This window comes from Symphalangus syndactylus, chromosome 19, assembly GCF_028878055.3.
Source record: "Symphalangus syndactylus isolate Jambi chromosome 19, NHGRI_mSymSyn1-v2.1_pri, whole genome shotgun sequence".
Lineage (NCBI taxonomy): Eukaryota > Metazoa > Chordata > Mammalia > Primates > Hylobatidae > Symphalangus > Symphalangus syndactylus.
In genome coordinates this window covers 73,462,539-73,534,627 of record NC_072434.2, presented here as the reverse complement: position 1 = coordinate 73,534,627, position 72,089 = coordinate 73,462,539, and positions in this window count along the sequence as shown.

The window sequence follows — 72,089 nt, the reverse complement described above, 5'->3', positions numbered from 1 at the left end:
GACGCCCCATATGGCTGGTGCTTGGACTGATACCCGCAAGGCTGAGCTGAGCTTGGCTTGCTGACCAGCCCATTGCCTTGTGCTTTCTCCAAGGGCTGGGGCTCCCCACTGGATCATGGCCTCATGGAAGTCATACTTCTGCTTTGCAGCTCAGAGCTCCAAGAGTGAAGGTTCCAGAAAACGAGGTGGAAGCTACGTGACTTTGACTTACTCTCGAAGTCCCACAGTGTCCCCTCCACCACGGTCAATTAGGCAAATCATTGCAAGGTCATCCACACTCAAAGAGGGGGCCATAGATCCTGCCTTTCAATAAGAAGAACATCAAAATTTTACAGCCACAATTAAGAACAACCACTGTCCCCTTTGCCTAAGTGGTGTGCTCCTGTGAGTAAATATAAATTAATACTGAATAAGGTGTTCATAGTAGCATTGCCGGTGTGCGGAATGAAGGAATGACTACAGTTAAGATTGCCTAGTCAGGAGGGTGTTAGTACAGATGTTTTTCTGAAAGGTTCATTTTAGTTAGGTTTTAAAGGACGCAAGAAAAATATTGATTTCAAATGAATGCTAATTATAAATGAATCTACTCTTCTCACTAAAGCAGCCCGGCAGGGCTTACACTTGGAAATACTTAGAGAGAATTAATAGAGTTATGTGCTTGAGATAAAAATAAAAAGAGAATGCTAGATTGCTGTAAGAGAAAAAAGCAAAGGGCCACTCTAAGAAACACCACGGAAAATGTGTTTTTTTTTCCTGTTGATTCTCCTGGTAGGCTCCTGGGCTATTCTCTAGTCAGCTCTCTGGCAGCAAAACATAGTATGACTGCAGAGTATCTCACAAAGAAGAATAGGTTTTCTTCTCCCATGGTAAGCTAGAATGCATGTATGCACCTGGTAAAAGAAGAACCTGGGTTAGTTTGAATCTCTTCCATTGCTTTTTAAAACATCTTTATTAAGATATAATTCACAAATCATAAAATCTACCCACTTAAAGTGTATTATTCAGTGGTTGTTGGTGTATTCACAGACTTGTGCAGCCACTAGCACAGTGTAATTTTAGATTATTGTCATCACCCCAAAAAGAAACCCCACCCCATGAATAGTCGTTCCCATTCCTACCCTCCTCCCCAGCTCTAGGGAACCTCTAATATACATCTGTCTCTTTAGGTTTGCCAATTCTGGACATTTCACATAAATGGACATACAGTGCTTCTTTATGTCTGGCTCTTTCACTCAGCATAATGTTTTTAAGGCTCATCCATATTAGCACTTCATTTCTTTTCAAGAAACAGCAATGTTCTATTTATGGATGTATTACATTTTGTTTATCCATTTATCAGTTCATGGACATTTGAGTTGTTTTCACTTTTTGGCTACTATGAATTATATTGCTATGAATGTTCATGTACAAGTTTTGTGTGGACATATGTTTTCATTTCTTTTGCATATGTACCTGGGAGTGGAATGCTGGGTCATGTCTATGTTTAACATTTAGAGGATCTGCCAAAGTGTTTTCCAAAGGGGCTGTACCATTTTACATTCTCATTAGTAATGTATGAGAGTTCCAACTTTTCCACTTCCTTGCCAATACTTGTTATTTTCTGTCTTTTTGATTATAGCTACCCTAGTGGGCATAAAGTTGCATCTCATTGTGGTTTTGATTTGCACTGCCCTGATGATTAAAGATGATGAGCATTTTTTTCAAGTTCTTATTTGTCATTCATATGTCTTCTATGGAGACATGTTTACTCAAATCCTTTGCCCATTTTTAATTGGATTACTTGTCTTTTTATTTTTGAGTTGTAAGAATTCTTCTATATACTCTGGATATAAATCCCTTGCTATATACAAATTTGCTAATATTTCCCTCTATTCTATGGGTTATTTTTTCCTCTTTCTTCATAGTATTGTTTGCAGCACAAAAATTTTAACTTTGACAGAGTTCAATTTATCTATTTTTTTCTTTTGTTGTTTGTCCTTTTGGTGCTATATTTAACAAACCATTGCCTAAATCAAGATCATAAAGATTCTGTTTTTTTTTCCAAAGGGTTTCATGACGTTAGCTCTTACCTTTATGTCTATGACTATTCTGAGTTAATTTCTGTGTATGGTGTGAGGTAGGGGGTCCAACTTTACTTTTTTATTTGTGGACATCACTGTTTATTTGTGTCCACCACTGTTTGTTCAAGAATCTATTTTTCCCCCATTCAGTTGTCTTGGCACCCTTCTGAAAAATCAATTGACCATAAATAAAGGGTTTATTTCTGGACACTCGATGACATTTCATTGATCTATGTTTTCCTTATGTCAGTACCATATGGTCTGATTACTATAGCTTTATAATAAGTTTGAAAATCAGGAAGTGTGAAAACTTCAAGTTTGTTCTTTTTCTAGATTGTTTTGGCTATTCTGGGTCCCTAGCATTTTCACATGAATTTTAGGATCAGCTTGTTAATAATTTCTGAAAAAGAGCTGGTTAGAATTTTGGTAAAGATTGTGTTAGATCTATAGATCAATTTGGAGAGAATTGTCATCTCAATAATATTAAGTCTTCCTATCCATGGCCTTGGGAAATCTTTCTATTTATTTAGCTAGGCCTTTCATTTATTTCAACAATGTTTTGTAGTCATCAGTGTATAAGTCTTGTATTTTTTGGTTAAATTTATTCTAAGAAATGTGTCCATTTTGATACTACTGTAAGTGAAATTGTTTTTAATTTCATTTTTTTAATTGATAAGTAGTAATTATATATATTTATGGAGTACGATGTAAAGTTTTGATATATTTGTACATTGTGGAATGATTAAATCAAGCTAATTAACATACTTAGCATCTCACATGCTTACCGTTTTTTGTGATGAGAACATTTACAATTTACTTTCTTAGCAATTTGAAATATACGTTATTATTAACTATAGTCACCGTGCTGTGCAATATATCTAAAAACTTACTTCTCCTATTTAAGTGAAACTTTCTACCTTTTAACCAATGTCTCCCCCAGGAAGCCAGCTTCTGGTAACCATCATTCTACTCTCTATTTCTATAAGTTTGACTTTTTGTTTTTAGATTCCACATATAAGTGAGAATATGCAGTATTTATCCTTCTGCGCCTAGCTTATTTCACTTAACATAATGTCCTCCACATTCATCCATGTGGTCACAAATGACAGAATTTCCTTATTTTTAAAGGATGAATAATGCTCCATCGTGTATGTATGCTGCATTTTCTTTGTCCATTCATTTGTTGATGAACACTTAGGTTGATTTCATATCTTGGCTATTGTGAGTACTGCTGCAGTGAATATGGGGATGCACATAACTCTTTGATATGCTGATTTCAATTCCTTTGGATGTATACCCAGAAGTGGGATTGCTGGATCATACGGTAGTTCTATTTTTAGTTCTTTGCAAAATCTCCATACGGTCTTCCATCATGGGTGTACTAATTTACATTCCCAACAACAGTGTGTGAGGGATCCCTTTTTTCCACATTCTCACCAACAGTTTATCTTTCGTCTTTTTATAATGACCATCGCAGTATATTGTGCCGCCGCTGACGTTTCTGTTCAGTTACCTTATTGGTCAGCTAATGATTTGCCAGAAATTTCTTTAAATGCTTTGAGCCAGTAGATCTTCCACCCTTTGCCAAGGGGCCCCGGGTGTGTTGGGGCATCTCTTCAATGCTCAGTTTACAACTCTGCTTTAACTTTTACTTCTTGTTTGTGCAGAGCCTTATGGTTAGCCAGAGATTGGGTGAGCTGAGAGACTGGGACCCTCCTGGGTCTTTTCTGGCCATGTGCACAACCCTGCACACATGCATAGATAGCATTTTAGATCCCTGGGAATATGTCAGAGCTTTTCAAAGCCCTATAGTGACACATCATTCCCCAGCTATTCCTGTTACATTTTTGGCCAGACTCTCTTGATTGTCTCACCTGACAGTGCAGCCTCAGGCAGCTGCAGTGATACACAATTGCTGCTGATAGTTTTTGACCAATCCCCTGGGTATAGTTTTTCTTCAGAGTGAACTCTGTTAGGCCAAATTTCAACAATGCCTGGTAAATGGGACTTCTCCAGAAGTGGGAAGGACAGCTAAATAATGGCAATACTTTGCAGATGGGACATTTTGAGGAGCTTCAAACCCAGTCTATTTCCTCTGGTGGCTGCAAGTTTGCTGGTTTTTACCACTCCTGTGGTGGTGAGGCTGCTAGTTATCATGGCTAACAGGGAGCTAGGTAGAGTGGGATGGGAATAGGCCAAGTTCAAGCGTCACAAACCTTTCTGCTCTTACCAAGGTTCAACAGTTTTTCCTGAATAAACGCCCTCAGATAGTTGCCAGCCTTTGGTTAATTTCCAGAGTTCTGAAACAGTTGATTTTGACCATTTTCCTAGGGTTTCTGTTATTTCAATGGGAGAGTAGGCTTATGGAGGACCTCACTCTGCCATTCTGTAAGTCCTGCCCCTCTTCCATTCTTAAACAGGACAATTCCTATTTGGTTGCACTGGAAAACTATATCGAAACAACATTTTCTCTCCAAAGACATTTTGGCAAAACCTCTGACCAACCAGAGATATGGGTGAAGAATATTCTATGGTCAAATAAATTCAGAAACTATCCTTTGCTCTACCTCATTCTTGGAGAGTCCCAATGCATGTTAGCATTCAAGAGTGGGAGAGGTCCTGCTGTAAAGAATCCGTTTAATTTTGTTTACCAAAGGTTTCCTAAACATATTTGCCTGTATAACTGTCTTGTTTTACTTTGTTTCATTTGCTTAACACGTCTTAATTAGTGCTTCTCAGAGTCTACTAAACTAACCTTAAAGGTGAACTCCAGGCCAAGTGTTTGGCCCACTTTTCAGAACTAACGCCTCAGGAGTTGGGTATCTGATGAGAATTGTCAGGGTCCCCATGAAATCCAGCTGTAGTACTTTTGCCTTTATTTCTATTTTCTTTATAATTGATCTGATGTCTAATGAGGTGACTATGTTTTTTTCAGGTTTGGAGATGTGGGTCCAGCTAATTTACATGTTTTAGCTCCATTGCGAATATCCTGTGTGACCTAAGAAAGTTGCTTTATCTATTGTGGTTTTCTTTCCTTTCGCCAAAGAAAGGATCTGCGAACTCATCTCCTGGAATACGGAAGTGCAAAAAACTTTGTGGTGCAACGTATGGGTTTCATCTTCTTCAGGCCCCTCAATGAATAGGGATTCTAAGAAACCACTCAGACATGGAACGCCACAGAATCACTGATCCCAGTCATATGCATGCACACGCACACATGCACACACACGCATGTATACAACACCCAGTGGGTGTGGTGAGCCAGCAGGGCTGGGGTGGCAGGAGTCCCCAGCAGGTTGCCTCCTTCTGAGAGCAGCCTTGTCCCTTTACCACAGGGGTGGTGCAAAGATAATTCTTTCCTCTGAGGGCCTTGGCCTGAGTAAGCCTGGGCAGCCCTGGCCTGGGAGGCTTTCGAGCATCCCCGCCATCACTGGTGAAGGGCTTTGGGATAGGGAGTCAGGTAATTGGTTCTTGTTCTGCCTTTGTCACTCTTCTGGAAAAGTCACCTCACTTTCCTGGGTCTCCATCATAGATCCAGGAAATGAAGACATTGAACGTTATGACGGCCACAGTCCTTGCCAGCTCCAGAGTTCCTTGAATTTTATGATACAGGATGTCTTCATAGTGCAAGAGGTCCCAGTGTCATGCATGGCCATGGTCCCATCAAGGGCCTCCTAACTTCCCCCGGCTTTTGTCAGGCCTGCACAGGGCAGGCTTCCAGAAAACAGCCTCCTTTCTGGTTTCTGTCAGCACAGCAGTTGTGAACTTCCTGCCATGTGGCCCATAGCTTCAATGTCTGGGCCAAATGTGGAGAAAGGGCAGGCAGAGAAGGCCTGCAAGGAGGAAGCTGAGGGACTGGCACTGGCTCCCACTTCCTTCTTAACTGTGGGTGAGGCACAGAAAGCCCCCGCCCCTCCCCTGCCAGGGTGCGGTGTGTGGGCCCCTGATCGGCAAGGCCTCCACATCACTACCACCTTACCACCTTGGCCTCCACGTGTTTTGGAGCCGGCTCCCTTCCCATGGCCTTTCCATGCCACACCACCCCACCCCCAGCTCTGACATCAAAGCAGTGGGCTCTGGAGCTCTGAGGATGTCCCAAGCTGTTCACACAGAGGCCATTCCACATTTTACAGCTCTAATTGGTTTCATAACTGCAGTGAGTTGATGAGAAACACACACGCTCACACGTAGAAGACAGGGAGCACTACAAATTGTGCTTATTTTGCAAATGCAGTGAAGCAAGACAGCAGTGTCACTGCCAACATCTGACTGATCAAAAGTGTCCATGGCATTTTTCCAGAGAGACAGCTGGGCCTGCGATGGCCTTGCAGGGCCCCAGATGCTCTGTGGGGTGCCCCAGTGTCCCTTCCTCACTTGTTTACCCGTGAATGCGTCACATCCTGCCTGGGGCTGGTCAGGTGAGGCTGGAGGACTTCATGGCGGCAGGCTCAGCCTGAGAATCCCAGGCCAGCGAGTGGTGCTGGGGTCAGGCTGCACACGGACAGGAGGATGAGAGGGCATGGGCAGTCACCGCAGATGGGGCCAGCTTGGGCCTGGCACACTGCAGACATTCAGTTGAGACTGGTTAAAAAGTTCTCTTGCTATAGCTCCTGACTCTTCTTGGTGCTAACAGGCACCTCCGGTTTGTCCCATCCAGAGCCCACGCTTGCTTTCTGCACCAGCCCACCCTAACCTCCTCCATCTTTCCATTTCAGTGAATGGCACCACCCCCTACCAGAGCTGAGAGAAAATCCTACCAGCTCCCCATCTCTGGGGACATCAGAACAGTGGCATCCATGCTATCAGCACCTCCTCCTGCAGCCTCCAATGAGTCTCCTCATTTTCCCTTTCGTCCCTGCAGTCCGTTCTCCAAAAACAGCAGGAGCAAACTTTCACAAATGGGAGTCAGGTTATGCAGCTTTCCTGCCTAAAATCCTCGGCTGGCTTCCCATGGCTCTTGAATAAAATCTCAGCTCCTCACCACAGTCTAAAGGCCCTGACTTCCTACCTAACTTCTTTCATTTTTGCCATGAGTCCATTTGTTCCAGCCTGTGGGACTGCTGTCTGTCTTCAAGGGCATGAACACGGTCCTGCTGGAGGACTTTTGCACGTACTCTTTGGCTGCCTGGAATGCTCTGCCCTCCAAGTTTTCAAGACCCGCCTGTCCTCCTCCCTTCCTCAGAGGACTCCCTTACCACCCAATGGGAGGGCATCCCTCCATCCCATCCATGCTGCCAAATACCTCCCATTCTACTATTTGCAACCATTACCATCCAACATTTAGATGACCATTTTTATAGTTTTTGTTGTTGATTTGTTTACAATTAACCTCCCCTACAAGAATGAAGGCTTCTAGGTTGTCTTGTTGGCCACAGTGCCTAGAACAATGTCTGGCACCCGTCAGTGCTTAAAACGTGTTGACTGAATGGAGCCGGGCCTGTTCCACTTTTGTAAGTCACCCCAGTAGGAATTCCTACCACATGGAGAGTAATGACTCCATCCCAGGGCTCACAGAGACCACGACGGGTTGAAGTGGGTCACTTCGGACTTCAGCAGAAACTTGAGAGCTCCCCGTGAGCATGCCTGCGGCCACACTGGCGAGGCTCCGCCCTCACTGTGGACCAGCAGCACACGAGGGGCCAGCCGAGGTCACCAGGCCCTCCCTCCTCTCCCGCCAGCTGAGCCTCCCTGCATGGTGGGACCATGAGGGATGTTTGCGAGTAGAGAAAAGGAAGAGGCAAGATGAAGACTAGCTCAGAAATGTGACTGTTTTCTTTCTGTTTACCTCTATTTTCTGATAATTATATAGTGATCATGTATGTCTTTCATAATTAAAAAATCATTGTAAAAAATTATTCTAGTAGATTAATAGTATCAGAAGAGAGAGAGAGCTAGAAATAACAATTCACCTTTAAAATATCTTGAAAATGGACTGCAACCATGTGCAAAGATCCAACCTTCTAGCTCAGGAGTCGGCCGCCCACAGCCCACCACCTGTTTTGTAAATAAAATTGTATTGGAACACGGCCATGCTCATCCTATAGATGCCTTCTAACTCTATCATGTTAGAGTTGAGTTGTTGAGACAAAGACCCTGAGGCCTGAACAGCCTGAAATATAGACCACCTGGCTCATTGCAGGAAAAGCTTGCTGGCTCCTGCCCTAGAAAGAGAGTGCCCTGCTCTCTGCATTTCCTGGAGGGTCCCTCCACAATGCCAGCACAGACCGCCTGTAGCTCCTGCTGTGTCCTCTGCCCCTGTTTGGTGTATCTGTGTGTCTCTCTGCTGAAGGTCAGAAACTAGATTCATCTTTATATTTTTATAAGGCCTGGCACATTTTTTACCTTAAATGAGTCCATATTATGAAAATATTTCTGTTCTGCTTGAGTAAAGAAGTCTCAGCTGATGTCCCACTCTCCAACAGTCATACGTGGCCACAGAGTTGGGGATCCTCCCACTGAGCACTGCACAGAGACCCCCATAGCTGCCTCTTTTGCAACTCCTCACTGTCTGGTGGCAGGGGCACCCTGTCTCTGAAAGCTCTTGGCCACACGGGACGGCTGGAGGTTGCCCCTCCATAGCACCCCTCCCTGACCCTGCTCAAGACTGCCCTGGAAAGGCCTCTTCAGAGCCAGATAGCACCCCCCAGGAACAGGAGACAGTAAATACCCACCAGTCAGGATAAGCCAGGGTAGGGGTGGGCAGTCTGGATTAGGATTTGCATTTTTAAAGAAATTTCATTTTGTTCCTTTCACACAAAAGCACCTGGACTTATGCTTATGAAACATTGCTGAGAAAGCACCATGCTGAGCATGAAATGAAAAGTATAACTTCATTTGTAATTTGCAGCCAGCATCAATGGCACAAAACAGGCAGCCTGGTCCAGTGTGTTTAATTGGCTCCCTGTCAGATGTGTATATCATGAAGTAGCTTTTAACGTTCTCTTTGCATGTAACATAAGGGCAAATAACAGCAGAGCATAGCTTCCTGATAAACCAAAGGATCACAATTCCAGGCTAGCAGAATTCAATTAGGGAGGATATGAATGCAGCAATAGACCAAATAATTCATCTACTATGAGAAGGTGATGTGTGTCAAAGCTGGCCTCCGGAAGCTACGAGTGTGTGTGTGCGCACGCACACGAATGATGTGTCTGTGTTCGTGTGTGTGTGTGCGCACATGTGCCTGTGCCTGTGTGGGGGGGGGGTGCAGGGGGGTGCGGGGGTGAGTGAGAGAGTCTGGCATTTTTCGAGAAGGGAAGGAACTAACTGAGGTTGCGTGTGAACATCTGTCATCTTTACCCTTCACGCTAGAGAAATGGCCATTTGACTCAAGACTGGCTGTTCCTCTTGAGCTGGGTGTGAAAGGGACAGAGCCTTCTTTTTCTCAGCAAAAGGTAGTAGGTTCACATTAAAATCATTTCCCGGAGAGCTAATGGTCCTCTCAGGTTAACGACTCAAGGCGAATTAACTTGTCTGGTCACTACTCTGTAGGGGACACAGGGTAGGGGGTGTCTCATCTCTAGAGCTTAATTAAAGAACTGCAGGTGTCCGGGTCAGCTGGTGGTCACGTAGGCTTGACTAATGGTAATATTTTGTTCATTAAACTTCTGGAAGGAGACATAAGCACGATCCCTCACAATCCCTCAATCCCAAAATAAGCAGACCAGCATTTACCATGTTCTCCACAAGTCTGATTCTTGGGGAGCTGCCAACTCTGGGCAAAAGCTCAACTTTGCTGGCTGGAGGTGCACAGCATGGCTTAGTAACAGAGCAGACGTCTGCCTGTCTGCCCTGCAGGACTCTTGGGGGTCTCTGCCCACCGGGCTCTGAATGTCACAGGAGGGGGCAGTGCAGTGAGATGGGCCTCCCTGTTCCACTCTTTTGGGAAAAGCCTTACCCCTGGCCTTGGGTAAGAAGCACGAAAAATAAGATCTGCATTCGCTCTGTTTCTGTTCCTCTTCGTCTTTCCACCCCTCAGATTTGCAGGTCTTCAGGATGATTCTCAGACTGAGCTCCTAGGAAGCAGTTTAGACACAGGTTCCATCCGGACTCAGGATGGCTGGGCTGGGCCTGTGATCTGCGCTTTCATAGGGCGATGCTCAAGCGGCTGATCCACAGATCACACTGTGATGGCACTGCCTGATGCACAGACAGTCCTAAGAGCCCTCTGGGGTCTCCCCATGCACCCATGTGCCGCCTGTCCTAGGGCACAACAGCCACCTGGCTGCCGGGCCTGGTAAAGCCTTCTCCGAGCTCCCGCACCATGTTCATGCTCGTCCTCATCACATTTCCCATCCAATACGCCTACTGCTTGACAGATCCCGTGACATTGCTCTAGAAACATTTTCTTTCCATTTTCACAACACATCCCACAAGATAGATAGTTTTATCCTGATTTTCCCAAAGGGGGAACTATGTCTCCGAGGTAAAGCAGCATGCCCAAGTTCAAACAGCTGCCAAGTGCAAGAGCTGAGTTTCAGGCTGTGACCCTCAAGATCCCTGCCCTCCACAGAGCAAAGTGGGAGCCCTCTGCACATCTCTCCAGGCTCTGGGTCTGGCGGGACTTGTGCCTCCAGACTCAGCTCCCCCTGGGGGCACCAGCCTCCTGCGCACTTCCCCATTGTTATGGGCCAAATTGTGTCCCCCACTAATTTATAGGCTGGAGTCCTAACCCCACATACCTCAGAATTGGACTGTACTTGGAGACAGATCTTTAAGGAAATTCAGTTAAAATGAGGTAATGAGGGTGGGCCCTAGTCTAATATGACCAGTGTCCTTGTAAGAAGAGGAGATGAGGACACAGACATGCACAGAGGGAAGACCATGTGAGGACTCAGCAAGATGGCAGAATACTGTCTCCCTACAAGCCAAGGAGAGAGGCCTCAGGAGGAACTAAGCCTGCCAACACCTTGATTTTGGACTTCCAGCCTCTAGAACTGTAAGATGGTACATCTCTATGATTTACCACCCCCCAGTCTGCAGTGCTTTGTTACGCAGCCAGAGCAGACTGAGACACCCCTCTTCACGTGTGCTGCACCTTTGCCCACACCTGCCATCCCCATGTCTGGGTGCTGTTTCCACTGTCTTTGCTTGGTTAGCCTCTGCCAGTCTTTTGAGATTCATGAGGCATCTATTCTCCGCAAATACTCAGGTTTGGGATTCCTTCTCTGAACACCTATAGCCCCCTGTGCATGGCAGTATCTTAGCAGACAGCAAATCATGATTGGTTGTGTGTCTGTCTCCCCAACTGGACCCCGTGCTCTGGGAGAGCAGGGACTCTGTCATATACCACTGTGCACCCAGCAGCTGGTGCAGGCCCTGGCTCATGATGCCAGACTGACATCAGTGGCACTATATGCTGAGTGCTGGGTCCTCACCAGAGCATATGCTGGAACCCAGGTTTCTTTGGGCTCATGAACAGAAGCCCATCACCTCTCTTGGCAGGATCCATGGGCGGCCACATTTCCTCCTTTTTTCCTCTTCATTTGGCCTGAGTCAGCTTGTGCTCCTGACCCTCCGCAGAGCATGAGGAGCCTGTAGCCGCCAGGGGAGCCCACTCCACCCTGACCCGTCACAATTGCCAAGCCTCTCTTTGCCTTGAGTCCCTTGATGCCTTCTTGTCCCCGGCCCCTTCTCAGTGCTCCTGGATCTTAGAGGCCAGTGGGACCTCACAGAGCCTGGGCTTACTTGTCTTAAGGATCTGGAGTGGCAGGTGTACTAACGCAAGGAGCCAGGCCCTCCACCCCACCACTGCCTCCCACCAGTTCAACCCTGCTTCTGCAGCAGCCCAATTCCCTGCTTTATGAATGGAGCAGATCCCTCCAAGGCGAAACCATGGCTAAAACAGATCATTAAAACAGAAGATGTTTGGATTGAAAGTATATTACATTATATGCACTTTTTTTGCAGCAGCAGCAGCATTTTGCTGCTAATTTTTTGCATATGCTAATTTTACAATGAAATTCATTCATTCCCAGAGTCCACATCAGCTTGTATGTGCTTGTGGGCATATGGGGGTCTGGTTCACCCTTGATTCAGGTGTGGACATCTACCAGCCTGTGAGGGTAGCTTCCCTGAGCTGGCACTCCCTCACCTCTAAAATGGGGGTAATGTCTACACTGCAGGGCTGTTTCAAGGAATGGAGATTTTGTGATAGTTGTTCAAGTGATAGCTCTCACTGACAGCTACTGATTATTAACAGCAGTACCCTTTCTTTTCAACTTAATTTTCAAAGCTTGTGTCAAATACCTACTTCTTTAGTATCTCTTTACTGTCTATCACATAATTAAGTTATTGTTTCTGTTTTCATTAACTAAATAAGAAAGGGAGAAAAGTGTCATGTTTGGGAATAAAACAAAAATAGCTTTGGGAAATCAGAAAGGAGGTAACTAAGTGCTGCTTACTTTAGGAGTTGCCAATGGGAGAGAAAGCATACCACTGATGGCTATGACTCTCTGTGCATCCGACAATGCAGGAGCACCCTTCTTATCCCATTATCCCTACTGGGTCCCAGCACTAGCTGCCTCCCCGCAGCACTGTACCGGTTAAAGGCAAGCTGGCACCATGCTCCGCCTTGTGCTTCCCTCTTGCCTGGAATACACGTCATTATTGTTTGTTGTTCTGCCTTGAACTCACTGTTGCAATCCACCCTGTGCACAGTTATGAATTTAACAATCAAAAGGAGAGCATGTGAGGAGCTGTCTTCTGCTGGGGGGACACATCTGAATAAAGAGACATATAAAAATCATTGCCTTGCCCTAAAGGAGCTGACAGTCAGGTTGATAATTTAGGTCTTAGACATTTTTTTTTTATTTTTTACTTTTGTAATTTAAGAATATTCAGTATGAGCAGTGCCAGTGGAATGGTTTGGAGACTTTCAGTGCTTCCTGAGTTCAGAGGAAGGAAAGACAGCCTGGGGTTGGAGGTGAGCCCCAGAAGGCAGGAAATCCATCAGGAGACAGGCAGGATGATGTACATTCCAGGGGCAGATGGGTCATCCTGAGGGGTGTCACCTGGCTGCCCTCTCCAGGTGCTTGCCTGTTCCTCCCTGCCTAGCCCCCCAGAGAAGAGCTGGCTTGCCCCCACCCAGGAGTGAGGACCTGGCCCCTACCATGGAGGCCGCTCTTCTGTGCTCCCTCCCCATGCAGAGCAAGCAAAGCCCCTTTCCCAGGGACGGAGCAGCTTCAGGATGCACTCAGATCCCACCCGATCCTGACTGCAGGGCAGACGGGACTTCAGCATCCCGGGGCAGAGAGGGCCTCATCACTCACAGGGCCTCACCCCATTGTACAGATGGAAACACTGACGTTCTGAGAAGTGACAGCCCAAAGTCACACAGGAGCAGAGAGAGCAAGCTGAACCCCAAAGTCAATGCCTTCCAGAGTGGGCTGCTTCCCCTCTTGGGCCACACCCCTTCCCACGCTCCTGTTCCCTGAAGAGCCTTTCCCTCCTCTCGTCACTAGGCAAGAGGAATCTTTCAGCTTCATTATCATCTTATGAGACCACTGTCATACATGTGGCCTGCCATTGACAAAACATCGTTATGCGGTGCGTGACTGTATAGCTCAATATCAGCTAGAGGGCTGATATGTGATGTCTATTATGCATAATTTAATGATACTTATGTGAACAGTTCATTCTATCTAAACACAGCCAAAATAACGAACATTCCATGGGAGACTGGAATCCCGGTGCTGAAGTCTTGGGGACCCGAGAAGCACTGGGCATTCTAAGAATTAAGTAGTAAAGATCAAAAGGAACCTCTGGGCCAAGTCTTCCCTCTGCGTATAACCGGGCTCCTGGTGTGGTGCCTTTCCCCGAGACCTCCAGCTGGCTTGCGGCACCCAGCCCTACCTCCTCTGTCAGATGGCCTGGGTCGCCCTTCATCACCTGCTCCAGCTGAGCCAGGTGGCCCCTCCCAACCTCCCTGCTCCAGTTCCCAACTCAGGAGAAACCTCTACTGCAGAACCTAGAGCTGTAAATATCTGTGCACGTGGTTCTCATCCTGATGAAACTGTTGGCTTGAGCAGCCTTCTTCAGAATGCTGAAGGGCGCATAGCGCATGGTGATCAGCATGAAAGAAGAGAACATATCAAGATGCGTCACGCATGGTATGGACCAGCTTGTTTTGTAGAACTTTCGTTTCTTCTGTCTGTGCAAATGTGTGTTTCTGTGTGTCTGTATATGTCTCTGTGTGAATGGGTGTGTGCAAATGTGTGTTTGTGTGTGGGTCTGTGTGAGTGTGTGTGTGAATGTGTGTGTCTGTGTATAATGTGTCTCTGTGAATGCGTGTGTGTCTGTGTGAATGTGTGTGCTCTGTGTGTGTGTCTGCATGTGTCTCTGTGTGTGAATAGTTGTATGTGCACTGGGTCACCACGTAAAATCTATGTTTTACAGTATATTGTGGATTATGATTTTCGAAGTTGAAAGCCCTGATCTAGAGGGCTGGCATTTTCCCTCAGTGCCTACGACGTGTCTGGCTTCAGCAGATGCTTGTTGGATAAGTACCTGAGTTAACGTATCAGTGAGAGTTAAATTGGTAGCTAGGGAGAGTAATGCTGATTCCTCTCAACTTCTTCTGCTCCAACAACTTCCAGTCCCTTCCGCCACTGGCCTGCAACCCATCTCCCCACACACTAACTGTCCCTTCCTCCACTTACCCTGCAGCAAGGGGCCCCAGCCCCGATTGGCCTCATCAGCGCTCTGACCTGATGCTGCACGAGGGAGGATGCAAAAGCAGAACCCTCCCATTTGGGTATTTACAAAGCTGAAGACCCAAACTCCACTGCGTGCTGCGGGGGGTGGTGTGGCACAGAGTGGTGCCTGGTACCTGGTCCCTCCACTAAGCATCAGCAACCCTCGCTTCTGCCCCAGCCCTCTGCCTACCCATCCCCCGCTCAACTCCTGCACAACGAGCGGAACAGCATCCTGGAATCCCCGCTGTGCAGCCCCCCTGGCAGACACACACCTGTGCCCTGCTTTCCTTCCTTTGCGAGGTGTCTGACCTCACTGGGCTCAGCAAAGGCAGAAGCTCTGCTAGGGGTGAGTCCAGAGGCTGACAAGCTGGCGCTTCATAGCAGTGAGTTTGGAAGGTGGCCACTACGGTCACCATCTGGAAATGAAAGGTGTCCCCCAGATGGTCACTTCTCAGCTAGCTCTGGGTGGAACCTAGAGGCTGTGTGGTGTTGTACCACACCTGAAGGTCGCCACAAGCTTCCCTCCAGAGAAAATGCCTTGATGGGTCTCACTTGTTACTCTGCTTTTCCTCCAGGGAACCTTTGGGAACTGAGCCGGAGTCAAACATTTGGCTGAGATTAGGCATTGGGCCAGACTCACTCCTGACACACTGTGTCAGCAGACCAGGGCAGAGCAAAAGCGGCTGAGGGCCAAGTGAGGCCAAACAACCTGGAAGACACTGAGCAGAGGGAAGGCAGGCTGCTGGATGGGACATGCTTTCCCAGGGTCCCTGGAAGAGCTTCCCTCACTCAGGGAAGGAGTGGAGGACATGGAGATTTGACAGCTAGCTGCTTAGCAAGGGATGGAAGCAAGCTTTGGGAACACAGATTGTCTGGGGACAGGAAGCAGAGAGCAGGGCTGGCCAGTGAGCTTCCCTGGGGCCATCCACATTCCTGTTAATTCTGAGGGTAGCACAGCTACATCCCATTTGTCTTGTTGCCTGCTGCACGTAGCATATAGGCTATGTGCAGACTAGGGCACACTTGAGCATTCAGTGGCTTATAGTGCATGACTGTTGATTGAATGAAGGACCTTGTGTCTTTAGGAAGAACTTCTAAGTGCTCTCTTGATTCCAGAAAGCAGAATTCCAGAACTGTTTCCAAGTAAAGCTATTAACATGTAAATTTAAAACAAACAAACAAAAAACCTAAATGTCACAAGAGGCTCTAATAGTCTTATTAATTGGGCACAAAATGAGGGTAGGGTTTCATTCCTAAATCCCCAATGTTTATACTTCACTCCTGGCACATAAGTGCACAATCAATGTTTAATGAATGAAGATGCTTTGATTTCCAGGGCTAAAGAAAACCTTCTTCCTACTACCTTCATCTCCCACCCCGACCCACCCCACCAACACACATGTACCCTACACCATACCCATACAACACACTGCACACCATAACACACACACTCCCCACGGCACAACACACATCCCACACCCCACACCAAAAAACACCCACCATCACACACACACAAAATACACACCCCACACCACAGTACACACCCCACACCACAGTACACACCCCACACCATAACACGCATATTATAAGATACACACTCCACATTCTAACACACACTTCACATCTTAACACACACCTCGTGCCCCACACATAACATACACCCCCCCACACCTCAACACATACACACACGCACACACCCCACAGCATAGCACACACACACCTTCCCATAACACACATATGCACATACCTCCCACCATAACACACACACCCCACATCATAATACACATATACATCCATACCCTAACATACACACACACACACACAACACCATAATGCACACACACAAACATACCTTCTCCACATACAAAGCTTTCAAGGCCTGAAAATCTCTGGAGATACTTTCTTTTAAATTGAGGCCTTGACCCTTATATAAAACCTCTGTGGGTTTGCACCTAAAGTCTCCTTATCCTTTACAGTCAAGAATGAATGTTCGCCACACTCTTCCTTGGGGGCTCCTTTAGATGAAGGCCAAGAAGAGAGCAGACGTGGGTGTGGAAGTGGCTGAAGAACCAGGCAGGAGCAGGTGGGGCTGGGACTCCCTCCTCCTTTCCTCTCTCTTCTCTCCTCCCCCAGCCCTGCAGACCAGAAAGCCAGGGGACAGTGGTATGATCTTGAGGAGTAAGGAGGCGATCCTGTCATCACAACCCTAAAAGGAATCAGCTTAAAAAGAAAAAGGTGTAATTTACACGGAAAACCACAGCCTTTCAGAAAAGGACAGAAACGAAGAAAATAAAACAGACTTAGATCACAAGCTTGGACATAGGTTTTCCAGTGGCAATTAAATTAGAAACAAAAAGCACCTAAGCCAGTAGGTAGGTGTTAGAGCTGCCTGTCGGAAACAGGGAACACCATTTCTTGGTGCCAGGTATCACAGAGGAATAAGCAGCAGGGCTCAGAAGTGGGATTCAGATTCTTCTGTGTGAAATGTGGCCTATGCTTCTGATTAGCATTTAAACATAAAAATAAAAATACCTGGGTTTGAAGAATCACAGACACGGATGGTGACACTGAGACCAAGGGGTGAGATGACTCTTCTGAGACTACACATATACTGCACGCCATCACACACACACCCTACATCATAATACACACACATGGGCTTCCACCCCAGCCTCAATTTGCAGGCCACATGCATGTCTATCTTCTTCATCCTAACCATCTCGGGATGTCAGGGGCAGTCACGGACTGGGCTGTGTTTGGGAAGATGGTGCCAGTAACTGTGTGGCAGGTTTAGAGAAATCACTTATTGATGGTCTTCAATGACAGTACATCTGAGCAGTGTTTTATTAGTAGAGCTTGGACTGTGGTATGAACAGCTCTCCATTGGGGCCATGTCTTCAGGACCACACCACGAGACACCACAGGGACACCCAGATGCTGCCCAGCTGGGTGAGGAGAGTCTATGGGAATAGACAGGAGTCCCCCAAGGGCTTCAGACTCTCCACAAGCCCAGCGCTGCATACCACCTGCAGAGAACCAAACTGCTACTGGGAAGCCAGGTCTGGAGCCCTGAATAAATTCCAGGAGGGTGTCTTTCAGAGTGTCACTTCAACCTGGGCAGGTTAAACATTCATCTCTGAACTCCACGTTTTGGGTGCTGTCTACGTCTTTAACACAGCAGCAACTTAGGGCTCTCAGCCCTAAAGAATCCTGGACAAGTCTCTATCATGGCACCCAGAACCAGGCAAAGCACCGAAAAGGCATTTGGAATGAATGAGTGAATGAGTGAATGAATGAATGAGATAATAATGTATTTATTGGGAGGCCGAGGTGGGCAGATCACAAGGTCAAGAGATCGAGACCATCCTGCCCAACATGGTGAAACCGCATCTCTACTAAAAATACAAAAATTAGCTGGGCATGGTGCGGGCGCCTGTAGTTCCAGCTACTTGGGAGGCTGAGGCAGGAGAATCACTTGAACCTGGGAGGCAGAGGTTTCAGTGAGCCAAGATCACACCACTGCACTCCAGCCTGGAGACAGAGCGAGACTGTCTCCCAAAAAAAAAAAAAAAAAAAGTATTTAATCTCAAAAGATGAACATATATTCATTTCTCAAAGCATCTCCCGCCTGCCCAGTAAATGACCAGCATGATAGTCTGCAGCTCTCCTTTCCCCACATGGGTGACAGGGAACTAATGAAACCCAGAAATGGAACTAGGCCATGAGTAGTACTGGAGGCTTTTGGACATGAAAATCAGGTTTGGTGTGGGCTGTGTGCAGTGGGCCAAGGAGAGGGAAGGGGAGGCAGCAGGGCCAAGGAAGTGGGGAGGGGCAGGTGGGAGGCAGGGCCCTCAGTGCTCCCTGTGCAGATGAATGCAGGCCTCCGAGAGCACAGCAGGGCACGCTGTCTCCATCCCTGGCCCTGTGCTCTGTCTCCAGCATTTGGTTCCCCCTGGCTGGAATGGGGCATAAGGAAGGGAGCATAGGCAGGAAGCCCAGAGCCCTGAGAAAGGACAGAGGCTTCTGAGCCATGTACATGTCGGACTACTATAGAACTAGCGCCCTGGGGCCTCAGGAACATGGGGGCTCAGATGACATTGGTTCAGCTCCTTCCAGTCCTGTGCTCTCGGACTGGGCTGGAAGCTGAGGCCAGGGAAGGCAGGGAGCAGAGCCCAGGCCCAAGGGAGGGCAGGAAGTCAGGAGAACTAACTCCCTGGCCAAGGTATGGTGCGCCGTAGCTTTTGTTAGGCAGAAGTGGCCTGGGCTTGCCTTTCTGTGTCTTCTAAAGCATCTCCTCAGGGACACCTTTCATTCCCCACTGGGCTCTTTCCCTGGTGTCTCTTTCCTTCTTGTCGATTCTCTCTGCTCAGTGACGGCCACGTGTCAGCTGGCCAAGGCCACTGGGGTTTATGGGGCAGCCTCTCTTCTTTTTCTTTTCTTTTCTTTTTTTTTCTTTTCTTCCTTTCTTTTTTCTTTTCATTCTTCAGGAGGGTCTGCACTATCTCATTTAACTCTAACAGCACAGCATGAGGTGCCCCCGTTGTACAGATGGGAACACTGACGTTCTGAGAAGTGACAGCCCAAAGTCACACAGGAGCAGAGAGAGCAAGCTGAACCCCAAAGTCAATGCCTTCCAGAGTGGGCTGCTTCCCCTCTTGGGCCACACCCCTTCCCACGCTCCTGCCCCCTGAAGAGCCTTTCCCTCCTCTCATCTCTGGCTGTCCTGGGTGTGAGGTTCCCCGGGCTTGTCTTCAGCATCGAGAGTGAAACCAGGTGTTTTCAATAAGAAAGATTATTAGGTGAGACTCAGCTGAGGTGGAGCCAGAGGACTCCTCGGGAGAAAGCTGGAAGAGTGGTTTCCACAGTGACTTCAGAGCCAGCAAGCCTCTGGTGGACATGCTGAGCTTCTGTGATGCCGAGCCTGGGGTGGCAGATGTTCCCATGTCCACCCCAACCCTGTCTCTCCTGCCATCCTGTCAGGTAAGCAGGAGGGGCTGTAGGGGGAGCCCCCCAGGCGTCTCTCTTATCACTCAGGCTCCTTCGGGCTGAGCCGATACCCGGGGCTGCTCAAGCATCCACACCTGCCCTGCACCTCACCAGCACTCACCCCACCCTGAGGCTCCTCATAGGAAACAGAAGGGGGAGATCAACATCAGACACAAATGCTGCATCAGCCCAGAGAATGATGAGCTTAGTGTCAAGCTAAGCTGGACTTCTGGGGAGAAAGGGAAAAAGAAAACCCAAAAAACCTCAGAGAAAACTGAGGCACAGAGGTCACTTGGAGACCTAATGTTACTTCATTAATATTTCCCTAATGGAAATATTAGTACTGATGAAAATCTCCCAGGGAGAGGGGTGGGGAAACGGGTGCTTTAGTTGGATTCTCCTGGTGTCCACACCCAGGTGGGTGTGAGAGAGCTGCACTGGGAGTTGCTGAGAGAGAGGACAGGATGAAGGCTGATAGGCGGTGGGGTGGGGAGCTGGGAACACAGGTCCCAGGAATAATGTTGAGAATCAGGGCTCATGATCAGCTCCACTAGTTTCTTCCATGGGTCTCATAACAATTTCTCCTGAGCAAATAATTTCAGTTCAATACAGAGCAGACTGAGATACAGAGTAAACGCCCCAGAAGTTTCATTTATAGGAACAAGGAGGCAGAGATTCAAGGTCATACCCTTGGACATTAGATAAAAGCCAGAATTGCAATGAGACCTCTAGACAGGAAGAAATGAAGGGAAACCAGACTGAAGTCTCTAGAGCAGGTGGGGAATAGTCCCCGAGAGGCCGTTTCATCAAGCACATATGCCACAGGAATGGAACTTACGTCACATGTCATCAAGCACACATGTCATGGGTTTCGGGTCTTAAAGACCCTCACCTTGGATCTAATTCTGTCAAATTCCACAGGTGGAATTTGGTGAAAACTTGCCATTGTTGCCCATGACTTAATAACCAGTAATTTTAGGGCCTGAACCAATATGGCCCGGGGGTGTGCACTTCACCCCGATGTTGGATGCACACAGAAGGAGCGCATGAAACTATGAGCCCTCGATGTGTGGATGCAGGCGTGCGGGCTGCACAGTGCCTGGCTGTGTGCTCACCAGGCATTTGTTGAACGAATGGATGAATAAGTTTTTAAATCAAGCCTGTTACATAATAAGCAGAAAGTAAGAATTTTAAACTGGTCACTGGATACTTTCTGAGAGTTTAACAATATTAAAATTATAGTTAACATTCATTGAGTATTCAATATTACAAAGGTATTATTTAGTTGAATATTCAAAATATTCCAAATAATCTTATCCCACATTTTAAATAAAAGATTATTGAGGCTTAAATAGGCCCCATAACTTGTCCAAGGGCGCACAGGTAGATAAGAGGCAGGGTCAGTACGTGAATGCCTGTTCGCCTGACTGCATAGTCAGACACCGTATCGATGGCCTCTCTATAGAACCTGATATGAAAACTGCCACAAGAGTGTGGCATAATGGCTAGGTGCATAAAATAAGATTCTCAGAGAGCGAAAAGCAAGGCAGGAAGGAGGCCAGGCCATCAGTTCTGCTCTTGGGTCAGGAGTTTAGAAATTCTCTGACCCTTACGGTACTTGTGAAATGAGCTAATGGCCCAGTTAGAGGATCCCCAGGGTTTAACATCACAAAAAAGTCTCAGTTCAAGCTACCCATCCCTGTGGACCTTCTCCAAGAAGCTAAGGGCTGACTTTCACCAAATGGCCCAATTGTCTCCCACTGGAGCTTGAGAGGAGGTGCTCTGAAGAAGTGAGGTCAGAGTTGGGGTGGAGCAGGTGATGGAGGTGCCTTACTAGTGGTTCTTAAGTGGTGCTCCCATAGTCCCCAGGCCTCACCTAAGGAGGTCCCTGGGCTAGAATGGAAAATAGAGGGATTTTACTCCAAATCAAGCTAAAATTGAATTAACACATAAAACATTCTCTATGTTTAAATTCCTCCTATAAAACGCTTTTGAAACTTTTTTTTTTCTTTTTTGAGACAGAGTTTCACTCTTGTTGCCCAGGCTGGAGTGTAGTGGCGTGATCGCAGCTCACCACCACCTCTGCCTCCCTGGTTCAAGCGATTCTCCTGCCTCAGCCTCCTGAGTAACTAGGATTACAGGCATGGGCCACCACACCTGGCTAATTTTGTATTTTTAGTAGAAATGGGGTTTCTCTATGTTGGTCAGGCCGGTCTCGAACTCCCGAGCTCAGGTGATCCACCTGCCTCAGCCTCCCAAAGTGCTGGGATTACAGGTGTGAGCCACCATGCCTGGCTGTTTTTGAAACTTTTGTGTTTCTACTAATTGTTTGCTAAGAAGAGGTAGCAGAAAACAAAATAAATGAAATAGGAGTAAATTAATATTATAAAATTATGTGCAGCTAATTATGTTGAGTTCAATAGTTTATTTTTAATGTGCTCATCTACTCTCGATTTGATAAGAGATACTTAGAATACAGAAACGGTCCCTGCTGGCTGTTTTATTCCTAGTTCATATACTGAAATTGGGACTCAGAATGAGGGAACTGCTGCTGGGCTTTGGAGCCAACAGCTACCCATCAGAGACCAGCATCCCCACAGACCACCAACTCCCTGGCTCCACTCAGGACCCCTGGCCTCTGGAAACTTTTTGCTCCTTCCTGGAAGATGGGAACTTATGGCATCCACCTTGCCAAGTTGCTGTAAAGGTTCCAGATAATGAAGAAGCCACCTGGGGTGTGACAAGTGTCCCGAGGTAGCTTTCATTACTGTTGTCTTCAGGAATCATCCAAAGAGAAAATGGTTCTGCAATTTTAAGTTGTCTCCTGTGTGAACAAGTTTGGGAACTACTGCCTCAAATTTTGTTCCCTCTTTATTTAGGCAGACTTTTATGACAATTTAGAGGCAAGATCTTTTCTTCTGGCTATGGGCAAAGGGGGCCCAAGTGACATGATGGGAAGTGAGAGCCATGCCTCTATTGACTCCTGTTCATCATCTCCACCAGCAGCAGCAGCAGCAGCAGCAGTCCCCTCCCCACCATCTCTGGCAGCATCACGTAAGGTGGGGGAGGTGAGGTAGGCTGCGGTCACAGACACGATCAAACCCTCTCTCTGTGGCTTATGAGATTAAAAGTCGATTTTTCACTCATGCCATGTGACCAACATGGTTGGTGGGCTTCCTGTTTTGTGTAGATATTCATGGAGCCAGGGTGAGGAAGGCTCCATCTTGACCTGTATTTCCAAGATTCCCAACAGGAAATAAAGAGAGAACCCGGGGTGGGGGTTGGGGGGAGCAAACCGTGCACAGGCTTGTAAACCCTCTGCCTTGAAGGAATATGCATCCCTGCTACCCCCATTCCATTGGCCGAAGTTGGTACCACAGCCCTGTTTCACTTCAGAAATGAAGGGGAGTGTAGCCACCCTGAGCTTTGACAGCAGACAGCGAGACACGCTTGACAGACAACTCTAACCACCACCAGAGTTGCCACCATCCATAGAGTACTTACTTCGCCAGCTGAGCATCTGTCATTGCTAGTGATAAGCCTGCAAACGGGGTTCGGGGATGACTTCTGTGAGGAGCAGCCAGCTGGTTGGCGGGGCATGAAAAGGCAACTCACAGATGAATCAGTGAAGAGCTCAAGGTTGCTGTTTTACCATTCAAAGGCAATAGGAAGGCACTCCAGGGACCCTAGGAGTGTCACAGGGTGTGGAAGTCACAACTTCACGGACAAAGGGATGTGAATCAGTTGTAAGAGAAAGGCAGGGCTAAAGCAACTAGGAGATGGGGAGGGGTATTAGAGGCAGAAGAGCAGAGGGGAAGAGGTTCAGAGACAGAAGAGCCTCCAGTGAATTCTGAGAACTGCACATAAACCCATGGAGCTAGAAGGAGGGCTGCTTTAGGGAGGAGGTGGAAAGTGAGGGCAGTGGAGTGGCAGCATTGGGGTAGAGGGGAAGCATCTTTTTTTTTTTTTTTTTGAGACAGAGTCTCGCTCTGTCACCCAGGCTGGTATGCAGTGGCGCAATCTTGGCTCACTGCAACCTCCACCTCCCAGGTTCAAGCAATTCTCCTGCCTTGGCCTCCTGAGTAGCTGAGACTACAGGCACACATACCATGATGCCTGGCTAAATTTTTTTCTTTTTTTTTTTTTTTTTTTGTATTTTTAGTAGAGATGGGGGTTTCACCATATTGGTCAGGCTGGTCTTGAACTCCTGACCTTGTGATCCGCCCACCTTGGCCTCCCAAAGTGCTGGGATTACAGGCATGAGCCGCCATGCCCCGCTGGGAAGCATCTTTTTGAAGTGCTCGAGTTCAAGGCTTGGAAAAGAAGGCTTTACCCTGTAGGCTGCTCAAAATTATTGTAGGCTTTTTTTCTTTTTTATAATTTAGACAGGGTCTCGCTCTGTCACCCCAGGCTTGAGTAAAGTGGTGCAATCATAGCTCACTGCAGCCTCAAACTTCAGGGCTCCAGTGATCCTCCCTCCTCAGCCACTCTCATAGTTAGACCTACAGGCACATGCCACTTTGCCTGGCTACTTGTTTTATTTTTTATAGAGACAGGATCTGTCTTGCCATGTTGCCCAGGCTGGTCTCAAACTCCTCACCCCAAGCAATCCTCCTGCATCGGCCTCCCAAAGCACTGAGATTACAGGGGTGAGCCGCCATGTCCAGCCTCCATGGCAGGCTTTTAAGTAGGAGGGTGACATGTGCAAGGCAGTGCTGCTCGGTGGTGTATGGTTGGGGAGGAGGGGCACAGGCTGGCAGCAAGGAGGTCGGCGACATCATGCATCCACAGTGTTTGGACTATGTAGGTGTGAAGGGAAGAGGCCTGGAGGGAGGGAGTCTGGGGATGGAAAGCAAAGTGGGGAGCGGCTGATCATTGCTTGGACCAAAGTTTTCACTGAAAATAATGAGACGAGCTGGACAGAACAGAAAAAGACAAAAATAAAAACACGTCTGAAGGCAGAGAATAATGGCCAAGGCAGTGAGAATGTGAAAGGCCACAAAGAGAAAGTCCGAGAGAGATGGACCCAGCACTTAGACCCACACTTCCCTGCAGGGCAGCAGCCAGTTCCGGAACAAAAGAGAGGTTGCTGAGCTGAGAAACTCAGAAGAGCTTTTGGCACTCTCCTGGGACAGAGGCACAAAAACCTATGCTCAGAACATGTCAAGGAGAAAGGCGCCTGCTGAACGCTCCCAGTTTTCAGGTGGGGCCCGAGATCACAGCGTGGGAATAAGACAGAACTGGGCACTAACCCTCACAGGCACGGGCAGCCAGCTTTGAATTAGCTCCGTCCCCGGAGATGGAAGTGATTTTCTTGGTCTAACTGCAAAAAAGAAAAATTACGGTCACTCTCATTTAAAGATAGGAAAACTCTACACAAATTTGTAGCAAAGGCGACCCGGCACTAGATAGAAAAGGCAATGTATCAAGATCAAGTTGCAAGGTTAGTTTCACATCTGAAAATCAATAAAAGTAATTTGATGTGGGGCCGGGTGCGATGGCTCATGCCTGTAATCCCAGCACTTTGGGAGGCTGAGGCAGGCAGATCACGAGGTCAGGAGATCGAGACCATCCTGGCTAACACGGTGAAACCCTGTCTCCACTAAAAATACAAAAAATTAGCCGGGCATGCTCGTGGGCGCTTGTAGTCCCAGCTAATAAGGAGGCTGAGGCAGGCAGATCACGAGGTCAGGAGATCGAGACCATCCTGGCTAACACGGTGAAACCCTGTCTCCACTAAAAATACAAAAAATTAGCCGGGCATGCTGGCGGGCGCTTGTAGTCCCAGCTACTAAGGAGGCTGAGGCAGGAGAATGGCGTGAACCCAGGAGGCGGAGCTTGCAGTGAGCCGAGATCGTGCCACTGCACTCCAGCCTGGGTGACAGAGCAAGATTCCGTCTCAAAAAAAAAAGTAATTTGATGTGGGAAAAAAAATCATACAATCAGCTCAATAGAAGCAGAAAAAAGCATTGTATACAATTCAATGTTTGTTCTTAATTTTAAAAAAGGAACTCTTAAGCTTGTAATATAATAGAACTTTATCTAATTAAAAATATAGTTAACATAATATTGAACAGTAAAATGAAGTTTTCTCCTCTGAGGTTGAGAATGAGACAAGTCTGCTTACTATTTGTATTTTATTAAACATGGTACTAAAGGTCTCAGATGGTAAAATAAAGCATATAAAGAAATGCAGAAACAAAATGTATAAGAGTTAGCATGGAAATAATAAAACTGTCATTATTCCCAAATGACATATTATATGTAGAAATCCAAATGAATCTACACATAAACTATTAAAATTAATTAATTAATGTACCAAGTTCTCTGGATGCAAGGTTAATACACGAAAGTCAATTATATTTCTACACAGTATCAGTAAACAATTGTTAAAGTTTAAAAAAAATTCTTTTAGATCAAATAGCTAGGAATAAATTCAACACAAGATTTGCAAACTTCCACACAGAAAACTATAAAACATTCCTAAAAGAAATTTAAAAATTAAATAAATAATATACCATAATCATGGTTTCAAAAAAACTAAATATTTGAAGGTATTGATTGTTTCCCAAATGGTCTACACTGATTTAATGAAATTCTGATCAATATCCCAGCAAATTTGTGGTGGAAACTGACAAGCTGATGCTATAATTTATATGGAAATGTAAAAAGCTAAAAATCGCTAAGACAAACTTAAAGAAGAAGAAAATAGTTGTGGGACATGTACTACTAGACATAAAGACTCATAAATCAATAGTAGTTAAGACAGTGCAGGACTGCAGCAAGAATATATGGGTAGACCCATGGTACAGAATAGAGAGTCCAGCAATAGACCCACATTATATTGATATGTGATTTATGACAAAGGTAGCCATAAAATAATGGAGAAAGGATTTTTTAAAAAATAAATGATGCTGGATTGATTAGATATCCAAAAAACGAATAATCTTGACCTCTATCCTATACCAAAAACAATTTCAGGTGGACCACAGATCAAAATGTGAAAGATAAAATAATAAGGCTCATAGAGCATAACATTGGAGACTGTCTTTGTGACTTTGAGGTAGAGAACACAAAAAGCAGTAACCATAAAGGAAAAGATTGATAAACTGGACTATATTAAAATTTATAACTTCTGTTCATCAAAGTATACCATTAAAAGAATGAAAAGAGATGTCTGCAACGTGTAACAAAAAGGTTCATAAGAAGAATAAATAAAAGACTCCTACTGATCAATATGAAAAGGACAGACAACCCAATAGAAAAATTGGCCAAAGACCTGAATAGGCACTTAACACATGAGAACCTCTAAATAGCTAATAAACATATGAAAAGGTGCTAAACCTTATCAACCATCCCGGAGATTTAAATTAAAACCATAATGAGATACCCCCTCACAACCACCAGAAGAGTGAAAATGAAAACGACTGACAATACCCAGAGTCCATAAGACGTGGAGCAACAGAAACTCTCGGCTCTGCTGGTGGGAGTATCAGCTGACTCAGCCACCCTGGATAACCACTGGAAACTGAATACACAGACCCCATAGGCCAGCAGTTTCATTCTTAGGTATATCCTCCCCCTCCCCAAATGCATAAACAAAAAAGCTTTCTATTGGCAGTATTTATAACAGCTAAAATCCAGAGACAACCCAAATGTCCCTTGATAGTAGAACAGATAAATAAATGGTAGTATATTTATGCAATGGAACCCTATACAATAATGAAAATGGTGCTTCATGGAAGATCAGAAACGAATCACACAGACATAAGGTTGGGCAAGATAGGCCAGAAACTAAAGAGCATGCACATACTGTGTTAATTCATTTACATGAAGGTTAAAAACAGGCACAAGCAATCTAAGGTCTTAGAAATGAGGCTGAGGGTGCTTTGGGAGGGAGGCACACTCACCTGGCAGGGTGTGAGGAGGGCTCTGGCATGCCGGTAACGCTCTTTGTACTCATCTAGGTGGAATGACGTGGGAGCGTTCGCTCTGTAAAATGCTCTGAGTTGTACCCTTACAGATAGTGCATTTTTTGATGTGTTTGTTATATGTCAAAAAAGTTTTTCTTTTTTTTTTTTTTTAATAGAAATAAAGAAGAGGTGAACGTTGGGTTTGGTAGATGGCTCCAGCTCCTGGGCGTGCTTGTGACTGTATTTATGTGGATGGCAGTTCATTTAGCTCAGAAATGTCTTCAGCTCTCAATGGAGCCAGGTTTGGCATGGGTAGCAATTTAATAGCTCAATCACAATTGCAATTTCATAGCACCTAAGAAGCAGATTCTCTTGCAGAGAAAATAGGGGCCAGCACAGATGCGTGGCTCCTATTTTTTTTTTTTAACCAAATTTTTACCAAAGAATTTTTACCAAATTCTTCCAAAATGCACACACTTCACCCTGGGGCTCCTGTCTCCATGGGTCTTGAAACATCTCTGAAAACCAGCCTGCCCTTCTCTAATGGCTTTTTCCCTTGTCCTGCAGACTTGAAAAGGGCTCTGTCAGCTAGATCTTTTGCAAGCCTCTCAGAAGTCAAGACACTCCTGAGCCGTTGCCATTTTTTAAGGCTCCTGGAAATACATACACTCAAGCCTGGAGTATTTCCAGGAATGGAGATGTGTGTGTGTATGTGTGTGTGTGTGTGTGTGTGTGTGTATAAAATATATATACGTGTGTGTATATATATGTATATATACATATATATTTTTTCTTATGATTTTCTTAATAACATTTCTTTAGCTTACTTTGTTATAAGAATACAGTATTTATTACATATAATGTACAAAATATGTGTTAACCAACTGTTTATGTTATCAGTAAGGCTTCCAGTCAACAAGAGGTTATTAGTAATTAAAGTTTTAAAGAGTCAAAAGTTATAAGCAGATTTGTGACTGGATGGAGGGTCAGTGCCCCAATCCCTGCATTGTTCAGGAATCCACTGTATTGTATAAGTATGTGTATGTATATATACATGTGTGTGTATATGTATATATACATGTGTGCGTATATGTATATATACGTGTGTGTATGTATATATACATGTATGTGTATATATGTATATATATACGTGTATGTGTATATGTGTATATATGTATATATATACGTGTATGTGTATATAGGTATATATATATGTGTATATGTGTATATACACACGTGTATATATACACACACACACGTACTTATACAATACAGTGGATTCCTGAACAATGCAGGGATTGGGGCACTGACCCTCCATCCAGTCACAAATCTGCTTATAGCTTTTGACTCTTTAAAACTTTAATTACTAATAACCTCTTGTTGACTGGAAGCCTTACTGATAACATAAACAGTTGGTTAACACATATTTTGTACATTATATGTAATAAATACTGTATTCTTATAACAAAGTAAGCTAAAGAAAAGAAAATGTTATTAAGAAAATCATAAGGAAAAGAAAATGTATTTCCTATTCATGAAGTGGCAGTGGATCATCATCAAGGTCTGCATCCTCATTTTCTTCACTTTGAGTAGGCTGAGGAGGAGGAGGATGGGTTGGTCTTGCTGTCTCAGGGGTGGCAGAGGCAGAAGAAAATCTGTATATAAGACACACACACAGTCCTCCAAGACGAGGTAATAAAAATTATGGTATATTTTAATTTTTCACATTTAACAAATGCATAGTTTTAGCATCGCTCTCACACTGTTCACCACACACACTCATAAAACACAATGACTGTGTGGATGATCTTATTTAAAGATACAATTAAATCTCTAAATTTGATGCCTTTCTGAAGGTGAGGCGAAGACCAGTAATGCATCTTTCCACCACTCACTACTACCCTGTTGCCAATGACAGCCGTACAGAAATGTTTTAATGTACTGCTCACAGCAACCACCCGAGCCCAGCATTCTGGTTCCCATTTCCATGGTGAATAACCAGGACAGTTAAGTGACTTCTTGGGGGTTCGCAGTGGCCTGCCGCAGACCCAGGCCTGGCCATCTGTCCTCTCCCCTGTGCCTTGTCTTGCAGGCTCACTGTCTCTGGTATGGATCAAGCTGCTCACTCCAGCCCAAGACCCTCCCAGGAATGAGATTTATTTACACACAGCAAGATGTGGCCTCTCTGAGCTGTCCTGCAGAAGCAGAATGCTGTCCTGCGGTGTGTAACAAGGGGAGGGGACATTTGGTCACACCTCACTAAGGGACACCTCCTATCCTTTCTCTCTAGCCCCTCCAGGATCCAAACACACTGAGCAAGCAAGGGCAGCTGCTTTGGGTTTTGTTCATCTGTTTTTCTTGTATTTTAATCAGTACATTGTAGGGTCAGAAGGGTCCCACCCACGACTGGGAGCTTGAAGATCTTTCCAGGGGCCGCTGGGTGGTTTGCTTCAGCTCATGTGCCTCCTCCTATCACATTTGAAAAACTCTGAACTGAGTAAACCCACATTCCATTTAGGTGAGATAGCAAGTTCCAAATGATGAAAACAGTTTGCAAAGAAATGTGCTAGAATATTTTGAAAACAGCTTGTACTTGAAGGAATGTAGGGAGAGTGAGATTAGAGAGAGGGATTGCTTCAATCACTATCAGAAACTCCTGAGCACAATCTTTGGTATATGGGCACTTTGTTTCCTTATAAAAAGAAGTGTGACTAAAGAGTGGAGAAAATGCCCCCTCCATTTGTCTTCTTGTGATCCTGCCCACCTCCAAGGTCCAGCTCAGCTATGACCTCCACTTTGGCCTGGATCCCACCCCAGCCTCAAACCTCACTCCTTCCTCTGAACCACTGACTGGCTGTGATATTTCCTTTGATACTTAATCTCATAAGGTTTTCTATTGTATCGCTTATCTTCCAATAAGCAGATTGTGAGCTATTAGAGTGCTGACAAAGATCAAATTAAGGCTGAGTCCAGTGGCCTACGCCTGTAATCCCAATGCTTTGGGAGGCCAAAGTAGGTAGATCACCTGAGCCTAGCAGTTCAAGACAAGCCTGGCAACAGAGCGAGACCTCATCTCTACCAAAAATAAAGAAAATTAGCTGGGCGTGATGGTGTGTGCCTGCAGTTTCAGAGACTCCAGAAGCTGAGACAGGAGGATTGCTTGGGCCCAGGAGTTCGAGGTTGCAGTGAGCTATGTTTGCTACCACACTCCAGCCTGGGCAACAGAGTGAGACCTTGTCTCTTAAAAAAAGATCACGAATACCATGTAGCCATAAAAAAGGATGAGTTCATGTCCTTTGCAGGGACATGGATGAAGCGGGAAACCATCATTCTCAGCAAACTGACACAGGAACAGAAAACCAAACACCGCATGTTCCCACTCATAAGTAGGAGTTGAACAATGGGAACACACGGACAGAGGGAAGGGAACGTCACATATCTGGGCCTGTCAGGGGGTGAGGGGCTAGGGGAGGGATAGCATTAGGAGAAATACGTAATGTAGATGACGGGTTGATGGGTGCAGCAAACCATCATGGCACGTGTATATCTGTGTAACAAACCTGCACGTTCTGCACATGTATCCCAGAACTTGAAGTATAATTTAAAAAAAAAAAAAAGAAAAAAAAACTGATGCTTGATGCCATAAATATTTGGTGAATATATATTAATTTTATATGTATAATTGTGTGCATTTCAAAGAAGAAATTTTAAAAATCCTAATTAAAATGGCTTTGGCTTCGAGGAACAGAAATCCCTGACTCCAATGTCCTTGTCAGTTAGAGATGTATAATCACATATGACAAGATGTCCCAAGGTGGTGCAGCTCCAAATTTGGCTCACCTGATAACTCAACTACGTCTTTGGGGACCAGAGATCCACTCTTCCTGCTCTGCTGACTTCCACAGGTTGGACTGGTCTTCAGGACAGTTGCCCTCGTGGTGGTAAGTTGGCTGTGCAATTCCAGATATCTCATCTAAAACAAAAATATCCAGAAGAAAAAGGACTGCCTCTTTCTTGTGTATTTTTTAATTGTGCGAAACTCTTTCTCAGAAGCCCTCCAGTAAACTGAGAGGGGAGGAGATGGGAGGCAGGAGGATCACTTGAGGCCAGGAGTTCAAGACCAGCTTAGTCAGCATAGCAAGATCCTATCTCTTAGAAAATAAAGGTAGGGGGTTGGGGGTGGGGAATAACAAATATTGGCAAAGATGTAGAGAAATTAGAATCTTTTTTTATCACTGATGGGTGTGTAAAATGGTCCAACCACTGTGGAAAACAATTTATCAATTTCTTAAAAGGTTAAAACATAGAATTACCATATGACCCCAAAATTCCACTCCTAGGAATATGTGCAAAAGAATTAAAATTAGAGACTGGGACAGATGCTTGTACACCAGCGACAGTATTCAGAAAAGCCGTGAAGCCACTGATGGATGAATGGATAAATAAAATGTGGTATGTCTGTACAATGGAATACCATTCAGTCATAAAGAGGCATTAAACTTTGATATATGCTAAAACACTGATTAACATTAAGGAATTATGCTAAGTGAAATATGCCAGTCACAAAAAGACAAATACTGTATGATTCCACTTATATGAGGTACCTAGAGTAGGTAGTTTCATAGAGACAGGAAGAAGGGGGGTTATCACAAGCTAGGAGGAAAGAGGAGTTGGGAGCTATTATTTAATGGGTACAACATTTTTGTTGGGTAGAATGAAAAGGTTTTGGAATATAGATGGTGCTGATGGCTGCACAACAATATGAATGTGTGTAATGCCACTGAAGTGCACACTCACGAATGGTTAAAATGATAAACATCATGTTAGGAATATATTACCACAGTGAAAAATGTAATGTCTGCCACATGAGTCTGCTTCTTTTCTTAGCTCCAAAGGTTATGGTGTTCTGAGTTTATTCTCTACTTAACCTGTTTTGTTTTGTTTTGTCCTGTTGATTTGGTTTTGTTGCAGCCATCACGATTTACATGTGACACTACAGAACAGAGTTGTGGATGTGTCTGTTACACCTTCAGTAAGGGTCCTTCCATTTGGCAGAGGATTGCACAAATCCCAGAGGGGACCCATACTGACATAAAGGAGGAGCTTTCATCAGCTTAGTGTCAAAATGAGGAACATGCTGATTTTTTGTTACGCTTAAGGAAAACAAAAACAAAAAAATCCCCAAAAACCTGACAGTTGTCTGGTGACTTCTTTTGCCTTTACTTTTGTATGTGTGTGTTTCATAAAAAAAAGCATAAATCTAGGTTTCTATTCTGTATAGAGATCTATACAACTATAAAACCCAGAAAATACACATATATATATATATATAAAACTACCAAAAAAACTATAAAAACTGAAACTGATGACACTAATGTGGCAGATGTTTTGCAGGCACTAAATAGATATTTTCAGTGTGCCTATAGCCTTGAATTTGCAGTTCTTTTCAGTTTGTAATTCCCATCCCACCCTACACTCTGGGATGATGTCCTGCTCCCACCACTTTTCCCATAGGCAGGGCTGCCAGCTTCCCATTTGCTGAGCATGTGGGGTGCCGACTGGCTATCAGCTGGCCTTCCTATGCCTCTGTCTGTTGACTTGTTATGAGCTGTGATCAGTAACTCTCACCACATGAGGCCAGGCCTAAAAACAAAAAACCCCAATGGAGAACCTGAAAATGCTGCTAAGAATGTCACCAGGATAATCCAGAATGGCTTACGGATAGAGTTTTAAAATTAAAACACAAACTTAAACATTCTCGTTGAGAACAGTCATGCTCCCTAAGAATATCTCTGTGAACCTCCAGGGGGTCCCAAATCCCTGGTGTCCCAGAAAGCACACAGGCCTCACATTCAGAAGAACAGGTTGACTTCCCTCCCCTCTACCCTCATCTGCACCCTAAGAGGGAACTAAAAGAGAATTTTTTGCTGGGCCTGCTTCCTTCCTCCTGCACGCATGGCCCATTGGGCTCTGCTTCAGGGCTGCCTTCTGGGAGGGGCCCTCTCCCCTCTGGTCAGAGGCCGAGGGGCAGCTCTGGGCTGGTCCTGCAATCCTCAGTTTCCCATCTCCATCCCTAAACTTCAACGTTGGACTCATTTCCTTACCCTGCCTTCTTCTTAGTCTCTTTCCTATCTCTAAGTCCCCAGCATTTTTAATAATCCCCAAAAGGAAGGACTTGTGGGTTTAAAGAAATGGCTTATGGATTTAGTAGAAAGCTAAAATTCTCAGAAGAAAAATAGAGGCAAGTTTGCATACACTAAAATATCAACATTTGGGGATTAGGATGTTGGGGCAAGAGAATAACCCCAATATATGGCGCTGTAGCATACTGGCCACTTCAGATTAAATACATAAACCAAAACTAAAATTCTAAGCCCTCACAACCAATTGTACAGACCCCCTCTGGGCCATGGGAAACCTGAAAAACTGAATTCCTGGCCATGATGGGAAGGAAGGTTGAACAGGCCTCCGATACTCCCTGCCTTTTGGAATGTGGGCACAAGTGACCAGCATTAACATTAAAATAGAGATCCTAATACTAACAGAACGGACTCTACAGCAATGAGATACCAAATTCCAACCTGACCCTGGTATAGCATCACATGACAGATAGCAGATCCTGAAAGAAATAAAAATATTTTACCCTAAAATAGATTTCTTTGACATATTTTGAAATGGTTCTGCAAAGTTTTCTTTTGTGGGGAAAATTTTGTACTTGTAGAGAATCACATTTAGTGCAGCCAGAACTTTTCCGGATGTAGGAGAATTTAACTAAGAGTCTGACACCTTTTAAGGTCTGAAAAAAGATAGTTACCATCTCTTCTCTCTGAAGCCTGCTACGTGGAGGCTTGGTCTATATAACAAGAACCTTGGCTTCCACAAACCCCCTTATCCTGACTTAAGCATTTCTTTCTACTGACTTGAAGTCTTTAGCTGAACTCTTTCAACAATTGACAATCAGAAAATCTTTGAATCCACCTATGAGTGGATTCCACTCACAGGAACATCTTTCCACTCACAGTATTCCCTTATGAATGCACCTATAATCTGCCACTTTGAGATGACCTGCTTTTCCAGGCCAAACAAATATATACCTTACATGTATTGATTTATGTCTGCCTGTAACTTCTGTCTCCCTCAAATGCATAAAAGCAAACTGTAATCTGACCACCTTGGGGACACTTTCTCAGGACTTTGTGAGACTGTTCTCTGGGCCATGGTCACTCATATTGTCTCAGAATAAGCCTCTTTAAATATTTCACAGGGTTTGCTTTTTGTTCTTGTTGTTGCTGACAAAAGAAATTGGAAGGCCTTAGAAGCTGCCTCAGAACCAAAACCTTTCTAATCTTTTGTTCCTCTCTCACCCCACACTCTCTTCCCCCAAGTGCAAGAAGGGACTCTGAAATTTTCTTATCTGAGAAGAAGATAAGTGATTAAAAGCCACAACCGCACCCAGACAGATTTTATTTGTTCTTCTGAGGACAGCTCCAATAGATTGCCTGGGCAGCTTTCTACATAGTAAGACCACCTCTGTTCACAGTGCAGTTCTGCCCCTCACTTTCCTGTAACTTGCAGGTCCCATTTAGTTTCCTAAGAATATTTACAAGATAATATCTGCCTCCCAGGTCCTCTCAATTTGCTAAAAATTATTTGCAATCCCTTAAATTGCCTTCATTTTCCCCATCTCCCTCTCTTCTATGAAGAGAGTATATAAGCCTCGACCATCTGGCCCTTCTTTGAGTCTTGTACTTGTGTGACTCTCATGTCCATGTGCACATTAATACATTTGTGCATCTTATTTCCTGTTAATATATTTCTCATAAGTTCATTTCAACAGATTTAGACTTGAACCTTCAGAGGGAAAGTCTCGACTTCCCTGTAGGAGGATTTCTGTCCACTTGTGTCTTCTGAGCTTAAGCGGCACATGAATTCAATAACTAGCATCTACCAGAGACTTTATTCTCCAAACAAAATGAAATCGATTTCTAGTTCAAAAGAAAGCAGCAGGTATATATGGAAGGAGAGAGGAACAGGAAAAGGGAGACTCATTATACTCAAAGAAGTTTACTCCTGTCTTTTATGGGAGGCAGTGAGGCAGCAGGAACCTGACGTCCCTTGCTGACTGTCAGTGATATCACTAGACAAGTCCTAGTAAACACAACAGACCACGTGGCGTTCTTCATTACTGACAATTTGCAATTACACTTTGTACATCCCAGCAAGGGGTTTGGCCTTGTCCTTTTCCTAGTCTTGGTTAGGCATTCCTCCTTGTGGGATAATATGACATTCTGGGCAGTACATTTCTTGGGGATTATTGTATTTTTCAGGTCTTTGGCCTCATGCTTGAGAATATCAACTTAAGTCATGGATAATGGACCCGAAATGTATTCTCCGTGGGCTCCCACTGCTTAGGAGCTTCAGAACTTGCCCCAGTCCTTGAATGCAGTATTTCTCAGTTCCCACCATCCAGCTGGACCTAAATAAAGCCATCCCTTAACCTAGGAAGCACATGTACATTTTGTTTTGTAGGTGGGAGGAGAGCACACTACTGGAAAAATCTGAAATCATTTAGGCTGTCAGGACAAGGAACTAAGGAAGCAGAACTACAAACTTAATGAGCATTTTCTTGGCCACCACAGCAAAGAGCTAGCCGAGGATCCAGTAACTGTCACCTGTGCAGCGCTTAAGCAGATCTTCAGTTTCCAGAATGGGAAAGTCCCCAGAGAATCCTGAGGCTGCCAACACCACTGCGAAGATTGGTTCCAACTAGGGCTTAGAGAATCAAACAAAAGCTTCTTTCCTCCAAGTGGCACTGATGCGTCGTGCCTTCTCTGAAATTCTCCTGTCAGCTTCCACAGAGAGACTCCAAGTCATGGTGCAAGGGTGAGGTTAGAAAACTAGTACAGGCCCCAGCTGGTAGCACCAAGGGAAGAGGTTGAACACTATTGTCTAGAGCATGGGCTCAGTCCTGGCCATCACATTCAAATTCTGTGAACTTTGAAAGTTACTTATGCTTTTTGCACTTTAGTTGTCTCATTTGTAAAGTGGGGATGACGACGCCTTTTTAAAAATTATGTTATCATGAAGAATAAATAAGCTTATACATACGAAGTAGTCAGCAAACCCTGGCCCATAGTGTAACCACCCAGTGGGTTCACTTTGCCCACTGCTTAGATAGAGCCGATTTATTAAGACAGGGGAATTGCAATAGAGAAAGAGTAATTCATGCAGAACTGGCTGTGTGGAAGACCAGAGGTTTTATTATTACTCAAATCAGTCTTCCCGAGCATTCCGGAATCAGAATTTTTAAGGACATCTTGGTGGATGTGGGGAGGCTAGTGAGCCAGGAGTGCTGATTGGTCAGGTCAGAGATGAAATCATAGGGAGTCAAGGCTGTCTTCTTGCCCTGAGTCAGTTCCTGGGTTGGAGCCGCAAGATCAGCTGAGCCAGTTTATCGATCTGGGTGGTGCCAGCTAATCCATCAGGTGAAGCATCTTCAAAATATCTCTGCAAAACAGCTCAAGCACTGATTTTAGGAATAGTTTAAGGAGGGTTAGAATCTTCCGGTGGCATGACTCCTAAACCATAATTTCTAATCTTGTGGCTAATTTGTTAGTCCTACAAAGGAAATCTAGTACCCAGGCAAGAGGAAGGTTGATTTTTGTGAAAGGGCTATTATCGTCTTTGTTTTAAACACTAAACTATAAACTAAGTTTCTCCCAAAGTTAGTTCAGCCTGCACCTAGGAACGAGCAAGGATAGCTTGGAGGTTAGAAGCAAGATGGACTTGGTTAGGTCAGATCTCTTTCACTGCCTCAGTTACAATTTTGCAATGGCAGTTTCAATAGTAAGTGTCAGGCCTCTGAGCCCAAGCTAAGCCATCATATCCCCTGTGACCTGTCATGTATACATCCAGATGGCCTGAAGCAACTGAAGATCCACAAAATAAATGAAAATAGCCTTAACTGATGACATTCCACCACTGTGATTTGTTTCTGCCCCACTCTAACTGATCAATGTACTTTGTGATTTCCCCCACCCTTAAAAAGATTCTTTGTAGGCCCGGCGCGGTGGCTTACGCTTGTAATCCCAGCACTTTGGGAGGCCGAGGCGGGCAGATCACGAGGTCAGGAGATCGAGACCATGGTGAAACCCCGTCTCTACTAAAAAAATACAAAAAATTAGCCGGGCGTGGTGGCGGGCGCCTGTAGTCCCAGCTACTCGGAGAGGCTGAGCAGGAGAATGGCGTGAACCTGGGAGGCGGAGCTTGCAGTGAGCCAAGATTGCGCCACTGCACTCCAGCCTGGGCAACAGAGCGAGACTCCGTCTCAAAAAAAAAAAAAAAAAAAAGATTCTTTGTAATGTCCCCCACCCTTAAGAAGGTTCTTCTTTGTAATTCTCCCCACCCTTGAGAATGTACTTTGTGAGATCCACCCCCTGCCCACAAAACATTTCTCCTAACTCCACCGCCTATCCCAAAACTTACAAGAACTAATGGTAATCCCACCATGCTTGCTGAGTCTCTTTTTGGACTCAGCCCGCCTGCACACAGGTGAAATAAACAGCCTTGTGGCTCATACAAAGCCTATTTGGTGGTCTTTTCATATGGACACATGAGACAGTAAGTGGCTTAGTAAATAATAACTATTAGTAATACTGCAGCATCAAAACAAGAAACTGTAAAATGTGTTAGAGTCATAAAAGCATTGGATCTTAGACTGGGATAAATCTTAATGGTCATCTAGTTCATCTCAGTCCAAAACTCCCTGGCCCTTTAGGAAAGTGTTGCTGCCCTTGCCCACTCGGCACTGCTCAGGCCTTTTCTTTCTAATCTGCCAGCTCCTCCACATGCCTGGGATAAAACCACAGGCTTGGACCATCCTACTCAAGCTTGAGGAGATAACCCTTTTGCAAGCAGAGAGTGTGACTCACATGGCTTTATGTACCATGCCTTCTCCAGAATTATTACATGTGGAGTCTTTATCACATTGTAGGAGTTCAGACTATGACTCCCCTAAAATATGCTTCTTTGGCATAAGGATTATTTGAGCTGATTATTTTCAGAAACTTTAGACACAGGAGAAACTGTAAAAATAGTGCAGCAGTTACCTTTTGGTAAAGAGAATTTACGTGTATAAAGAAAATCTCCATTTGTAAGGGTGTCTCCCTGTCTGTACCAGGAATAAAAGAATGACTCTAAGTTACTGACTCTTACCAATGGAGAAGGCGCTGACTTAAATTTGCATAACAATTTGTTTACTGAGTTTTTCCTTGTAACTTCCCCATTATTGGCCCGCCAATGCCTTTCTGTCTTAGTCCATTTTCTATTGCTTATAACATAATGCCTGAAACTAGGTACTTTAAAGAATTAATATTACTAAAATGTCAATACTACTCAATGTGATCAGACTCAATGCAATTCTGATCAAGATATCAATGACATTCTTCACAGAAATAGAAAAAACAATCCTAAAACTTATATGGAACCACAAAAGACCCTGAATAGCAAAAAAAAAAAAAAAAAAAAAAAAAAAAAAAAAAAAAAAAAGTTCTGAGCAAAAAAAAAAAAAGCTGGAGGCATCACATTATCTAGCTTCAAAATATACTATAAAGTTGTAGTAATCAAAACAGCATGGTATTGGCATTAAAACAGACACATAGACCAATGGAATAGAATAAAGAACCCAAAAATAAATCTATGCATTTACAGCCAACATTTTTGACAAGGGTGCCATAAGCATACATTGGGGAATGTATGCTATCTCTCACCATACACAGAAATAAAAACAAAATGGATTAAAGACTTAAATCTAAGACCTGGAACTAAAAAACTACTAAAAGAAAACATTGGAGAAACACTCCAGGACACTGGTATGGGCAAATAATTTTTGAGTAAGACCTCAAAAGCACAGGCAATGAAAACAAAAACAGACAGATGGATTTCATCAAGCTAAGAAGCTTCTGCACAGGAAAGAAAACAATCAACAAAGTGAAGATGTTACCAACAGCAAATCCATACAGGTCTCCAGCATCCTCAGTTCTTACCTCCTCAGAAGAAAGAATTCAGTGGAGGAGTATAGGCAGAAGGAGAGACTAAAGCATGTTTTAGAGCAGGAGTGAAAGTTTATTGAGAAGTTTTAGGGCAGGAATGAAAAGAAGTACAGTATACTTGGAAGAGGGCCAAGCAGGTGACTTGAGAGATCAAGTGCACCTTTTGACTTTTTCACTTGGGATTTTATACATTGGCATGCTTCAGGGGTGTTGTGCTACTTCTTCCCTGATTCTTCCCTTGGAGTGGGCTGTCTGTAGGCACAGTGGTCTGCCAGTACCTGGGAGGGGCCACATGCACAGTGCGTTTACTAGAGTTGTATACATGCTCACTTGAGGTGTTTTTCCCTTAACCAGTTGAATGTTCCTAGAGGAAGGTCATATACCCATTAAACTCTGTCATTTTGCCTCTTGGTGCAGATGCTTGAGCCCACTCACCCAACTCCTGAGATCTTATTGTTACTGGGGAGTCCTTGCTCCCAGAGCTCCCAACATGGTGGTGGGCGGCTTCCAAGATGGCGGGCAAGCCTCGTGTTCTCTGACCTGGGGTTCTTTGCCTCACGGATTCCAAGGAATGGAATCTTGGGCCATGCGGTGAGTGTTATAGCTCTGTTAGAAGCTGTGGGTCACAGAAGAGAACCGTGGAACCCAGTGACTAGTGTTCAGCTCGATTAGGATGAACCCAGGCACTTAGCCATGCAGGAACAATGGCAAGCCTTTAGCCCGATCGGGAGCAGCAATGGGCACCTCACTGGATCAGGAGCACAGCGGACACCCTGCCAGATCCGGAGGGATGGAAGTTAGTGGCGGGTCTGTGATGGTGGCAGTGGTGGATGGCGAGCGAAAGCTCAGCTCAAGCCATAACAAACACGGACCAGAAGAGAGTGCAGTTGCAAGACTTAATAGAGTGAAAACAGAGCTCCCATACAAAGGGAGAGGACCCAAAGAGGTTAGCCATTGCTGGCTCGAATGCCTGGGTTTATATCCTGATCACTGTTCTCCCTCTGTGCTCTCAGGCAATAGATGATTGGCTATTTCTTTATCTCCTGTTTTTGCCTAATTAGCATTTTAGTGAGCTCTTTTTACTATCTGACTGGTCGGGTGTGAGCTAAGTTGCAAGCCCCGTGTTTAAAGGTGGATGTGGTCACCTTCCCAGCTAGGCTTAGGAATTCTTAGTCAGCCTAGGAAATCCAGCTAGTCCTGTCTCTCATTATCAGGAAGCTGCTATCACTAATTTGAGGTTTTTTCTATCTATTGAGAGACTGCCTTTCCCTGGAGCTGGCTGTGACCAAGTATTTTAGACAGACAGTTAACAACCACCTGACCATCACCTGATGATCACCTGACATTCCTGGTTGTGGGGGGCCTTCTCCTGCCCTGCTCATGTGTGACTAGCTACCTACTGTAACAAAGAGACAAACCACAGAATGGGAGAAAATATTTGCAAACTAGCCATGTGACCAGGGAGTAATAACAAGAATATATAAGGAACTCAAACAACTCAATAGCAAAATAAGTAAATAATCCAATTTCAAACCAGGTGAAAGATCTGAATAGACTTTTCTCAAAAGAGGCCATGCAAATGGCCAACAGGTATGTGTAAAATGCTCAACATCATTAATTTAACCACCAGAGAAATGAAAACCAAAACCACAGTGAGATATCATCTCATCTCAGTTAAAATGGCTTTTATCAAACATAGAAACAACAAATGCTGGTGATATTGTGGAGAAAGGGAACCCTTCGTACACTGGTGATAGGAATGTAAATCAGCACAATCACTATGAAAAAGTGTATGGAGGTGCCTCAAAAAACTAAAAATAGAACTACCATATGACCCCGCCGTCCCACAGCTGGGTTATTTATCCAAATGAAAGGAAATCAATGTATCAAGGAGATATCTGCACCCTCATGCTTATTGCAGCACTATTCATAATAGCCAAAATATGGACTTAACCCAAGTGCACATCAATGGGTGAATGGTTAAAGAAAATTTGGTATATATACACAATAGGACATTATTCTGTCATAAAATAGAGTAAAATCTCATCATTTACAGTGACAGAGTTGAAACTTATGTCAAGTAAAATAAGCCAAGCCCAGAAAGTCAAACACCACATGTTCTACTCATATGTGGGAGCTAACAAAGTGGATATCATGAAGATAGACAGTAGACTGGTGGATACTAGAGGCCAGAGTAGAGAGGAGAAGTGGATAGAGGATGATTGATAGAAAAAATACAGTTAGAAGAAATAAGACCTAGTGTTCAATAAATCAGTAGAGTGACTATAGTAAACAACAATTCATTGTATATTTCAAAATAGCTAGTAGAGAATAATTCAAATGTTCCCAGAGTACAGAAAAGATAAATGTTTAAGGTAGTGGATGTTCCAATTACCCTAATCTGATTATTACACATTATACATATGTATCAAAATATCACATGTAACCTCAAAATATATACATCTCTTATGTATCAATTTTAAAAAGAAATGAAATTTATTTTTTACAGTCATGGAGACTGGAAAGCTCAAGGTCAGAAGGCTGCATCTGGCGAGGACCTTCTTTCTCGAAGAGGTCTCTGAGGCATCCCAAGGAGGCACAGAGCATCACACGGCAAGGGGGCTGAGCTTGCTCATGTGCTAGCTAGCCCAGGTCTCTCTTCCTCTTCTTGTAAAGCTACTAGTTCCCCTACCATAATAACCCATTAATCTATTAATACACGAATAGGCTAACCCATTCATTAGGGCAGAACCCTCATGATCCAATCACTTCTTAAAGGCCCCACCTCTCATACTGCCACACTGACGACTAAGGGTCAACATGAGTTTTGGAGGGGCCATTCAAACCATGGCATCTTCTTTCTTTGTTTCAGTTGAAAATCGTATTTAAACCTGAACTCACAGCCACCTCTATGTGATTTACTCTTTTTCTGTGGGTAGCTCCCATGCATACACGAGCTATACGTGCTAAGAAACTTGTATTTGTTTTTCCCTTGTTAGTCTATTTGTTGTTACAAGGTTCCATCCCAGCTAAGAGCTATGAAGAGTAGAGAGGAAATTATTTTTTCTTGCCTACATTGCATTACCACTTAAATTTCATTTTGTATTTTTCCAATTTGTTTCAAGCATGTCTGATGTCTCCAGCTATATGTTAAGCTCCTAGAAGGTGAGAACTGAGCTTATATCACATTTGGGTCTCCTCCAGCTCTGATCTTGAGCTTATAGCAGGTATTTACTGAGACTTGATATTTGCTTGAAAACGTATTTTGCATTTCATTGGAGCTTAACAAATGATAAATATAGAAATTATACACATATATATTTTTGTTATACAAGATAATCTTCTCATGGTCCACAACATCCACCGCATTTAAAAATCTTTCTCCTGTTGAGATAAAGAAAAAGGGCTAGCAACAGTCTCCTCACTATTTGGGAACTCTAATTTGTGAAGTTACTGGTAACAATTTTGGAATTTCTGTCAAGGAGAGATTTAGGGTAATAACTTCGGCTGGGAAAGGGTATTCAGGAATTTATCTTGAGTTTATTGTTTCATAGTGAGTCCACTGATTTTTTAAAACTGATATCTCATGTTTATTTGGGTTAGCTTTGGGAAGTATTGCAGATTATAGGGAAAGAGATCCAAAGACTTCCACTAGCAAGGTAAAATGCAATGGCAGCACCACTAGAAGTAACCATTTTAATTTAGAAACTTCTGGATCTAATTCCTTTTCCATTGTGTTAGTTATATATTGCTATAAGACAAATTATCCCAATACTTGGTGACATAAACAAAAACAATTTATTATCTTACAATGTCTTTGGGTCACGAGTTCAGAAACGACTTAGCTCAGGGTCTCTCATGAGGTTGTAGACAAGATGTAGGCCAGAGATGGAGGATCCATTTCCAAGATGATGCATCCCCACAAAGTTTGCAGGAGGCCTCGCTTCCTCACCTCTTGAGCTCTCCAATTTGTTTGAGTGTCTCCATGATACGTCAGAGGCTTTCTCCAGAGAGAGGGCCAGGAGGAATCCCAAAGCGTGTTTATCAGGTAGCCTCAGCCATCTAATGCCATGCTGCTATAGTTTGGATATTTGTTCCCCAAACCTCATGTTGAAATTTAATTCCCAATGTTGGAGGTGGGGCCTAATGGGAGGTCATGGGGGTGGATCTCCCATGAATAGATTAATGTCCTCTCTGGCTGGAGGGGAGGGAGAGATGAGTGAATTCTGGCTTTTGTTAGTCTCCCCTCTCCCCCAGAGCTGGTTGTTAAGAAGAGCCTGGCATCTCCCACCTTGCTCTCTTGCTTCTTGTCTCACCATATGGTATCTGCATACAACAGTTCCCCTTTGCTTTCCACTATGAGTGGCAGCAGCCTAAGGCCCTCACCAGAAGCAGATGCTGGTGCCATGCTTCTTGTACAATCTGCAGAACTGTGAGCCAAATAAATCTCTTTTGTTTATAAATTACCCAGCGTCAGGTATTCCTTTATAGCAACACAAAATGGACTAAGACACATAGCATTAGCCTTGTTCTATTCATTAGAAGCAAGTCACTGAGTTCAGCTTGTACTCAAGGGGAGAAAAATTAAGCTCTCCCTTGAAAGAAGGCACGATGTCGAAGAATTTGGGACATATATTAAAACCACCAACCCATTGTTAGCAAAATCACCAAGGATTGGGGAGGGTTCCATGCCTCTGACTTACCCAAGGCCATTGTTTCTGAAGTTGTATTGGTCAAAATGGGCTGTTAGAACAAAAATGCCCCCAAATTCTCAGTGGCTGAACACTATAAAATTTTATATCTCACTCTTGCTCCAATATGGTTTGGGAGAGGGTCTCTGTTCATTATCACAACTCAGGGACTGAAGATGATGAAGGCTTCATCTCAACACTCACATCCATGATTGCCAAGGCAGAAAAGGGATGCCGCAAATCTCACACTGTTCATAAAGCTTCAGCCTAGAAGTGACACACATCACACAATGTATTGGCCAAAGCAAGTCGCATGGTCTGGCTTCAAAGGGGTGACTAGGGAGTGCAGTGGTAAGTGTCTGAATGAGGGGAACCAGAGTGCCTGCTAACATACAGTAATGTCTATTGTCACCTCTATTTGACCCTGCTTAGTCATATTGAACTTAGGGGAAAAAAGAATCGAAATGCAAGAGCAAAGTCGAAACATCCTTTGTGTGCTTTCACTGGGTTCCCTGAGGGAATGCTGCTTTGTAGAAATACTTTAATCTCTTTTACATTCAGATTGGCCTATTTGCGGGGTCTAGAGCAGATAATACAGGAGAATGAGGTTTTTCTCCCAGTTCCATAGCTACATTGTCCCTGTTTAGCCCTCAAGTCTCCTCTCAGAGAATGGTAGGAAAAGCAGGACATAAGCCTTACAAATGCAGTTGGTGAGATATAATTTTAAGTATCCTATCATTTTCTACTTATGTCATATTCACTATGATCTTGGTGACTGGGAGGGTATTCACTCCAAATCTGTGTACTTTGCTATTTGCCCCCCACCTCTAGAATTCATTAGAGTTTCAGCAATAATTAATGACCCATTAACATGTTAAGTACCACTCATCATTATGTATTAATCCAGCATTAAAAATAATGGGCCTGTCCTGGGAGAAGTGGCAGCACTGTTCTTGCTGGAAAGCAGTCAGTCACTTGGCTCTAGGGAGCAGAGGCTGAGAGTGCTCTTCCTCCCCAATCATATTGGTGTCATTCTTGCAAAGCAGCCACAGTCTAGTTTTGGGAACTGCAGCTGGGAAATTACCGCAGCCCTGTTTGCATTCAACTTGGCCTACACTCCAGAAAGACACAGTGAATTTAGGGAAGAGTCTAAAATTTTTTTCAAATTATGAATTTTCACTATATTCTAAAATATGAGTTGCTCAAGTAGGAGAAGCGGGCCATCCTTCAAAACCAAGCTCCTACTCTAAATTCCCTATGAGGGCAGCCATGTATGTATGCCTCTGCATCAATCTTGCAGGAAAAGAACCACTAACATGATGAATTCTACTTCCTGGACAAGTATCAGGAGCCCAGGTTCTCACATCAATCGACACAAGCAATTGCTTTCTAAGAAAATCACTCCAGACTGGGGACACTCTAATTCTGCTTCCCAAACCTTGTCTGTGTGTTTTGAACACAGTGTCAGCCACTGACGTTGGGGTTTCTTTCCTAGTGGTCCAGTTAAGATGTCACAGGGTCTCATCAATTACCTAAACCCCTGACTTCCCTTCTGCCACACAGACAAAGCATCAGGGGACCCCTCCCTGCAACAGGACTTTATTTTTCTAGCCTGATTGGTATTTAGCATAGCCTTACTTAGTCACTTAACTGCTTACATCACATCTACCTTGATGGTGAAGCAGGATATTTTCCTGACCCTATCACAGGCAGGAACTAGAGTGCATGGGCACTAGAACTAGCCAGCCACTTTGGTGCCAGCAGGGGCAGACTGTACTGGCTCGATCCTGCTGCCTTCCACCCCTTGTGAGAGGGGGAGTGCAGGTGAGCGGGTGCAGGAGCCAGGGTGAGCGCTTTTGGGCACCGGCAGGAGCAAAACTTTGTGCAACCCCACAGCAGCATCTAAGGGGTGACTGCAACCCCAAAGCCCCAGTAGGGGGGTTACAGTGCCCTTTTAGCTGTGCCATCCATGGACAGCATAAGTGTTAACAGCTCAGTGGAAGGTCAGTGTGACAGCCTTTTGCACCCCCACTCATGGCACTCGAGTTCTTGTCTGGCATTCGGGAGGAATGAGGTCACATGAACAACTTGAAGATGGTAAATGCAGGGGATTTTATTGCCAATGAAAGTGGCTCTCAGCGGGAAGGAGAGCTAGAAAGGGGATGGATGGGGCAGGAAGGCGAGCTTCCTCTGGAGTCCAGCCATCCCTGGCCAGACTCCACTCTGAAGCTACGCTGTCAAGCTGTCCCTCTGAAGCCAAGCCACTTCTCTCCAATGTCCGACAGTGGTCTCTGATATCCAGCTGCTTATCCTCTCTGCCAGCTGAGTTCTGGGGCTTTTATAGACACAGGATAGGGCGTGGGGTGGGCCATGGGTGGTTTTGGAAAAGGCAACATTGGAACGGGAAATCAGGGATGTATGTTCTCTTTGGGCTGCGGTATTAGGCTTTTTGGCTTCAGGGTGGAGCCCTCGCTGGGGACCCACCCTTTTCTGCCCAGAATTTCCCTGCCTCCTGTCCCTATCAATGGGACCGTCCCCAGTGACCACAAAGGCTCTTGCAGTTCTATTTTGCATCCTTAATTCCTTAAGGTCTCATTGACCATGTTTTGGCATTTCCCCAGCACCCACAGGTACAGAGAGAAAAGAGATGTGGGATGGAATTGTTACTGGGGGGTCCTTGCTACCAGAGTTCCCAACATGGTGGCAGGCCACTTCCAAAATGGCAGCAGGCCACTTCCAAGATGGTGGCAAGCCTCGTGTTCTCTGACCTGGGGTTCTTGGCCTCTCAGATTCCAAGGAATGGAACCTTGGGCCATGTGGTGAGTGCTATAGCTCTATTAGAAGCCGTGGGTCATGGAAGAGAATCGTGGAACCCAGTGACTAGTGTTCAGCTCGATTAGGAAGAAACCGGGCACTTAGCCATGCAGGAACAATGCAAGCCTCCAGCCCGATTGGGAGTGGCAATGGGCACCTCACTGGATCAGAAGCACAGCAGACACCCTGCCGGATCTGGAGGCATGGAAGTCAGCGGCAGGTCTGCCACTGCGGCAAACAGCAGTGGTGGACGGTGAGCAAAAGCTCAGCTCGAGCCATAGCAAACATGGACCAGAAGAGTGCAGTTGCAAGATTTAATAGAGTGAAACAGAGTGAAAACAGAGCTTCCATACAAAGGGAGGGGACCCAAAGAGGGTAGCCATTGCTGGCTCGAATGCCTGGGTTTATATCCTGATCCTTGTCTGCCGTGCTGTGCTCTCAGGCAATAGATGATTGTCTATTTCTTTACCTTCTGTTTTTGCCTAATTAGCATTTTAGTGAACTCTCTTTACTATCTGATTGGTTGGATGTGAGCTAAGTTGCAAGCCCCGTGCTTAAAGGTGGAAGTGGTCACCTTCCCAGCTTGGCTTAGGGATTCTTAGTTGGCCTAGGAAACCCAGCTAGTCCTGTCTCTCAGAATTGCCCTTCTCAACTACAGCTACAGGGCTCAACACCTCCTCTCCCCCGGATCAGGAGCATGTATAAAGACATCCACACATAAGAACAAATCTCTGATTCTCTGACCCAAAATAAGGAAATAAGATTACCTAGAAAGAAACTTGACCTGCAGTTAAAAAAAAAAAAAAAAAAAAAGAAAACAGGTACTCGAGGCTCTGAAGTCTGCCCTGGCATTTGGCTCTGCCAATGGCAGGCAAAGTATTTACACCACTAAGCCTCAGCTTCCTCTTTTGGAAGAATGAGGATGGTGATAGTTCTTATCTCATAATGGGTACTGGGAGAAGTAAAAGAAATAATGCATGTAAAACAGCACCAAACCTAATGAACACAATTGTTATTACCCAAGAATATTGTCATTAATTCTAATTAGGTTTTCCCATATTGGTTGCCATTTTTCTGCACAATTTATTGTCTCATCCATACTGGTGTGCAAGGGTTCAAGTGCACCCCAAACAAGTGTGAATATTTCCCAAGCAAGATGGGGAAGGAATTCATTGTCATCATCCTAACAAATAGGTTCATTGCCCAATGCTCACAGCCAGTCAATATGCCCAGACACTGGGTTGCCGCAGAGAAAGAGGTAGGGTCACCAAATGAGGAGATCAGAAGGAACCCCAAATTCTTTTCCTGAGGAGTTTAGAGTAAGAGTTTTTAAAGGTTTTGAAGTGGGCCAAGGTGTGGAGACCCTTGATTGGTTAATGAGTGCAGGGTGAAGTCCTGGGGCAGGACGAGATGAAGAAGCTGTATTCTCATTCTGATCCACTGTTCTGAAAAACATATTAAGTGATCTTTATGTCAGAGATCCTGTCTATGGGAACAATGCAGACGCAAATTAATTCTTAAGCAGCCTTAGGACCCTAATGCCAGAAATCCTGTCTGTAGGAACAATGGGGATGTAAGTGGTCAGAATCCAGTGCTGCATGGCTTTCAGCAACAAGAAAGTGGGCAGAAGTGCAGCCTGAGTAATGCTTCATTACGATGATATTTCTGTCTAGAACCCAGCATGCAATTTGTCAGCCCTATGGGGACAGTTGCAGTAACAGAGTTGAGATTATGCCCTCCAACCCTGTAGCTCCTAGTTCACATCGGAATTCTCCTCAAAGTGCAGAGGTGTGCATTTTGTGGGGATATGAGGGAAAAGCTATCTCTTGTGTAAAGAGGGGAGGCCAGCTGGGAGTCGGCAATAGGGTGAGGTAGCACAGCAACCTTGCTCCCTACCACCCCAGTAGTCAGAAAATGCCCAGCCTGAAGAAAAGTCTCAGAGTCTGCTGACACAATGGAGGGGACTCAGCAGGTGACAAAGCCCCACCCTGCCCAGCAGCAGCCATGGAGTGCTGTCCCCAGCAAGGGAGGGAGGGCACTGAGGCTCAGGGGACCCAGTGGGATGAGGGATGCAGCCTTCCCATCTCCACCACACCCCCCATTTCATAGACTTTGTGACCCTTTCAAGGTCCATATGGCCCAGTGGCCAGCAAGGCCGTTTTCAGAATGCAGATCCAGTACAGATGCATCACCAGGAGCCTGTGCCCTGGCCTGTCTTGACTAGTGACACCCTTAGTCCTGTCAGCCCCGAGAGACACCAAGGCAAGCCTCTGGGGGCTGAATCTAATAGGTCAACAATCTCCCCAGGACTCTACCATGCGGCTGCACATTGGGTTCCCCCCCAACAGAATAGTTTTCTCCAGAAATCACAGGATTAGGCCTCCCAACCTTCTCTACCTAAACTGCCATGTCCAGATGTTACTTGTAAGCTGACCATCAACTGAACCACAGTCATGAGAAAATGTGGATTTAGATGTAGGTTTGCTTGCAAGAGAAGTTGGGGGACACCGACGGGGGACCAACACTTTTGTTCCTGTGCTTTTGCCTGACCTGTGTCCTCGTCCAGTGCCTTGGCTCTCCTTCGTGTCTGCTGCAATCTCACTTAGGCAAAACTGGCTCTTTTACGTGGCCCTGTCTGGTCTCTGGATGAACTGGGATGCGATACTTTTCATAGTCACATCCATTCGCTGGGACAGCTGCCTCAGTGATGGGTGTGGGTTGGGGGAGAAGCACACACTTGAGTGGCAGAGCTGGCTACTGCTCCTCCCAGACACTTGCTCCCTCTTTCCTTCCCTGTCCTCTGCTCTAGAACTTCATAATCCTGAGCCACAATTGTGCACATCAGAGGAGAGATACAGGAACTAACAAAAAAGTGGCCCAGCAGTTTTGTTCCAGAGAATTGAGTTGAGAGCACAACGCCTCACCTGGGCTACCACAGTGCCCTAGAAAGCTGTAGATGGATACAGGATGTGATTTTGAGTTTCATGCATCAGCTTGGCCAGGCTATAGGACCCGGTTATTTAATAAACACTAACATAGACATTGCTCTGGAGGTATTTGTGGTGTGGGTCACATCTACAATAAGCTGATTTTCAAGAGATTGCCCTTGATCATGTTGATGGGCCTCATTCCGTTGATCCCCCTAAGAGCAAAAACTGAGGTGCCTCACAGAAGAAATTCTGCCTCAAGACTGCAGCCTCAACTTCTAACTTCAGAGCTGCTACCCTGCTGCTTCAAGGCCGGTGGCCCTGCTAGGCCCAGCCTCCTGTGGCTGAGTGTCATTTATTTTCTCATGCTCAGAAGGACCCTAGCCCCATCCAGAAACCAAACACACCCTGTGGTCAGTCCCAACTCAACCTGCCAACCACCCGGCTATGTTCTGTGCTTCTCACTATGCTTATTACAAACAGGTGGACCAGGCTGTAACTGGGCAAGATCTGCTGATGGCTTACTGCTGACTGAATCAGGCAGGGGTGCCTGCTCTTAAAGGTATTTCTTTTTAGTGAGATCATGGCCTTGGGTGTGAGGTGAAGGAATAACTAGGGGCTAGGGAGCAGCAGGTCCAGATGTGAGGCCCAGCCCTTATGTTTATTGCCTCTGTCTCCTCATGCATCCTTGGGCCTCAGTCTTCTCACCTGTAAAATGGGTTCGCAACAATAAGATTACTCACAGCGTTGCTTTGAGGCTCAAAGAAGGAAAGGTGTGTGAAGCATGTTGAGAACTATGAAGAAAAATACCAAGGTTAATAATTAATTAAATCGTTTTTACCACTTTCCATCGAACTATTGAGAACAACAAAAAACTTTTCCAAACTGTGGCTAAAAGCAAGGAGTGGAATCTCAGCACATGCACTTAGGAATGTGAAGTCAGATCCGTAACCACCCTCCTGACATTTCTTTTGTGTGTGTGTGTGTGTTTTTTTGTTGTTGTTGTTGTTTTGTTTTTTGTTTGTTTTTTGAGACTGAGTCTTGCTCTGTCATCCAGGCTAGAGTGCAGTGGCACGATCTCAGCTCATTGCAACATCTGCCTCCCGGGTTCAAGCGATTCTCCTGCCTCAGCTTCCCAAGTAGCGGATTATAGGCATGCGCCACCACGCCTGGCTAATTTTTGTATTTTTAGTAGAGATGGGGTTTCAACACGTTGGCCAGGCTGGTCTTGAACTCCTGGCCTCAGGTGATCTGCCCGCCTCAGCCTCCCAAAGTGCTGGGATTACAGGTGTGAGCCACTGTGCCTGGCCCCTCCTTACATTTCTAAAACTCCCAAAGGTGGAGGGAGGCAGCTGGGTGTTGGGGCCAACACAGCCCCAACTTTTCACCATGGCTGCTGAAAAAAGCCCTGTGGGAAGGAACAAATAGTATCAGTCTATTTGGGAAGCTGGTCTCTCCTCTAACCTTTCTTCTTTGATTCCCAGCCTTTTGCATTTAGCCCAGTACAGGCTCCTTGGTGCCCTGAGGTTTGAGTAGGAAGTGACCAAGTCGCTGACTTCCCAGAATCTGTCTCTGCCAACACAGGCCACAGAGTCCTGTAACAACCTGCCTGTGAACAGTTATTTATAGTGTTCACCTCAGGCTGACACCACTTTTAGGGCAGCAGGGAAATGAGAACATCCGCTAAGGGCGGTTTAGATCGATCTATTTTGCCCAGCTCTGCTCAGCTGGGAGAAGTCTGCTGTCTGCTCCGCAGCCCCTCCACTTCAGAGCAGGTAGTCGTGGCTTGCACTGTGGGCTGTTCCCCCAGCCTCTGCACGGCTGGAAGACAACCTCTTCCTGTTCACAGAGCTCTAGAGGGGGACAAGGGAGTGTCAGCCTAGCATCTGTGGAACAAGAGTTCAGGGAGGCTGCAGTGAGCCGTGGGAAAACCTAGGTCTCTTCCCTGCTAGTGTGCGACTTACTTCCAAGACCTCCGGCTTCCCCTCCTAAGTGAGGGCAGCATGCTCTGCCTGCCTGTGTCACAGAGATCCTAAAACCTCCCATGAACAAAGACTGATACACAGGTGGGTAACAGTGTTGCTATTATTCTTTCTTCAGTAATATGACCCAACACAAGCAAAGAAAGAGACAGACAGCCTGGCTTCACGGCTAGAGTTGCTGAAGATGACCACTGCAGGAGGGAAAGGAATCACGTTCATGGTTCCTTGTCATCAGTGCAGAATTCCCTCCCCGTGTGTTAGGACAAAAGGGAAGAAGCTCTGCAGCTGAGAAGCAAGGCAGAGATAAGAATCTTTGGATTTCTCCGGTTAGGTACTGAATGCCTGGAGTGCGGCTTTTTCTGCCAGCAGCTGCGTCCAGTCATTTGTGGTGGTGAGGCCAGGGTAGCGGCCGTGCCCTGGGAGTTGGCCTCAGTCTTTGGCTTCGGCTGTAGGGCACACTGAGAGAAACTAGGCTGCAGGCCGCTCTTCTCTGCCTTAAACCCCTCTGGGTGGGGCAGCTCTCTCCAGAGCGGTCATTACTGCAGCTGTGTGAGCTGCAGGGTAGCTGCGCAGAGGAAAGGGAGGCACGATTGCTCATCCCTCTGGAGGCGGCACAGGTCAGAAGAGAGCTTTGGAGTTGTACAAATCTGGGTTCCAATCCTGGATCTCCCTTCTTAGACATTCAGACCACCTCTCTAACCCTCGGTTTCCTCTTCTGTATGGTGGTGATAATCCTACAGGCCTCAAGATTTTGGGGGCACCAAACGAGAGCACAGAAAACCAGTGCCCAGGGGAGGGTGCTGGTGCAGGGTAGATGGTGGGTGAGTATGACCCTCAGCACCCCTGACTCTCCACCGTTCACATCTGAGAACGCAGGGCCGGAGGTGACTTTGCCAAGACTGAGCACATAGCAAGAAGCACAGTTGCGGGAAACATGGCACACTCAGGCATCCACAGTCTTTAAGCTAAATGACATCTTACTGAGCGCTCCCTTCCGCAAGGCTCCGTATTGGGAACTGTGCATGCGAGGGATCTAGGTTGCCTGGGGGAGGTGCTCTCCCCTCACCTTTTCAGAAAACAACTTCCAGGTTTAGTGTTTAGAGTAATTTTTTTAAATGTTTAAAAAGTGCTTTGGTGTCCAAAAAAATGTGTTGAATTTGAAAAGATTCAGATGGCATCCATAATCTTCATCCCCACCCTTCCAGCCCCGGGCTTGGTACCTCTGCAGGGCATGCCCGGGATGGTTGGGGACTGGTACGGGTCTGTGGCCCTGGGGGTTGGGGACCCCTGCAGTAGGGTCCTGAGACTTTGTGAGTCGCTGGGCTGCCTGCAGTGCCAAGGGGCATAAGCAAATCTCCATCCTGGCATTGGCGCAGGTGAAAAGGAGGTATAAGTCCCTGCTGCAAATGGAGAGGACACAGATATGACACAAATGGAGAGAGACAGTGAAAATCACCGAGAGACCAGGCTCTGCCTGGGCTGGCCACCTACCAGCCACCCAGCCATGGGATGCTGGACACTCCTCAGGCCTCTCGGGGCCTCTGTTTCCTCACCCAGGAAATGAGCTCAGGTCAGAGGGACAGTTTTCAGGGTTTTGAATTTTTTCTTTTAAAGCAACAGAACCTTTTCTTTAAAATAAACCATGAGCAGAGCCCCAGTACTTTAAAAAAAAAAAAAAAAAGTAGCACCTGACTGGTGGAGTGGGAGTTGGGACCCAGAGGCCTTGTGTCCCTTGACCCCTGAGGATGTGTTGTTGGGGGCTGCACTTTCACAGGGGCACCCAGCACCCTATATTGGGCCCGCAGGTCTACATCTATTCCCATGTCCCAGTTTAGCTGTAAGTCCTTGCAGGCAGGGGCTGTCCTAGAGCTCTTGGGGTGCCCAGAGCCCAGCCCAGCACCCTGCTCACATGCTCTGGTGACATGTCATTAGTAGAGGCAAATTGTGTAGGTCTGCAGCAACCTCAATTCTTGCCTCCTCAGAAGAAAAAATTAGACTGAGGGGCATAAGGCAGAAGAAAAGACCGAGGCAAGTTTTACAGCAGAAGTGAAAGGAAGTAAAGTACACTTGGAAGACAGCCAAGCAGGCAACTTGCGAGGTCGAGTGCAGGGTTTGACCTTTGATTTGGGGTTTATATGTTGACACGCTTCCAGGGTCTTGCATTACTTCTCCTCTGATTCTTCCCTTGGGGTGGGCTGTTCGCATGCGCAGTGGCCTGCTAGTGCTTGAGAGGGGGGCATGCACAGTGTGTTTACTGGGGTTGTACACGTGCTCACTTGAGGTGTTCTTCCCTTACCAATCCGGCATTCCTAGAGGAAGGTCATATACCAGTTAAGCACCTCCATTTTGCCTCTTAGTGAGCATGCTTGAGCCCCCTCACCCAATCCTCTGCAACCTTATCAGGAAGCAGCTGATCACCAGCTTCAGGTGTTGTCTATTTATTGGGAGCCTGCCTTTCCCTGGTGCCGGCTGTGCCCAATTATTATTTTAGAGAGGCAGTTAACAACAGCCTGACCATCACCTGGTGGTTGTCTTACATTCCTGGTGTGTGTGTTGGGGGAGCCTCTCCTGCTCTGCTCATGCCTGGCTAGCTACCTCCCGCATCAGTACGGCAGTGGGAAGACGCAGCCGGTAAGTCGATGAGAAGTGCCTCCTCTGCAGCAGGGCTTTCAGTCTTGTAGACTTCCCGGGGTGGCCGGTTTTCTATTTTTCCAAAGACTGGTATTAAAATACACAATTGTCCCTACTGCAATCCCCTTCAGTTATTCAAATAAAGGGTATTTTAGCAATAGTGAAATGGCTTGGCCCTTGGGGACCACTACTCTAGAGCCACTTCAGGTCGTTTGCTTGACTTTGTCATCTGCCTGTCCTTGCAAGTGAGTTCAGCTTTAGGCTGACCTTCAGTCCATGGTGGTCCAGGTCTGCCTCCTGACAGCCCTCAGGCGTGGCTGGCTGTGACTGTTCTGAGCCTGGAGTGTTGTCTCCTTGGTGGGCACTGATCACTGTGACATCTCTGCCTTTGGTCCAGAGTCCTGTCTGTGCTTTAATAGAATACGACTACTGAATCTTGACCTTTGGCAAGAGAGGCCTGGGGTGATTTAAAGTAAACAAAACAGCCCTTACCACCAGAACCTGCCCAGGGAGGCAGGGACAGAAGCAAAGCAGTGTTCTGTCCTCAAGCTGGTGGTGACAGAAAGCAAGCCAGAAAAAGCAGCCCCACGGAGTGTTAACTGAGTCCTCACAAAGTGCTGCGGGAACCCATTGGTGGAAAGAGTTCCTTGACTAGCGTTGAGGGAGAGGATGTGCTTGTGACGGGACCAGGGAAGGCTGCTTGTTGGAAAAACAATGTGATGGTTCTTTCATTTATTAACTTATTTATTGATTTATTTTGTAATCACAACTTTATTTTAGATTCTGGGGTGCATGTGCAGGCTTGTTTACATGGTGAGCATATTGCATGATGCTCAGGTTTGGGAGACGAATGATCCTGTTAGGTAGTAAGAACAGTACCCAGTAGTTTGTTTTTCAACCTTTCTCTCGTCCCTCCCTTTCTGCCCCCTCTAGTAGTCCCTAGTGTCTATTCCCATCTTTATATCCATGAGTACGCAATGTTTAGTTCCCACTTGTAAGTGAGAATGTCGGTATTTGATTTTCTGTTCCTACGTTAATTTGCTCAGGATAACGGCCTGCAGCTGCATCCATGTTGCTGCAAAGGATATGATTTCATAATTTTTATGGTTGCAATAGTTCTTAAAGGCTGAGGAATCTGCCAGGCTAAGTGGAGGGGACACCCAGCAGAGGAGGAAGAACAAGTAGTGGCGTGAAAGACTGTCAATGTCAGTAACTTTGGGAGAATGTATCTATATCATTTTTTCAACTAGACCATTTTCTTTAAAGTGTGGTGAAGGCGCCAACTCATAAATATCCTATCTGCAGAGCCGTTAGACCTAACTATTATACGTACATTCCAGTTTGCTGCCAGAAACTAGTTTTGGCTGCCTGCACTTTGCAAATGACAGGCCCGTCACTGCAATGTGGCGGTGAAGGTTTCAGGTGGAGGTTTCAATGTGGAGGTTTCAGGTGAAACCAGAACACTTGGAGCTATTTTGACAGAAGCCTTTTCTCCCACAGGAGGCCCACCTTGGTGGTAGTCCTGAAGGTAAAAAGAACTCTTGATTAAGGTATCTGTATGATTTCCTGTAGAGAATCAGGGTCTTGGGCTGCTTGTGGGAAGTTTCCTGGAATGGCACAATCAATTCCAGGGCTCCACCTAAAGCTTCAAGCCCACTTTCCAGGATGCATAGTCCTTCTGCACATAGAGCACCCTGCCAGGCATTGCAGGGCATCTGGGGAGAAAAGGTCCTGGAAGAAGACTCCAACCCCATTCTCCAGTAGGTTGGGATTCAGGAAGGGCTGGAAGACAGGAGTGAAAGTAAGCATTCCATGCAAGACGTCCAGAGTCCAGTGAAGACTCAATGGCACTTCCAGTTTGTAAACGTGGAAAGAAAAGGGAAGGCAGGGTGAGCTCTGGGTGTTGAAAGAGATTGGAGTGGGCCACAGGGAGAAAGAGGGTGGAGAGGGGTGCTCCAGGTGGAGTGAGGGAATGGTGTGAGTGAAAGTTCATAAACAAGGATAGAGGGAGGGCTTTTCAACCTCCTGGAATTGCCAAGTATCTTTCTCATAAGGGCTAGGAACTCCCTGGCAGCCTGACTTCTTTAGGAGATCCCTCCACTGAATTCTCCAAGCACCTTCAAAATCAGGCCAGTCTGAGGTTTAAATGGTAAATCATGTGATTGAATCAGCAGCAACAGGCTGGCCAGGAACACCTTTGGAATATGTAGTAGAGACTGCCCTGCATGACCTGGGGTCTCTGGGGCAGATGGTTCAGCCCAACAGCATTCAATGTTGCACCCCTGGCTCATGAATAAGCACTGAGTTGATGGTAGTGATTCAGAGGGGCTGTTATGGATTGAACTGTGTCTGCCCAAAAGATGTCCTAACCCCAAGCACCTGTAGATATGACCTTCTTTAGGAATAGGGTCTTTGCAGATGATCAAGTTAAGATTAGGTCATTAGGGTAGACCCTAATCCAATATGACGGGTGTTCTTATGTAACAGGGAAATTCGGAAGCCAACATGTAGAGAAGGAAGGCTTGTGAAGACACGGGGCAAATGCCATCTATAAGCCAAGGAGTGAATGCCTGAGGCTGCTAGAAGCCAGGAGAATGGCCTAGAACAGATTCTCATTCACGATCCTCAGAAGGCACCAACCCTGCCAAGACTTTGATCTTGAACTTCCAGCCTCCAGAGCTCTGAGACCATACATTTCTGTTTAAGCCACTCTGTTTGGGGTACATTGTTAGTAGCAGCCTTGGGAAACAAATACAGGGGTGTATTAGCTTATTATAAAAAAATCTTCAGGTTGCCATGATAAGCATAATTATGAAGGCTCAGAACTAGATGCTGTGGTTGATTCTTGAGATAACCACCGAGATCCCCCACATTTCCCACTATCAATTTGTGTTAGTTCTGTTCTATATGGGACAGTGGCATGAGTAATTGGCATCTCATTCTTGGCACTTTTGGCCAAGCACAATCTGATAAATCCCTCCACAGAAAAATGCCCACACATACACTTGAAAAAGGCACAGACTTCTGCACTAAATTTCAGGTGTCTCATGTGCCGGCACACTAGTGTAATGAGTTGAGAAAACAAAGAGTAGTGATGGCTCACTGTGATGTACCAGCAAAATCTCGGAAGGGAAAGCCAACAGCAGTTCATTGGGGTCTCAAAGGATTTTGGCAGCAGGCCTTTGTGATAAATGATTCAGGGTTATTGCTGGTGATTAGGGATGTGCTCAGAGGAAGCTGGTGTCCATTCTGACATAAGCGATACACGTATCTTATGTGCACCTGGCCCCTGCTAGGCAAGCAGCGGGCTGTGTCTGAACTGATCCACAGGTGCCCGCTGACTTTGTTGTCACCCTTCCCATTGGAAGGGGTGAGCACCAGCACAGTATGAGCAGGGCAGAGGTGAAGCTGTCTTGTTTGCTCTGTGGCATGTGGAACTGCCCTCCCATGGCTCAGGATCTTCCTCCAAGGTTTCAATTTAGTTTGCTGTAAGATAAAATGAAAGGCTCTTAGCAGACAAGTCCAGGAAAAAGCTCACTGGTTTTCAACTCTCCAATACACCCCAAACATTATTTTGCACACATGATCAGGAGCACTTACTCAAGAGGGTCACTAGGCTGGCCCTTGTCCAGCTTTTCTCTGCCTATCTCATCTGGAGACGCCATGTTAAGTTGCAGCAAATGCCAGTGGACAAACAGATATCTCACAGCATTCTTTTCATGGGCAATGACCACATGGGAATAGCCCCATTCTAAATCAATCATTGCCCCTTGAAGCTAAAAACAGTCCAACAAATAAAGTCACTTTTTGGTTTGCATAACACTAATTTTCTCCAAGATAGTGTTAACAGCTCTGCACCTGCATCTCACCCCAACTTCTGCCCACAGCAGCCCCTGCATCTCACCCCATCTTCTGCCCACAGCAGCCACAGCATCACTCCCTGATCCTCTTCAGGAGGAGTGGTCTGTGTGAAGAGGAGAGTGACAGGAAAGGGGGACAAGTCTCCAGGGACTCAGGGACTACATAGTAGAAAGTGTCCTTATAGGGGGTTTTCCAGACTTACATCCGCCCTCCACCATTGATTTGGTTGCTATCCGCAGAAAAGGGCAAAGGGATGAAATAGACATTGAAATCCAGCGAGGGAAATGTGATGATGAGGGCCTCGTCACCTTTGGCACACCGTACTGGCTCTGCTATACTTGATACTGTCCATTTTCCAATATAATTGGGGAAAAAATATGGTGATCAGATGCCCATCACCCACACCAATCTCCCTGCTGTGGACTGAGTTGTGTCTCTCCAACATTCATACATTGATCTAACCTAGGACCTCAGAATGTGAATATATTTGGAGATACATTCCAAATACATGTATTTGTATTTATACATGTATTTGGAATACATATACATGTATTATGTATTTTTATACATACCTTTATAGAGGTGATTGAGCTAAAATGAAGTCATTTGAGTGACCTCTAATCCCATATGACTGGTGCCCTTAAAAGAAGAGGAGATGAGAACACAGACACACACAGAGGGAAGACCATGTGAGGACACAGGGAGAAGATGGCTGTCTGCGAGACATCGATTTCCAGCCTCCAGCACTGTGAGAAAATAGATTTCTGTTGTTCAAACCACCCAGTCTGTGGCACTTTGTTAGGGCAGCCCTGGCAAACTAATACACTCCCCTTAAGTCAAACTTGGATATACCTAACATTAGTAAAGAATAGTTAATTCAAAAAAAAAAAAAAGCTTTTGTAGCCATTTTCTTTTGGATCCTTCCAACAACTCTGCAAGATATCACAATGGCTATTTTGCAAATGGAGGAACTGAGGCTTAAGAAAGCAAAGGAATTTACTTCTTGTGCAGCAATAATCAGTAGAGCTGGGGGACTGGAGCCGCCCTTACCCTCTGCTGTCCTAGCAATGTTCTTTTATGAGCAAACCTACACGGTGTAAACCTCCTGGGCACCTGTTCTTCTCTGCGCACTTCAGTATATGAACATGGAACATTTATAGAGATAGCCTGTAAGAGCTGAATTCCTGCTGCCTCTAACTCCAGACACTTTTGCCTGAATGTGTACTTCTCGCTACTGATAAACCTTTGACTCAGCTGGAAATCCTCATGGTGAAGGAACTGAACACAGAAAACACACATTCATAAAGACCAGGTGTGGAAGTCTCCAGCCCTGTTTGCACCATGGCAGACAGGGACACCACAGCCACACAGTACTTGGAAACCTGAACTTGAGATGATTGACAGAAGCGTTAAAATGCCAGAGCATTTGGGGAATGTGGTATGGGCAGCCCCAGAAGAAATGGCTCAGATGCCATCCTGTGGGGTGCGGCTTAATGGGGCCAGTCACTCATCTGGGATGTGAAACTTTGAAGACAAATACCTGTTTACTTCATTCGCCCCAGATTTTATACATGCTTTTTAAAAAACAACTTTATTCATGTGTAACTAGGATAAAATAAACAGCACATATTTAAAGTGCTCAATTTGATGAATTTTGATATTGGTGTACATGTGTGAAACTGTCATCACAATCAAAATAACAAACGCCTCCATCATTTCCAAGTTTCCCCATGTCCTTTTTAAGCCCACCTTGCTCCCCCTTCCCCCGCACAAGCCCAACTTCCCATCCCTTCCCAGCAATCATTGATACGTTTTCTGTCTCTATGGCTTAGTTTGCATTTTCTAGAATTTTATATAAATGAAATCATACAGTATGTGTTATTTTTGTCTGGCTTTTTTTTTCACTCAGCATAATTACTTTGAAATCTGCCCATACTGTTGTCTGTATCAATAGTTTATTCCTTTGATCTCTGAGTGTCATTCTATTGTGTGGAAATGCCATAATTTGCTTATTCATTTGCCTGTTGAGGGACATTTGGATTGTTTTCCGTTTTGGGCCATTACCATAAAGCTGCTATGAACATTTGTATACGTGCGGACAGATGCTTTTATTTCTCTTCAGTAAATACCTAGAAGTGGAATGGCTGTATATTTAGCTTTGTAGAAACTGTCAGACTATTTTCCAAAGTAGTTGTACTATTTTACATTGTCAGCAGCAGCGTAGAAGAGTTCCAGTTCCTCCACCCACTTGTCAACACATGGTACGGTCCATTTCTAAAGTGTTACCACTACTAGGTGTGTAGTGGTATCTCAGTGTGATTTTCATTTGCATTTCTCTAATGACTAATGATGTTGAGCATCTTTTAATGTGTTTATTTTGCCTTTCATTTATCTTCTTTGGTGAAGAGAGTGTGTTCAAATATTTGGCCCATTTTTTAAAGTTGGTTTATTTGTCTTCTTGTAATTGAGTCTTAAGAATTCTTCACACATCCTAGATCTAAGTTCTTTGTGAGATAGGTGTTTTGCATTTAATTCAGTAAGATATATAAACAAGAAAGGCTTATTGCGAGTCCCTGAACCATGCTAAGAGATGAAATAGGTACCATTTGTTCAACATTAAGTATAAATTATACATACAAAAGCTACATATATCCCACAGATGAATTACTTTTCATCTCTCCCTAATGGCACTGGTGGCTCTTAGCCAGATGGGCTGAAAGAAAGCTCCCTGTCCCTACCTTTCCAAGTATTCTTTATTTCTGGCCTCTTGTCCCTGGGGTCCTTTCCTAATTCCACACCCCACTCTGATCCACACCGACAGATGGACAACTTTGGAGGCAGTAATTACCAACGTCTTTCAGGTGGAGTCTTCATCAGCCACCCATCCTGCACTGACTCATGTCAAGGAGGGGCGGCTGCCTGGAACCCTGTTTTCTCCCCACTGCTAGAAGCTGGGGCTCTTTCTAGATTCTCCTGAATTTATGCAGAAAATTACCAATGTTTTGGTTGTGTTATCTCAGTGATTTTTTTCCGCTGATTAAAAATTAACTCCCTCATTGCTACCAAACCTCTCTTCCTCGGGGCACCAGCTGGGTGGTTGCTGGTTAAGGATAAGCAGCAACTTCTGAGCAGTGCAGAATCACCCCCTAGCTTACTTCTGTCCTGGAGACCCTCAGCTGGGAGCCCATAACCCTAGTCTGTGCTCAGGTTCCAGAGCTTTCCTCAGAAACGATTCTAGAACCCCAGAGACAGGCCTGAGGGAGATGAGGAGGGAGAGTCCCTGGGCAGCGTGCTTCCTGAAAGCACAGGTCAGAGTGAAAGCATGTCCTCCTAAGTGGGATTCTCACAGCAGTGGAGTGACTTTGCACAAGACACTTTACCTCTCTCAGCCTCCCTTTCTTCATGATAATGATAATAATCCTCACTACAAAGCTGTATTACATCACAGGACAATAGGAGAAATCTGGCCATCTCATACTCTAGGCCTCCCCAAGTCGCTGTCATCTCTTTGCTGGGTTGTTGCAATCACCTCCTCAAAGGCCCCACTCCCACATCTGCCGTCTCTCTTCATACTACAGCCAGGAGGTTCTTTAAAACCAGGATTGTGTCACCAACTTGTCAAAAACCCTCAAATGGTTTTCAGTCTGACTCAGAGTAAAAGCTAAGGTCGATACCATGACCTGCAAAGCCCTGCAGGATTAGATGCTTGCAGCCTCTTACCTCTTAAGCCTTCCACCTCTCTCCTTCCCTTGGCCATGGCCTCCCTCCGTGTGGTCTGGCCATTCTGCCTCATGAGGACCCTTAGCACTGACTGCTCTCTCTGCAGCGTCTCCCCTCACATGTCCACTGGGCTCCCTCTCTTCCCCCAGCTTTCTGCTCAAGTGTGGCCTTCGTAGGGCTGCCTTCTTATCCTCCCTTTCCCTACCTCTTTGCTTTATATTACTCATGGCACTTGCCACTGCATGTTGTATTATATGTTTATAAATGTCCCTGGTGTCTGTCTTTCCCCAGTAAAGCACAAACACTGTAGGAGCAGGCACTTTGCCTATTTTGTGTACAGTTATGTTTTCGGCGCTTAGAATAGAGCCTGGCACACACTAGGAGCTCAATACATATTTGTTGAATAAATAAATAAATGCATCTAGTACAGTGACCATATAAAACATTTGCTTTCTTTCTATTTCTTCCTTCTCTTTGAAAGTGATTTCTGTAGAATGGAAGATAAAACAATGTGGGAAATTTCCAGGATAAAATGCAAAGAGTGTTCACAAGTGTTTTAAAATATCGTTGGAAATTCACATGAATGTCTCTGGAAAACATAAGGGCTCTTTCCATTGCAAATGCGCTCCACCAAACATGACAGAAGCTGGGAAGTGCATTGTGAACAGTGTCTGGGAAGGAAGGGACAATAAGCGTGGGCAACTGGGCAGCCAGTAAAAGGAGTGGCTGAGAAAATGAGGGCTCATAACCAAAACAAGGGCCAGGGGAAAAGATGGGAAAGAGGCAGGGGAGGGAGACACTGATCATCCCGGATGCTGTGAACACAAATTCCCAGCAGACCAGGAGGTGGGGTGGGGGTGGGGTGGGGAGTTTGTGGAGAGTCTTTTTGACTGTAAGCCAAATAGTCAGTGCTGGGGCCCAAACAGAAAGGATTTTACTTCTCTGGGACCACAGGAAAGGAGTCACTTAGCTTGAGTAGCTGGACACAGGACTGAGAACCAGAGGGTTATCACTAAGGCCATAATCAATATGGGCGGTACCTGCAGAACCCAGGTATAGCTGCCAGATGAGGGGATGCTACAATGGAGAGAGGCGGCTGCTTCTCTGGGGACACTGCCTCCATGACTGGGCACCGATGAAGGGACATCCACCATGTCCACAGGGGTCAGGGAGACGTCAGCACTGGGGACACTGCTGCCGTGCCTGGGCACTGAGGAAGGGACACCCACCATGTCCACAGGGGTCAGGGAGATGTCACAGAAAAGGGGATGCTTAGAGAAGCAGGAATTCACGAAGCACACCAAATGAGAAGTAGCGCTGCTGCTTACTAGATCCAACTGATATCTTGCTGTGCTGCCAGACAGCTTACCAAGTGGAATTACCATGGTTCTTTCTCTTGGCCGTGTGTTTTCACTGGTGTCATGCGGAGGCAACCACCATTTGAGGAGTTATGAAGTGAAATTTTAAAGGAAAACCAAAGTAACAGGAAGGTTACCTTTAATGGTATTAGGAAAGATTCTAAACTCATGAGAACATTGAATCTTAGAGTGACTTTTTAAATCCTGTATCTTCCATTTTGTCTTCTTTTGCATGCTTAAATTCCCATTTCTTTTGTGTCTGGGACATCTACCCTTGAATAACTCACTGTTGTCTTCAGTCAACACACACGAAACATGCCCTGTCTTCCTTCCCACTTGTCAAAACTACAACAGCTTCCCAACTGGCCTAAATCTCTATCATGTCGACACAGCTCACCTAAATAATATATTTTGTTCTTGGGTTTGTTTTTTTGTTTTTGAGATGGAGTCTCACTATGTTGCCCAGGCTGATCTTGAACACCTGAGTCCAAGCAATCCTCTTGCGTCAGCCTCTCAAATAGCTGGAACTACAAGTGCAGACTACTTCCCCTGGCTCTAAATAGTGCTTTTATGGTGTCCTTTCACCATGCCTTCTCCCTCCTCACAAGCCTCAGGACTGCTCCCTTACCTACAGGGTAGGAAGACACCTACCTTCTCACTCACACACAGCTCTTTCTTCAAAACTATGCTTTCACTGTGAATATAGTGATGAACAATGAGCTATGGCTTTGGTCCTGTGACATAAAGTCTGGGGTGGTAGGGTGATATTGAGCAAATACTAAGCATTCCATAAAGAAATAATCACAAATTATGAAAGTAAAATATTATGTTAGGAGAATCAGGTTTTGATGGGGGGTTATGATTAGGGAAAACTTTTTTGAGGAAGTGACTTTTGGGCTGACACAGGGAGGATGAGCAGAAGTTGGCCAGGGAAGGACTAACAGAAGGGATGTGCAGGGCACCACGGTGGGGAAGCCCTTGGCCTATGGCAGGAACTGATGCAAACCCAAGGGGCTGGAGTGTCATCTATTAAGGAAAGAAGGACAAAAGGTGACACTGGAGAAAGAAGCAGGGTTGTGTTAGCAGCAGCGAATCCATACAAGCCTTCAGCAACCTAAATTCTTGCCTCCTCAGAAGAAAGAATTCAACTGAGGGACCTAAGGCAGAGGGAGAGTCTGAGGCAAGTTTTAGAGCAGGAGTGAAAGTTTATCAGAAAGTTTCAGAGCAGGAATGAAAGGAAGTAAAATATATTTGGAAGAGGGCCAAGTGGGTGACTTGAGAGATTCAAGTGCACTGTTTCAACTTTGACTTGGAGTTTTATACATTGGCCTGCTTCTGGGGGGTTGCTTCCTTCTCCCTGGATTCTTCCCTTGGGGTGGGCTATCCACATGATTGTGGCCTGCCAGCACTTGGGAGGGGTCCCATGCACAGTGTGCTCACTGAAGCTGTGCACATGCTCCCTCGAGGCATTTTCCCCTTACCAGTTGAGTGTTCCTAGAGGAAGGTCGTAGATCAGTTAAACTCCACCACTTTGCCTCTTAGTGCATGTGCTTGAGCCTACTCGCCCAACTCCTGCAATCTTATCAGGAAGCTGCTGATCACCAGCTTCAGGTGTGTCTGTTTCAGAGCGGTAGCTTAACAACCGCCTGACCATCACCTGATGGCTGCCTGACATTCCTGTGGGGGGTCCTCTCCTGCTCTGCTCATGTGTGACTAACCATCTGCTGTAACCACACAGGGCCTTCCAGACTGGATAGGGGTTATAGATCTGCTTGCTGCTGAAGAGAGGATGACTTGGAAGCCAGGAGATTTTAAGAGGCTATTGCATAAGTGAAACGAGAGCAGGTGGTGGGTCGGACCCAATGGAGAGCAGGAGATGGATGAAATGTCTTAAAGGTGGAATGAATGGGATAAATAGGACATGGTGGTGGACTGGATGTAGAAGGGATGGAAAACAATGTCAAGAAGGGCTCCCAAATTTCAGACTGCTGAATGGAGGTGTCATTTTCCAAGACACAGAAGACAAAAGAGGAGTACGTTTGTGGAGAATGACCCAGCTTAGTTTCACGCAGGTAAACCTTAGGGTACTGGGGGTTCCATCTTTCCTCCTGAGATTATTATACCCATGTTTACAGTTTCTGTCACTCAGATGGCAGTGAAATTGCTTCACCTTCCAGAATGTGCGTGTGTTTTCTTTCAAACAAGATAAAATGATTAAAGGAGCAGGGGCTTCATCTGCCAGCACACACATGAGTGTGCCGCACGCTGTCCAGCAGCAGCATGTAGCGTGCACTGTTAAAGGACCTTGTAAGAATGGGTGAGTCATATTGGACTATAAATGTTTATCCTTCAAAGCACTGTGAAGTGAGAGGTGATTATCATTATTTTTCAGGGAGGAGAAATCTAACCTCAAAATCACTGCATTTTAAATTATGACTTTCTAACTCACCCCAGGCTTCAGTGATGTTTACATGAAGCAGCTGTTCTATGTAAAGATCCTTGTGCTAACTAACTACTGCCCTAGGCTGTGACAAAGGAAAAGTCACAGGCAATCTCTTTCTAACCCAGGTCTCACTCAAAATTCCCAAGTTATGTTTTTTGCAAATGGTTTGAGTTTGCCTCTATGATAAGAAAATTTCATTTGATTAAAATGAACCACAGGAAACAACAGGGCCTCTCTGGAGTTATGGAGCTGGGTGTGATGACTCATGCCTGTAATCTCAACACTTTGGGAGGCCAAGGTGGGAGGATTGCTGGAGGCCGGGAGTTTGAGACAAGGCCTGGGCAACATAGCAAGAACCCTTCTCACAAAACTAAAAAAATATATATATTTAGCCAGTTGTGATGGTGTGAGCCTGTAGTCCTAGCCACTCAGGAAGCTAAACTGAGGGGATCACTTGACCCCAGGAGTTTGAGGAGCTATATTAGCACCACTGCACTCTAGTCTGGGTGACAGTGTAAGACTCTGTCTCCAAAAAAAAAAAAAAATAGAGAAGTTATAGGACTGTGGGATGGTGCTAAGCATAAGTCCGTGGATTTTAACTCCTCACTCTACAGAAGTTAGTCCCAGGGTAGAAGACATCATGCCTGGCCTCAGCCCAGCAGCTCCAGGCAAGGTCCAGTGCAGCCTGGGGTACTGTGGGGGCAGACCCACAAAAGGTGACATCACCCCATGGCCCACAGCCCATGGACATCCAGAAGGAGTGTATCGTCCAGCAATTTTGCGAGTCACCCTTATGCAGTTTTTCCTGAGCAGAGAACAGGGAATGGGGGATGCAGGTGGTGGAAAAAAAAAGAACGAAAACCACTGTCACAGGTAAAGAAAGGTTAAGGATGCCCTCACATATTCATTTCCTGCCACCATCCATTTACTTCACATATGTTGGCCTCTGTTTGCCTGTGTCCCTGTCTGCAAGATACAGATAATAATAGTATCCATGTAGTGGGTTTGTTGTTTGAGAAGCAAATGAGCTACTACATGGAAAGCACTTAGAATCGCCACGGGCACATCAGAAGGGCTTGCAACATGTTAGCTTTTATTAAGAGGACTATCACCATCATCATCATCACCACCATCTCCCACCACTGACAGATTCTTTTATATTCATTTTTTAGATAAGGAGACTGAGGTTAAGTGCACATCAGTCAGCATGGGTTCTGTTAAACTGCACTAACAAATAACCCCCAGCTTCAGGTTATGGACAGCCAGAGACACTTATTCTCACTCATGCTACATACTGGCTCCATGTCCTCTTCCACCCAAAACCCAGGGTGAAGGAGCAGCCCTTCTCTGCAATATCCTGCCTTTCTCACAGCAGATGATAGAGATGGAGGAACCAAGTTTATACTCCAAAGGGACACATGTCAGTTCCACTGTCATCTCTTTAGAAACACAGTCACCTGACAAGACTCATGTCAACAGCACAAGGAGTATAATCTTTACCCAGGGATGACTCCATGGGAAAGGACAGCAAATATATATTTTTTTTTTTTTATTATACTTTAGGGTTTTAGGGTACATGTGCACAATGTGCAGGTTTGTTACATATGTATCCATGTGCCATGTTGATTTCCTGCACCCATTAACTCGTCATTTAGCATTAGGTGTATCTCCTAATGCTGCCCCTCCCCCCTCCCCCCACCCCACAACAGTCCCCGGAGCGTGATGTTCCCCTTCCTGTGTCCATGAGTTCTCATTGTTCAATTCCCACCTATGAGTGAGAACATGCGGTGTTTGGTTTTTTGTCCTTGCGATAGTTTACTGAGAATGATGTTTTCCAGTTTCATCCATGTCCCTACAAAGGACACGAACTCATCATTTTTTATGGCTGCATAGTATTCCATGGTGCATATGTGCCACATTTTCTTAATCCAGTCTATCGTTGTTGGACATTTGGGTTGGTTCCAACTCTTTGCTATTGTGAATAGTGCCGCAATAAACATACGTGTGCATGTGTCTTTATAGCAGCATGATTTATAGTCCTTTGGGTATATACCCAGTAATGGGATGGCTGGGTCAAATGGTATTTCTAGTTCGAGATCCCTGAGGAATCGCCACACTGACTTCCACAATGGTTGAACTAGTTTACAGTCCCACCAACAGTGTAAAAGTGTTCCTATTTCTCCACATCCTCTCCAGCACCTGTTGTTTCCTGATTTTTTAATGATGGCCATTCTAACTGGTGTGAGATGGTATCTCACTGTTGTTTTGATTTGCATTTCTCTGATGGCCAGTGATGAGGAGCATTTCTTCATGTGTTTTTTGGCTGCATAAATGTCTTCTTTTGAGAAGTGTCTGTTCATGTCCTCTGCCCACTTTTTGATGGGGTTGTTTGTTTTTTTCTTGTAAATTTATTTGAGTTCATTGTAGATTCTGGATATTAGCCCTTTGTCAGATGAGTAGGTTGCAAAAATTTTCTCCCATTGTGTAGGTTGCCTGTTCACTCTGATGATAGTTTCTTTTGCTGTGCAGAAGCTCTTTAGTTTAATGAGATCCCATTTGTCGATTTTGGCTTTTGTTGCCATTGCTTTTGGTGTTTTAGACATGAAGTCCTTGCCCACGCCTATGTCCTGAATGGTATTGCCTAGGTTTTCTTGTAGGATTTTAATGGTTTTAGGTCTAACATATAAGTCTTTAATCCATCTTGAATTAATTTTTGTATAAGGTGTAAGGAAGGGATCCAGTTGCAGCTTTCTACATATGGCTAGCCAGTTTTCCCAGCACCATTTATTAAATAGGGAATCCTTTCCCCATTTCTTGTTTTTGTCAGGTTTGTCAAAGATCAGATAGTTGTAGCTATGCGGCATCGTTTCTGAGGGCTCTGTTCTGTTCCATTGATCTATGTCTCTGTTGTGGTACCAGTACCATGCTGTTTTGGTTACTGTAGCCTTGTAGTATAGTTTAAAGTCAGGTAGCGTGATGCCTCCAGCTTTGTTCTTTTGGCTTAGGATTGACTTGGTGATGCGGGCTCTTTTTTGGTTCCATATGAACTTTAAAGTAGTTTTTTCCAATTCTGTGAAGAAAGTCATTGGTAGCTTGATGGGGATGGCATTGAATCTATAAATTACCTTGGGCAGTATGGCCATTTTCACGATATTGATTCTTCCAACCCATGAGCATGGAATGTTCTTCCATTTGTTTGTATCCTGTTTTATTTCATTGAGCAGTGGTTTGTAGTTCTCCTTGAAGAGGTCCTTCACATCCCTTGTAAGTTGGATTCCTAGGTATTTTATTCTCTTTGAAGCAATTGTGAATGGGAGTTCACTCATGATTTGGCTCTCTGTTTGTCTGTTATTGGTGTACAAGAATGCTTGTGATTTTTGTACATTAATTTTGTATCCTGAGACTTTGCTGAAGTTGCTAATCAGCTTAAGGAGATTTTGGGCTGAGACAATGGGGTTTTCTAGATATACAATCATGTCATCTGCAAACAGGGACAATTTGACTTCCTCTTTTCCTAATTGAATACCCTTTATTTCCTTCTCCTGCCTGATTGCTCTGGCCAGAACTTCCAGCACTATGTTGAATAGGAGCGGTGAGAGAGGGCATCCCTGTCTTGTGCCAGTTTTCAGAGGGAATGCTTCCAGTTTTTGCCCATTCAGTATGATATTGGCTGTGGGTTTGTTGTAGATAGCTCTTATTATTTTGAGATACGTCCCATCAATACCTAATTTATTGAGAGTTTTTAGCATGAAGGGTTGTTGAATTTTGTCAAAGGCCTTTTCTGCATCTATTGAGATAATCATGTGGTTTTTGTCTTTGGTTCTGTTTATATGCTGGATTACATTTATTGATTTGCATATGTTGAACCAGCCTTGCATCCCAGGGATGAAGCCCACTTGATCATGGTGGATAAGCTTTTTGATGTGCTGCTGGATTCGGTTTGCCAGTATTTTATTGAGGATTTTTGCATCAATGTTCATCAAGGATATTGGTCTGAAATTCTCTTTTTTGGTTATGTCTCTGCCAGGTTTTGGTATCAGGACGATGCTGGCTTCGTAAAATGTGTTAGGGAGGATTCCCTCTTTTTCTATCGATTGGAATAGTTTCAGAAGGAATGGTACCAGTTCCTCCTTGTACCTCTGGTAGAATTCAGCTGTGAATCCATCAGGTCCTGGACTCTTTTTGGTTGGTAAGCTATTGATTATTGCCACAATTTCAGAACCTGTTATTGGTCTATTCAGAGATTCAACTTCTTCCTGGTTTAGTCTTGGGAGGGTGTATTTGTCGAGGAATTTATCCATTTCTTCCAGATTTTCTAGTTTATTTGCATAGAGGTGTTTGTAGTATTCTCTGATGGTAGATTGTATTTCTGTGGGATCGGTGGTGATATCCCCTTTTTCGTTTTTTATTGCATCTATTTGATTCTTCTCTCTTTTCTTCTTTATTAGTCTTGCTAGCGGTCCATCAATTTTGTTGATCTTTTCAAAAAACCAGCTCCTGGATTCATTAATTTTTTGAAGGGTTTTTTGTGTCTCTATTTCCTTCAGTTCTGCTCTGATTTTAGTTATTTCTAGCCTTCTGTTAGCTTTTGAATGTGTTTGCTCTTGCTTTTCTAGTTCTTTTAATTGTGATGTTAGGGTGTCAATTTTGGATCCTTCCTGCTTTCTCTTGTGGGCATTTAGTGCTATAAATTTTCCTCTACACACTGCTTTGAACGTGTCCCAGAGATTCTGGTATGTTGAAGGACAGCAAATATTTTAACAATCACACAATCTGCCACAGTTTCAATAGCTCATCCAGGGTCCCACAGATTTTAAAAAGCCAGGATTCAAAGACACTTCTGACTAATGCAAAAGTCTTTCTGGGGTCCTGCCTGGCTTTTCCTCCCTTCGTTTTAAGCACATTGTCTTTATGATTTAAACCTTCTATCCTTACAATATTTAAAATATAACAACAACAACAACAACAGCAAAACATCAACAACAGCATTTTGAATTTTTTTTTTTTTTTTTTTTTTTTTTTTTTTTTTTTTTTTTGAGACAGAGTCTCGCTCTGTCACCCAGGCTAGAGTGCAGTGCCACGATCTCCGCTCACTGCAAACTCCGCCTCCCAGGTTCATGCTTTCTCCTGCCTCAGCCTCCTGAGTAGCTGGAACTACAGGTGCCCACCACCTCGCCCAGCTAATTTTTTTGTATTTTTAGTAGAGACAGGGTTTCACCGTGTTAGCCAGGATGGTCTCCATGAGATGGAGTCTCACTCTGTCACCAGGCTGGAGTGCTGTGGCATGATCTCAGCTCACTGCAACCTCCAACTCCCTGGTTCAAGGGATTCTCCTGCCTAGCCTCCTGAGTAGCTGGGATTACAGAGTTGGGATTACAGGCACGCGCCCCCATGCCCAGCTAATTTTTGTATTTTAGTAGAGACGGAGTTTCACTATGTTGGCCAGGGTGGTCTCGATCTCCTGACCTCATGATCCACCTGCCTTGGTGTCCCAAAGTGCTGGGATTGCAGGCATGAGCCACCACGCCTAGCTGCATTTTGAATTTTTAAACTAGCTTTTTTGCAAAGAATCTCAAATTGCAGAGAATCTCAATCCTTACCCCGGGGTCAAAAGTTGGCCAGCCATGTTCGAGATTCTGGCTGGTTCTTTTTTAGCTGTAATTTAGGATGCTTCTTCTTTGGTTTTCTGGCTTGTGAGATGGAGATAAGTCCATAGCTTCCATTTCAAGAATTTACTGAGCATTTACTATATTAAAAGCCTTATCTTAGTTTACTTCTCAAGACTGTGTCAAAGAATAAAATCACAGAGATCATCACTAAAACCCTGCTCATTGGTAGCTGGGTTTATAGGTCCTTCAGTGAACCCACTTAATAAGTTGTGTAATCACACACAAAAAACCTAGTAATTTAAAAATTTGGAAATGTACTTTTAAGCTCCCTTTCAGTCTTAGATTCATG